Source organism: Anopheles coluzzii, chromosome 2 (assembly GCF_943734685.1).
Source record: "Anopheles coluzzii chromosome 2, AcolN3, whole genome shotgun sequence".
Taxonomy (NCBI): Eukaryota; Metazoa; Arthropoda; class Insecta; order Diptera; family Culicidae; genus Anopheles; species Anopheles coluzzii.
This window is the reverse complement of record NC_064670.1, coordinates 65529660-65601748: the sequence shown is the minus strand read 5'-3', so window position 1 is coordinate 65601748 and position 72089 is coordinate 65529660. Positions and strand designations below refer to the sequence as shown.

General features: G+C 37.9%; 1 protein-coding gene across 1 annotated transcript; it reads right to left on the bottom strand.

Annotated features, from left to right (window-relative positions):
- Positions 1 to 23365: 23365 nt before the first annotated feature.
- LOC120953383 (uncharacterized) lies at positions 23366 to 25908 on the bottom strand. Its single transcript, XM_040373263.2, has 2 exons — positions 24621 to 25908; positions 23366 to 24546 (listed from the first exon to the last, which is right to left on the bottom strand). Exons 1-2 carry the CDS (start codon positions 25785 to 25787, stop codon positions 24541 to 24543), a joined length of 1173 nt encoding a protein of 390 aa, XP_040229197.2. The 5' UTR covers positions 25788 to 25908; the 3' UTR covers positions 23366 to 24540.
- Positions 25909 to 72089: the final 46181 nt, after the last annotated feature.

Here is a 72089-nt window from a genome sequence, read left to right as displayed (position 1 = left end):
AAACTCAACATCAAGTTTCAAGGCCATTCAAATAGTGCAAGATGGCTTCATTTGGATGAAACATGGCCGTAACAACGATAATAGATGGCAACAAAATTCAACAACAAATTTCAAGGCCATTGAAATAGTTCAAGATGGCTTCATTTGGATGAAACATGGCCGTAACAACGATAATAGATGGCAACAAAACTCAACATCAAATTTCAAGGCCATTGAAATAGTGCAAGATGGCTTTATTTGGATGAAACATGGCCGTAACAACGATAATAGATGGCAACAAAACTCAACATCAAATTTCAAGGACATTCAAATAGTGCAAGATGGCTTCATTTGGATGAAACATGGCCGTAACAACGATAATAGATGGCAACAAAATTCAACATCAAATTTCAAGGCCATTCAAATAGTGCAAGATAGCTTCATTTGGATGAAACATGGCCACAACAACGATAATAGATGGCAAAAAAACACAACATCAAATTTCAAGGCCATTCAAATAGTGCAAGATGGCTTCATTTGGATGAAACATGGCCGAAACAACGATAATAGATGGCAACAAAATTCAACATCAAATTTCAAGGCCATTCAAATAGTGCAAGATGGCTTCATTTGGATGAAACATGGCCACAACAACGATAATAGATAGCAAAAAAACTCAACATCAAATTTCAAGGCCATTCAAATAGTGCAAGATGGCTTCATTTGGATGAAACATGGCCATAACAACGATAATAGATGGCAAAAAAACTCAACATCAAATTTCAAAGCCATTCAAATAGTGCAAGATGGCTTCATTTGGATGAAACATGGCCACAACAACGATAATAGATGGCAAAAAAACTCAACATCAAATTTCAAGGCCATTCAAATAGTGCAAGATGGCTTTATTTGGATGAAATATGGCCACAACAACGATAATAGATGGTAACAAAGTTCAACATCAAATTTCAAGGCCCTTCAAATAGTGCAAGATGGCTTCATTTGGATGAAACGTGGCCGTAACAACGATAATAGATGGCAAAAAAACTCAACATCAAATTTCAAGGCCATTCAAATAGTGCAAGATGGCTTCATTTGGATGAAACATGGCCATAACAACGATAATAGATGGCAACAAAACTCAACATCAAATTTCAAGGCCATTCAAATAGTGCAAGATGGCTTCATTTGGATGAAACATGGCCACAACAACGATAATAGATAGCAAAAAAACTCAACATCAAATTTCAAGGCCATTCAAATAGTGCAAGATGGCTTCATTTGGATGAAACATGGCCATAACAACGATAATAGATGGCAAAAAAACTCAACATCAAATTTCAAGGCCATTCAAATAGTGCAAGATGGCTTTATTTGGATGAAATATGGCCACAACAACGATAATAGATGGTAACAAAGTTCAACATCAAATTTCAAGGCCATTCAAATAGTGCAAGATGGCTTCATTTGGATGAAACATGGCCGTAACAACGATAATAGATGGCAACAAAATTCAACATCAAATTTCAAGGCCATTCAAATAGTGCAAGATGGCTTCATTTGGATGAAACATGGCCGTAACAACGATAATAGATGGTAACAAAATTCAACATCAAATTTCAAGGCCATTCAAATAGTGCAAGATGGCTTTATTTGGATGAAACATGGCTGTAACAACGATAATAGATGGCAACAAAATTCAACATCAAATTTCAAGACCATTAAAATGGTGCAAGATGGCTTCATTTGGATGAAACATGGCCATAACAACGATAATAGATGGCAAAAAAACTCAACATCAAATTTCAAGGCCATTGGAATAGTGCAAGATGGCTTAATTTGGATGAAACATGGCCGTAACAACGATAATAGATGGCAACAAAAATCAACATCAAATTTCAAGGCCATTCAAATAGTGCAAGATGGCTTCATTTGGATGAAACATGGCCACAACAACGATAATAGATGGCAACAAAACTCAACATCAAATTTTAAGGCCATTCAAATAGTGCAAGATGGCTTCATTTGGATGAAACATGGCCATAACAACGATAATAGATGACAACAAAACTCAGCATCAAATTTCAAGGCCATTCAAATAGTGCAAGATGGCTTTATTTGGATGAAACATGGCCGTAACAACGATAATAGATGGTAACAAAATTCAACATCAAATTAAATGGCCATTCAAATAGTGCAAGATGGCTTCATTTGGATGAAACATGGCCGTAACAACAATTATAGATGGCAACAAAATTCAACATCAAATTTCAAGGCCATTCAAATAGTGCAAGATGGCTTCATTTGGATGAAACATGGACGTAACAACGATAATAGATGGCAACAAAATTCAACATCAAATTTCAAGGCCATTAAAATAGTGCAAGATGGCTTTATTTGGATGAAACATGGCCGTAACAACGATACTAGATGGCTAAAAAACTCAACATCAAATTTCAAGGCCATTCAAATAGTGCAAGATGGCTTCATTTGGATGAAACATGGCCGTAACAACGATAATAGATGGCAACAAAACTCAACATCAAATTTCAAGGCCATTCAAATAGTGCAAGATGGCTTCATTTGGATGATACATGGCCGTAACAACGATAATAGATGGCAACAAAACTCAACATCAAATTTCAAGGCCATTCAAATAGTGCAAGATGGCTTCATTTCGATGAAACATGGCCGTAACAACGATAATAGATGGCAAAAAAACTCAACATCAAATTTCAAGGCCATTGAAATAGTGCAAGATGGCTTCATTTGGATGAAACATGGCCACAACAACGATAATAGATAGCAAAAAAACTCAACATCAAATTTCAAGGCCATTCAAATAGTGCAAGATGGCTTCATTTGGATGAAACATGGCCATAACAACGATAATAGATGGCAAAAAAACTCAACATCAAATTTCAAGGCCATTCAAATAGTGCAAGATGGCTTCATTTGGATGAAACATGGCCACAACAACGATAATAGATGGCAAAAAAACTCAACATCAAATTTCAAGGCCATTCAAATAGTGCAAGATGGCTTCATTTGGATGAAACATGGCCACAACAACGATAATAGATGGAAACAAAGTTCAACATCAAATTTCAAGGCCATTCAAATAGTGCAAGATGGCTTTATTTGGATGAAACATGGCCGTAACAACGATAATAGATGGCAACAAAATTCAACATCAAATTTCAAGGCCATTCAAATAGTGCAAGATGGCTTCATTTGGATGAAACATGGCCGTAACAACGATAATAGATGGTAACAAAATTCAACATCAAATTTCAAGGCCATTCAAATAGTGCAAGATGGCTTTATTTGGATGAAACATGGCTGTAACAACGATAATAGATGGCAACAAAACTCAACATCAAATTTCAAGGCCATTCAAATGGTGCAAGATGGCTTCATTTGGATGAAACATGGCCGTAACAACGATAATAGATGGCAACAAAACTCAACATCAAATTTCAAGGCCATTCAAATAGTGCAAGATGGCTTCATTTGGGTGAAACATGGCCGTAACAACGATAATAGATGGCAAAAAAACTCAACATCAAATTTAAAGATCATGGAAATAGTGCAAGATGGCTTCATTTGGATGATACATGCCCGTAACAACGATAAGAGATGGCAACAAAATTCAACATCAAATTTAAAGGCCATTAAAATAGTGCAAGATGGCTTCATTTGGATGAAACATGGCCGTAACAACGATACTAGATGGCAACAAAACTCAACATCAAATTTCAAGGCCATTCAAATAGTGCAAGATGGCTTCATTTGGATGAAACATGGCCGTAATAACGATAAAAGATGGTAACAAAATTCAACATCAAATTTCAAGGCCATTCAAATAGTGCAAGATGGCTTCATTTGGATGAAACATGGCCGTAACAACGATAATAGATGGCAAAAAAACTCAACATCAAATTTCAAGGCCATTGAAATAGTGCAAGATGGTTTCATTTGGATGAAACATGGCCATAACAACGATCATAGATGGCAAAAAAAAACTCAACATCAAATTTCAAGGCCATTGAAATAGTGCAAGATAGCTTCATTTGGATGAAACATGGTCACAACAACGATAATAGATGGCAAAAAAACTCAACATCAAATTTCAAGGCCGTTCAAATAGTGCAAGATGGCTTCATTTGGATGATACATGGCCTTAACAACGATAATAGATGGCAAAAAAATTTAACATCAAATTTCAAGGCCACTCAAATAGTGCAAGATTGCTTCATTTGGATGAAACATGGCCACAACAACGATAATAGATGGCAAAAAAACTCAACATCAAGTTTCAAGGCCATTCAAATAGTGCAAGATGGCTTCATTTGGATGAAACATGGCCGTAACAACGATAATAGATGGCAACAAAATTCAACAACAAATTTCAAGGCCATTGAAATAGTTCAAGATGGCTTCATTTGGATGAAACATGGCCGTAACAACGATAATAGATGGCAACAAAATTCAACATCAAATTTCAAGGCCATTCAAATAGTGCAAGATGGCTTCATTTGGGTGAAACATGGCCGTAACAACGATAATAGATGGCAAAAAAACTCAACATCAAATTTAAAGATCATGGAAATAGTGCAAGATGGCTTCATTTGGATGATACATGCCCGTAACAACGATAAGAGATGGCAATAAAATTCAACATCAAATTTCAAGGCCATTCAAATAGTACAAGATGGCTTCATTTGGATGAAACATGGCCACAACAACGATAATAGATGGCAAAAAAACTCAACATCAAATTTCAAGGCCATTCAAATAGTGCAAGATGGCTTCATTTGGATGAAACATGGCCGTAACAACGATAATAGATGGCAACAAAATTCAACATCAAATTTCAAGGCCATTCAAATAGTGCAAGATGGCTTCATTTGGATGAAACATGGCCGTAACAACGATAATAGATGGCAACAAAATTCAACATCAAATTTCAAGGACATTCAAATAGTGCAAGATGGCTTCATTTGGATGAAACATGGCCGTAACAACGATAATAGATGGCAACAAAATTCAACATCAAATTTCAAGGCCATTCAAATAGTGCAAGATGGCTTCATTTGGATGAAACATGGCCACAACAACGATAATAGATGGCAAAAAAACTCAACATCAAATTTCAAGGCCATTCAAATAGTGCAAGATGGCTTTATTTGGATGAAACATGGCCGTAACAACGATAATAGATGGCAAAAAAACTCAACATCAAATTTCAGGCCATTGAAATAGTGCAAGATGGCTTCATTTGGATGAAACATGGCCGTAACAACGATAATAGATGGCAACAAAATTCAACATCAAATTTCAAGGCCATTGAAATAGTGCAAGATGGCTTTATTTGGATGAAACATGGCCGTAACAACGATAATAGATGGCAACAAAACTCAACATCAAATTTCAAGGACATTCAAATAGTGCAAGATGGCTTCATTTGGATGAAACATGGCCGTAACAACGATAATAGATGGCAACAAAATTCAACATCAAATTTCAAGGCCATTCAAATAGTGCAAGATAGCTTCATTTGGATGAAACATGGCCACAACAACGATAATAGATGGCAAAAAAACACAACATCAAATTTCAAGGCCATTCAAATAGTGCAAGATGGCTTCATTTGGATGAAACATGGCCGAAACAACGATAATAGATGGCAACAAAATTCAACATCAAATTTCAAGGCCATTCAAATAGTGCAAGATGGCTTCATTTGGATGAAACATGGCCACAACAACGATAATAGATAGCAAAAAAACTCAACATCAAATTTCAAGGCCATTCAAATAGTGCAAGATGGCTTCATTTGGATGAAACATGGCCATAACAACGATAATAGATGGCAAAAAAACTCAACATCAAATTTCAAAGCCATTCAAATAGTGCAAGATGGCTTTATTTGGATGAAACATGGCCACAACAACGATAATAGATGGCAAAAAAACTCAACATCAAATTTCAAGGCCATTCAAATAGTGCAAGATGGCTTTATTTGGATGAAATATGGCCACAACAACGATAATAGATGGTAACAAAGTTCAACATCAAATTTCAAGGCCCTTCAAATAGTGCAAGATGGCTTCATTTGGATGAAACGTGGCCACAACAACGATAATAGATGGCAAAAAAACTCAACATCAAATTTCAAGGCCATTCAAATAGTGCAAGATGGCTTCATTTGGATGAAACATGGCCATAACAACGATAATAGATGGCAACAAAACTCAACATCAAATTTCAAGGCCATTCAAATAGTGCAAGATGGCTTCATTTGGATGAAACATGGCCGTAACAACGATAATAGATGGCAAAAAAACTCAACATCCAATTGAAAGGCCATTCAAATAATGCAAGATGGCTTCATTTCGATGAAACATGGCCGTAACAACGATAATAGATGGCAAAAAAACTCAACATCAAATTTAAAGGCCATTGAAATAGTGCAAGATGGCTTCATTTGGATGAAACATGGCCACAACAACGATAATAGATAGCAAAAAAACTCAACATCAAATTTCAAGGCCATTCAAATAGTGCAAGATGGCTTCATTTGGATGAAACATGGCCATAACAACGATAATAGATGGCAACAAAACTCAACATCAAATTTCAAAGCCATTCAAATAGTGCAAGATGGCTTCATTTGGATGAAACATGGCCACAACAACGATAATAGATGGCAAAAAAACTCAACATCAAATTTCAAGGCCATTCAAATAGTGCAAGATGGCTTTATTTGGATGAAATATGGCCACAACAACGATAATAGATGGTAACAAAGTTCAACATCAAATTTCAAGGCCATTCAAATAGTGCAAGATGGCTTCATTTGGATGAAACATGGCCGTAACAACGATAATAGATGGCAACAAAATTCAACATCAAATTTCAAGGCCATTCAAATAGTGCAAGATGGCTTCATTTGGATGAAACATGGCCGTAACAACGATAATAGATGGTAACAAAATTCAACATCAAATTTCAAGGCCATTCAAATAGTGCAAGATGGCTTTATTTGGATGAAACATGGCTGTAACAACGATAATAGATGGCAACAAAATTCAACATCAAATTTCAAGACCATTAAAATGGTGCAAGATGGCTTCATTTGGATGAAACATGGCCATAACAACGATAATAGATGGCAAAAAAACTCAACATCAAATTTCAAGGCCATTGGAATAGTGCAAGATGGCTTAATTTGGATGAAACATGGCCGTAACAACGATAATAGATGGCAACAAAAATCAACATCAAATTTCAAGGCCATTCAAATAGTGCAAGATGGCTTCATTTGGATGAAACATGGCCACAACAACGATAATAGATGGCAACAAAACTCAACATCAAATTTTAAGGCCATTCAAATAGTGCAAGATGGCTTCATTTGGATGAAACATGGCCATAACAACGATAATAGATGACAACAAAACTCAGCATCAAATTTCAAGGCCATTCAAATAGTGCAAGATGGCTTTATTTGGATGAAACATGGCCGTAACAACGATAATAGATGGTAACAAAATTCAACATCAAATTAAATGGCCATTCAAATAGTGCAAGATGGCTTCATTTGGATGAAACATGGCCGTAACAACAATTATAGATGGCAACAAAATTCAACATCAAATTTCAAGGCCATTCAAATAGTGCAAGATGGCTTCATTTGGATGAAACATGGACGTAACAACGATAATAGATGGCAACAAAATTCAACATCAAATTTCAAGGCCATTAAAATAGTGCAAGATGGCTTTATTTGGATGAAACATGGCCGTAACAACGATACTAGATGGCTAAAAAACTCAACATCAAATTTCAAGGCCATTCAAATAGTGCAAGATGGCTTCATTTGGATGAAACATGGCCGTAACAACGATAATAGATGGCAACAAAACTCAACATCAAATTTCAAGGCCATTCAAATAGTGCAAGATGGCTTCATTTGGATGATACATGGCCGTAACAACGATAATAGATGGCAACAAAACTCAACATCAAATTTCAAGGCCATTCAAATAGTGCAAGATGGCTTCATTTCGATGAAACATGGCCGTAACAACGATAATAGATGGCAAAAAAACTCAACATCAAATTTCAAGGCCATTGAAATAGTGCAAGATGGCTTCATTTGGATGAAACATGGCCACAACAACGATAATAGATAGCAAAAAAACTCAACATCAAATTTCAAGGCCATTCAAATAGTGCAAGATGGCTTCATTTGGATGAAACATGGCCATAACAACGATAATAGATGGCAAAAAAACTCAACATCAAATTTCAAGGCCATTCAAATAGTGCAAGATGGCTTCATTTGGATGAAACATGGCCACAACAACGATAATAGATGGCAAAAAAACTCAACATCAAATTTCAAGGCCATTCAAATAGTGCAAGATGGCTTCATTTGGATGAAACATGGCCACAACAACGATAATAGATGGAAACAAAGTTCAACATCAAATTTCAAGGCCATTCAAATAGTGCAAGATGGCTTTATTTGGATGAAACATGGCCGTAACAACGATAATAGATGGCAACAAAATTCAACATCAAATTTCAAGGCCATTCAAATAGTGCAAGATGGCTTCATTTGGATGAAACATGGCCGTAACAACGATAATAGATGGTAACAAAATTCAACATCAAATTTCAAGGCCATTCAAATAGTGCAAGATGGCTTTATTTGGATGAAACATGGCTGTAACAACGATAATAGATGGCAACAAAACTCAACATCAAATTTCAAGGCCATTCAAATGGTGCAAGATGGCTTCATTTGGATGAAACATGGCCATAACAACGATAATAGATGGCAAAAAAACTCAACATCAAATTTCAAGGCCATTCAAATAGTGCAAGATGGCTTCATTTGGATGAAACATGGCCACAACAACGATAATAGATGGCAACACAGTTCAACATCAAATTTCAAGGCCATTCAAATAGTGCAAGATGGCTTCATTTGGATGAAACATGGCCGTAACAACGATAATAGATGACAAAAAAACTCAACATCAAATTTCAAGGCCATTCAAATAGTGTAAGATGGCTTCATTTGGATGAAACATGGCCGTAACAACGATAATAGATGGCAACAAAATTCAACATCAAATTTCAAGGCCATTCAAATAGTGCAAGATGGCTTCATTTGGATGAAACATGGCCACAACAACGATAATAGATGGCAACAAAACTCAACATCAAATTTCAAGGCCATTCAAATAGTGCAAGATGGCTTTATTTGGATGAAACATGGCCGTAACAACGATAATAGATGGCAACAAAATTCAACATCAAATTTCAAGGCCATTCAAATAGTGCAAGATGGCTTCATTTGGATGAAACATGGCCGTAACAACGATAATAGATGGTAACAAAATTCAACATCAAATTAAATGGCCATTCAAATAGTGCAAGATGGCTTCATTTGGATGAAACATGGCCGTAACAACAATTATAGATGGCAACAAAATTCAACATCAAATTTCAAGGCCATTCAAATAGTGCAAGATGGCTTCATTTGGATGAAACATGGACGTAACAACGATAATAGATGGCAACAAAATTCAACATCCAAATTTCAAGGCCATTAAAATAGTGCAAGATGGCTTTATTTGGATGAAACATGGCCGTAACAACGATACTAGATGGCTAAAAAACTCAACATCAAATTTCAAGGCCATTCAAATAGTGCAAGATGGCTTCATTTGGATGAAACATGGCCGTAACAACGATAATAGATGGCAACAAAACTCAACATCAAATTTCAAGGCCATTCAAATAGTGCAAGATGGCTTCATTTGGATGATACATGGCCGTAACAACGATAATAGATGGCAACAAAACTCAACATCAAATTTCAAGGCCATTCAAATAGTGCAAGATGGCTTCATTTCGATGAAACATGGCCGTAACAACGATAATAGATGGCAAAAAAACTCAACATCAAATTTCAAGGCCATTGAAATAGTGCAAGATGGCTTCATTTGGATGAAACATGGCCACAACAACGATAATAGATAGCAAAAAAACTCAACATCAAATTTCAAGGCCATTCAAATAGTGCAAGATGGCTTCATTTGGATGAAACATGGCCATAACAACGATAATAGATGGCAAAAAAACTCAACATCAAATTTCAAGGCCATTCAAATAGTGCAAGATGGCTTCATTTGGATGAAACATGGCCACAACAACGATAATAGATGGCAAAAAAACTCAACATCAAATTTCAAGGCCATTCAAATAGTGCAAGATGGCTTCATTTGGATGAAACATGGCCGTAACAACGATAATAGATGGAAACAAAGTTCAACATCAAATTTCAAGGCCATTCAAATAGTGCAAGATGGCTTCATTTGGATGAAACATGGCCGTAACAACGATAATAGATGGCAACAAAATTCAACATCAAATTTCAAGGCCATTCAAATAGTGCAAGATGGCTTCATTTGGATGAAACATGGCCGTAACAACGATAATAGATGGTAACAAAATTCAACATCAAATTTCAAGGCCATTCAAATAGTGCAAGATGGCTTTATTTGGATGAAACATGGCTGTAACAACGATAATAGATGGCAACAAAACTCAACATCAAATTTCAAGGCCATTCAAATGGTGCAAGATGGCTTCATTTGGATGAAACATGGCCATAACAACGATAATAGATGGCAAAAAAACTCAACATCAAATTTCAAGGCCATTCAAATAGTGCAAGATGGCTTCATTTGGATGAAACATGGCCACAACAACGATAATAGATGGCAACACAGTTCAACATCAAATTTCAAGGCCATTCAAATAGTGCAAGATGGCTTCATTTGGATGAAACATGGCCGTAACAACGATAATAGATGACAAAAAAACTCAACATCAAATTTCAAGGCCATTCAAATAGTGTAAGATGGCTTCATTTGGATGAAACATGGCCGTAACAACGATAATAGATGGCAACAAAATTCAACATCAAATTTCAAGGCCATTCAAATAGTGCAAGATGGCTTCATTTGGATGATACATGGCCGTAACAACGATAATAGATGGCAACAAAACTCAACATCAAATTTCAAGGACATTCAAATAGTGCAAGATGGCTTCATTTGGATGAAACATGGCTGTAACAACGATAATAGATGGCAACAAAATTCAACATCAAATTTCAAGGCCATTCAAATAGTGCAAGATGGCTTCATTTGGATGAAACATGGCCACAACAACGATAATAGATGGCAAAAAAACTCAACATCAAATTTCAAGGCCATTCAAATAGTGCAAGATGGCTTCATTTGGATGAAACATGGCCATAACAACGATAATAGATGGCAAAAAAACTCAACATCAAATTTCAAGGCCATTCAAATAGTGCAAGATGGCTTCATTTGGATGAAACATGGCCACAACAACGATAATAGATGGCAAAAAAACTCAACATCAAATTTCAAGGCCATTCAAATAGTGCAAGATGGCTTCATTTGGATGAAACATGGCCACAACAACGATAATAGATGGAAACAAAGTTCAACATCAAATTTCAAGGCCATTCAAATAGTGCAAGATGGCTTTATTTGGATGAAACATGGCCGTAACAACGATAATAGATGGCAACAAAATTCAACATCAAATTTCAAGGCCATTAAAATAGTGCAAGATGGCTTTATTTGGATAAAACATGGCCGTAACAACGATACTAGATGGCTAAAAAACTCAACATCAAATTTCAAGGCCATTAAAATAGTGCAAGATGGCTTCATTTGGATGAAACATGGCCACAACAACGATAATAGATGGCAACAAAATTTGAACATCAAATTTCAAGGCCATTCAAATGGTGCAAGATGGCTTTATTTGGATGAAACATGGCCGGAACAACGATAATAGATGGCAAAAAAACTCAACATCAAATTTCAGGCCATTGAAATAGTGCAAGATGGATTCATTTGGATGAAACATGGCCGTATAAACGATAATAGATGGCAACAAAACTCAACATCAAATTTCAAGGCCATTCAAATAGTGCAAGATGGCTTCATTTGGATGAAACATGGCCATAACAACGATAATAGATGGCAAAAAAACCCAACATCAAATTTCAAGGCCATTCAAATAGTGCAAGATGGCTTCATTTGGATGAAACATGGCCGTAACAACGATAATAGATGGCAAAAAAACTCAACATCAAATTTCAAGGCCATTCAAATAGTGCAAGATGGCTTCATTTGGATGAAACATGGCCGTAACAACGATAATAGATGGCAAAAAAACTCAACATCAAATTTCAAGGCCATTCAAATAGTGCAAGATGGCTTCATTTGGATGAAACATGGCCGTAACAACGATAATAGATGGCAACAAAATTCAACATCAAATTTCAAGGCCATTCAAATAGTGCAAGATGGCTTCATTTGGATGAAACATGGCCATAACAACGATAATAGATGGCAAAAAAACTCAACATCAAATTTCAAGGCCATTCAAATAGTGCAAAATGGCTTCATTTGGGTGAAACATGGCCGTAACAACGATAATAGATGGCAAAAAAACTCAACATCAAATTTCAAGGTCATTGAAATAGTGCAAGATGGCTTCATTTGGATGATAGATGGCCGTAACAACGATAATAGATGGCAACAAAATTCAACATCAAATTTCAAGGCCATTCAAATAGTGCAAGATGGCTTCATTTGGATGAAACATGGCCATAACAACGATAATAGATGGCAACAAAATTCAACATCAAATTTCAAGGCCATTCAAATAGTGCAAGATGGCTTCATTTGGATGAAACATGGCCGTAACAACGATAATAGATGGCAACAAAATTCAACATCAAATTTCAAGGCCATTCAAATAGTGCAAGATGGCTTCATTTGGATGAAACATGGCCGTAACAACGATAATAGATGGCAAAAAAACTCAACATCAAATTTCAAGCACATTGAAGTATTGCAAGATGGCTTCATTTGGATGAAACATGGCCGTAACAACGATAATAGATGGCAACAAACTCAACATCAAATTTCAAGGTCATTGAAATAGTGCAAAATGGCTTCATTTGGATAAAACATGGCCGTAACAACGATAATAGATGGCAACAAAACTCAACATCAAATTTCAAGGCCATTCAAATAGTGCAAGATGCCTTTATTTGGATGAAACATGGCCGTAACAACGATAATAGATGGCAACAAAATTCAACATCAAATTTCAAGGCCAATGAATTAGTGCAAGATGGCTTTATTTGGATGTAACATGGCCGTAACAACGATAATTTTTTTTTCTTTGGCACAACAACCACTGTCGGTCAAGGGCCTGCCAAGTTCCCACCAGTGAAGTGAGCTTGGCTTTCAGTGACTTATTGTTACCATAGCAGGATAGTCAGTCCTACGTATGGGAGCACGGTCTATTCGGGGCTTGAACCCATGACGGGCATGTTGTTAAGTACGTTCACAACGATAATAGATGGCAACAAAATTCAACATCAAATTTCAAGGCCATTGAATTAGTGCAAGATGCCTTTATTTTTATGAAACATGGCCGTAACAACGATAATAGATGGCAACAAAATTCAACATCAAATTTCAAGGCCATTCAAATAGTGCAAGATGGTTTCATTTGGATGAAACATGGCCATAACAACGATAATAGATGGCAACAAAAATCAACATCAAATTTCAAGGCCTTTCAAATAGTGCAAGATGGCTTCATTTGGATGAAACATGGCCGTAACAACGATAATAGATGGCAACAATCTCAACATCAAATTTCAATGCCATTCAAATAGTGCAAAATGGCTTCATTTGGATAAAACATGGCCGTAACAACGATAATAGATGGGAACAAAATTCAACATCAAATTTCAAGGCCAATGAATTAGTGCGAGATGCCTTTATTTGGATGTAACATGGCCGTAACAACGATAATTTTTTTTTTCTTTGGCACAACAACCACTGTCGGTCAAGGGCCTGCCAAGTACCCACTAGTGAAGTGAGCTTGGCTTTCAGTGACTTATTGTTACTATAGCAGGATAGTCAGTCCTACGTATGGGAGCACGGTCTATTCGGGGCTTGAACCCATGACGGGCATGTTGTTAAGTACGTTAACAACGATAATAGATGGCAACAAAATTCAACATCAAATTTCAAGGCCATTCAAATAGTGCAAGATGGCTTCATTTGGATGCAACATGGCCGTAACAACGATAATAGATGGCAACAAACTCAACATCAAATATCAAGGCCATTGAAATAGTGCAAAATGGCTTCATTTGGATGTAACATGGCCGTAACAATGATAACAGATGGCAACAAAATTCAACAACAAATTTCAAGGCCATTGAATTAGTGCAAGATGCCTTTTTTTGGATGTAACATGGCCGTAACAACGATAATAGATGGCAACAAAATTCAACATCAAATTTCAAGGCCAATGAATTAGTGCAAGATGCCTTTTTTTGGATGAAACATGGCCGTAACAACGATAATAGATGGCAACAAAATTCAACATCAAATTTCATGGCCATTGAAATAGTGAAAGATGCCTTTATTTGGATGAAACATGGCCGTAACAACGATAATAGATGGCAAAAAAACTCAACATCAAATTTCAAGGCCATTCAAATAGTGCAAGATGGCTTCATTTGGATGAAACATGGCCGTAACAACGATAATAGATGGCAACAAAATTCAACATCAAATTTCAAGGCCATTCAAATAGTACAAGATGGCTTCATTTGGAAGAAACATGGCCGTAACAACGATAATAGATGGCAAAAAAACTCAATATCAAATTTCAAGGCCATTCAAATAGTGCAATATGGCTTCATTTGGATGAAACATGGCCGTAACAACGATAATAGATGGCAACAAAATTCAACATCAAATTTCAAGGACATTCAAATAGTGCAAGATGGCTTCATTTGGAGGAAACATGGCCGTAACAACGATAATAGATGGCAAAAAAAACTCAACGTCAAATTTCAAGCACATTGAAGTAGTGCAAGATGGCTTCATTTGGATGAAACATGGCCGCAACAACAATAATAGATGGCAAAACAACTCAACAAATTTCAAGTCCATTCAAAAAGTGCAATATGGCTTCATTTGGATGAAACATGGCCGTAACAACGATAATAGATGGCAACAAATTTCAACATCAAATTTCAAGGCCATTCAAATAGTGCAAGATGGCTTCATTTGGATGAAACATGGCCGTAACAACGATAATAGATGGCAAAAAAACTCAACATCAAATTTCAAAGACATTCAAATAGTGCAAAATGGCTTCATTTGGATGAAACATGGCCGTAACAACGATAATAGATGGCAACAAAATTCAACATCAAATTTCAAGGCCAATGAATTAGTGCAAGATGCCTTTATTTGGATGTAACATGGCCGTAACAACGATAATTTTTTTTTCGTTGGCACAACAACCACTCGGTCGGTCAAGGGCCTGCCAAGTACCCACTAGTGAAGTGAGCTTGGCTTTCAGTGACTTATTGTTACCATAACAGGATAGTCAGTCCTACGTACGGGAGCACGGTCTATTTAGGGCTTGAACCCATGACGGGCATGTTGTTAAGTACGTTAACAACGATAATAGATGGCAACAAAATTCAACATCAAATTTCAAGGCCATTCAAATAGTGCAAGATGGCTTCATTTGGATGAAACATGGCCGTAACAACGATAATAGATGGCAAAAAAACTCAACATCAAATTTCAAGGCCATTCAAATAGTGCAATATGGCTTCATTTGGATGAAAAATGGTCGTAACAACGATAATAGATGGCAACAAAATTCAACATCAAATTTCAAGGCCATTCAAATAGTGCAAGATGGCTTCATTTGGATGAAACATAGCCGTAACAACGATAATAGATGGCAACAAAATTCAACATCAAATTTCATGGCCATTCAAATAGTGCAAGATGGCTTCATTTGGATGAAACATGGCCGTAACAACGATAATAGATGGCAAAAAAACTCAACATCAAATTTCAAGTCCATTCAAATAGTGCAATATGGCTTCATTTGGATGAAACATGGCCGTAACAACGATAATAGATGGGAACAAAATTCAACATCAAATTTCAAGGCCATTCAAATAGTGCAAGATGGCTTCATTTGGATGAAACATAGCCGTAACAACGATAATAGATGGCAACAAAACTCAACATCAAATTTCAAGGCCATTCAAATAGTGCAAGATGGCTTCATTTGGATGAAACATGGCCGTAACAACGATAATAGATGGCAACAAAATTCAACATCAAATTTCAAGGCCATTCAAATAGTGCAAGATGCCTTTATTTGGATGAAACATGGCCGTAACAACGATAATAGATGGCAACAAAATTCAACATCAAATTTCAAGGCCAATGAATTAGTGCAAGATGCCTTTATTTGGATGTAACATGGCCGTAACAACGATAATTTTTTTTTCTTTGGCACAACAACCACTGTCGGTCAAGGGCCTGCCAAGTTCCCACTAGTGAAGTGAACTTGGCTTTCAGTGACTTATTGTTACCATAGCAGGATAGTCAGTCCTACGTATGGGAGCACGGTCTATTCGGGGCTTGAACCCATGACGGGCATGTTGCTAAGTACGTTAACAACGATAATAGATGGCAACAAAATTCAACATCAAATTTCATGGCCATTCAAATAGTGCAAGATGGCTTCATTTGGATGAAACATGGCCGTAATAACGATAATAGATGGCAACAAAACTCAACATCAAATTTCAAGGCCTTTCAAATAGTGCAAGATGGCTTCATTTGGATGAAACATGGCCGTAACAACGATAATAGATGGCAACAATCTCAACATCAAATTTCAATGCCATTCAAATAGTGCAAAATGGCTTCATTTGGATAAAACATGGCCGTAACAACGATAATAGATGGGAACAAAATTCAACATCAAATTTCAAGGCCATTCAAATAGTGCAAGATGGCTTCATTTGGATGAAACATAGCCGTAACAACGATAATAGATGGCAACAAAACTCAACATCAAATTTCAAGGCCATTCAAATAGTGCAAGATGGCTTCATTTGGATGAAACATGGCCGTAACAACGATAATAGATGGCAAAAAAACTCAACATCAAATTTCAAGGACATTCAAATAGTGCAATATGGCTTCATTTGGTTGAAACATGGCCGTAACAACGATAAAAGATGGCAACAAAACTCAACATCAAATTTCAAGGCCATTCAAATAGTGCAAGATGGCTTCGTTTGGATGAAAAATGGTCGTAACAACGATAATAGATGGCAACAAAATTCAACATCAAATTTCAAGGCCATTCAAATAGTGCAAGATGGCTTCATTTGGATGAAACATGGCCGTAACAACGATAATAGATGGCAAAAAAACTCAACATCAAATTTCAAGGCCATTCAAATAGTGCAAGATGGCTTCATTTGGATGAAACATGGCCGTAACAACGATAATAGATGGCAAAAAAACTCAAAATCAAATTTCAAGGCCATTGAAATAGTGCAAGATGGCTTCATTTGGATGAAACATGGCCGTAACAACGATAATAGATGGCAACAAAATTCAACATCAAATTTCAAGGCCATTGAATTAGTGCAAGATGGCTTCATTTGGTTGAAACATGGCCGTAACAACGATAATAGATGGCAACAAAATTCAACATCAAATTTCAAGGCCATTCAAATAGTGCAAGATGGCTTCATTTGGATGCAACATGGCCGTAACAACGATAATAGATGGCAACAAACTCAACATCAAATATCAAGGCCATTGAAATAGTGCAAAATGGCTTCATTTGGATGTAACATGGCCGTAACAACGATAATAGATGGCAACAAAATTCAACATCAAATTTCAAGGCCATTGATAGTGCAAGATGCCTTTTTTTGGATGTAACATGGCCGTGACAACGATAATAGATGGCAACAAAATTCAACATCAAATTTCAAGGCCATTGAATTAGTTCAAGATGCCTTTATTTGGATGTAACATGGCCGTAACAACGATAATTTTTTTTTCTTTGGCACAACAACCACTGTCGGTCAAGGGCCTGCCAAGTTCCCACTAGTGAAGTGAGCTTGGCTTTCAATGACTTATTGTTACCATAGCAGGATAGTCAGTCCTACGTATGGTAGCACGGTCTATTAGGGGCATGAACCCATGACGGGCATGTTGTTAAGTACGTTAACAACGATAATAGATGGCAACAAAATTCAACATCAAATTTCAAGGCCATTCAAATAGTGCAAGATGGCTTCATTTGGATGAAACATGGCCGTAACAACGATAATAGATGGCAACAAAATTCAACATCAAATTTCAAGGCCATTCAAATAGTGCAAGATGGCTTCATTTGGATGAAACATGGCCGTAACAACGATAATAGATGGCAAAAAAACTCAAAATCAAATTTCAAGGCCATTGAAATAGTGCAAGATGGCTTCATTTGGATGAAATATGGCCGTAACAACGATAATAGATGGCAACAAAACTCAACATCAAATTTCAAGGCCATTTAATTAGTGCAAGATGGCTTCATTTGGATGAAACATGGCCGTAACAACGATAATAGATGGCAACAAAACTCAACATCAAATTTCAAGGCCATTCAAAAAGTGCAAGATGCCTTTATTTGGATGAAACATGGCCGTAACAACGATAATAGATGGCAACAAAATTCAACATCAAATTTCAAGGCCATTCAAATAGTGCAAGATGGCTTCATTTGGATGAAACATGGCCGTAACAACGATAATAGATGGCAACAAAACTCAACATCAAATTTCAAGGCCATTCAAATAGTGCAAGATGGCTTCATTTGGATGAAACATGGCCGTAACAACGATAATAGATGGCAACAAAATTCAACATCAAATTTCAAGGCCATTCAAATAGTGCAAGATGGCTTCATTTGGATGAAACATGGCCGTAACAACGATAATAGATGGCAACAAAAATCAACATCAAATTTCAAGGCCATTCAAATAGTGCAAGATGGCTTCATTTGGATGTAACATGGCCGTAACAACGATAATTTCTTTTTTCTTTGGCACAACAACCACTGTCGGTCAAGGGTCTGCCAAGTACCCACTAGTGAAGTGAGCTTGGCTTTCAGTGACTTATTGTTACCATAGCAGGATAGTCAGTCCTACGTATGGGAGCACGGTCTATTCGGGGCTTGAACCCATGACGGGCATGTTGTTAAGTACGTTAACAACGATAATAGATGGCAACAAAATTCAACATCAAATTTCAAGGCCATTCAAATAGTGCAAGATGGCTTCATTTGGATGAAACATGGCCGTAACAACGATAATAGATGGCAACAAAACTCAACATCAAATTTCAAGGCCATTCAAATAGTGCAATATGGCTTCATTTGGATGAAACATGGCCGTAACAACGATAACAGATGGCAACAAAATTCAACATCAAATTTCAAGGCCATTCAAATAGTGCAAGATGGCTTCATTTGGATGAAACATGGCCGTAACAACGATAATAGATGGCAACAAAATTCAACATAAAATTTCAAGGCCAATGAATTAGTGCAAGATGCCTTTTTTTGGATGAAACATGGCCGTGACAACGATAATAGATGGCAACAAAATTCAACATCAAATTTCATGGCCATTGAAATAGTGAAAGATGCCTTTATTTGGATGAAACATGGCCGTAACAACGATAATAGATGGCAAAAAAACTCAACATCAAATTTCAAGGCCATTCAAATAGTGCAAGATGGCTTCATTTGGATGAAACATGGCCGTAACAACGATAATAGATGGCAACAAAATTCAACATCAAATTTCAAGGCCATTCAAATAGTACAAGATGGCTTCATTTGGAAGAAACATGGCCGCAACAACGATAATAGATGGCAACAAAACTCAACATCAAATTTCAAGGCCATTCCAATAGTGCAATATGGCTTCATTTGGATGAAACATGGCCGTAACAACGATAATAGATGGCAACAAAATTCAACATCAAATTTCAAGGCCATTCAAATAGTGCAAGATGGCTTCATTTGGATGAAACATGGCCGTAACAACGATAATAGATGGCAAAAAAACTCAACATCAAATTTCAAGCACATTGAAGTAGTGCAAGATGGCTTCATTTGGATGAAACATGGCCGCAACAACAATAATAGATGGCAAAACAACTCAACATCAAATTTCAAGTCCATTCAAAAAGTGCAATATGGCTTCATTTGGATGAAACATGGCCGTAACAACGATAATAGATGGCAAAAAAACTCAACATCAAATTTCAAGGACATTCAAATAGTGCAAAATGGCTTCATTTGGATGAAACATGGCCGTAACAACGATAATAGATGGCAACAAAATTCAACATCAAATTTCAAGGCCAATGAATTAGTGCAAGATGCCTTTATTTGGATGTAACATGGCCGTAACAACGATAATTTTTTTTTCTTTGGCACAACAACCACTGTCGGTCAAGGGCCTGCCAAGTACCCACTAGTGAAGTGAGCTTGGCTTTCAGTGACTTATTGTTACCATAGCAGGATAGTCAGTCCTACGTATGGGAGCACGGTCTATTCGGGGCTTGAACCCATGACGGGCATGTTGTGAAGTACGTTAACAACGATAATAGATGGCAACAAAATTCAACATCAAATTTCAAGGCCATTCAAATAGTGCAAGATGGCTTCATTTGGATGAAACATAGCCGTAACAACGATAATAGATGGCCAAAAAACTCAACATCAAATTTCAAGGCCATTCAAATAGTGCAAGATGGCTTCATTTGGATGAAACATGGCCGTAACAACGATAATAGATGGCAAAAAAACTCAACATCAAATTTCAAGTCCATTCAAATAGTGCAAGATGGCTTCATTTGGATGAAACATGGCCGTAACAACGATAATAGATGGCAACAAAATTCAACATCAAATTTCAAGGCCATTCAAATAGTGCAAGATGGCTTCATTTGGATGAAACATGGCCGTAACAACGATAATAGATGGCAACAAAATTCAACATCAAATTTCAAGGACATTGTAATCTTTCTTAATTTCGGAAGAATTAACTGAAGGCTGAAGAATTGCGTGTTTTCTGTTTTAGCGCTCAATCACGAATGACATCTCTATTTGACAGTATTGCCTGAGATACTTAAACCTAGGTGTGATCGCACAAACAAGATGTACATATAGAAAAGGTGTATGTGTAAGGATGTCAAGGTGTATGTGTGAGGTATATACAAATTCGAATTTCTAATTTCTACAGCTCGGCCATCCTGACGAGAAATTGACCTCAATTTTTCCTGCATATGTATAGCCCTACCCTTAATCTTAAGTGTAGCTTTATGAACATATTCCGATCAAGCTCCCCCCAGAGGCACTATCCATCTTCTCAACTTGTCCGACTCCAACACTCCATCATATGGTATTTGCGTCATTTGTATTCCATCGATATCACGTATAACATATCTGTCATTAGGTAAACGTTTGTGGATAACGTATGGACCTTTATATCTGGCAATGAGTTTTTTGTTTGAATTTGGTGTGTTATCTACATTTTTAATTACAACAAACTCTCCTTCATTGAATACGGGAGCAGGGCGATGGTGTTTAGCATGTTGTTTCTCATTATTTTGTTGTGATTTTAAAATATTGAATGATGCTTCTGCACGTATAGTTTCTAAATCTGAAAATGCTTTGTTTTTGTCTTCTAAATATTCGGTCAATATATCTACTGAAGGGCCTCGTTGGTTAACACCAAACAATAGCATAGAAGGGGAAAAACGAGTGGACGAATGAATGGTATTATTAAGAGCGTATTCTGTAGATAGCAAATGGGTCACCCAATCTACATGGTCGGTCTGATTTGATAATTTGCTCAATATGGGACGAATAATGCGATTGACCCTTTCCACTTGACCATTAGCTTGTGGTGATCCTGTGGCATTCAACACATGGCTAATTCCGCGAGAAGAAAGGAAATTGGAAAATGCGGCTGAAGTAAAGCATGTACCTCGATCGCTAATTATTCTTTTAGGTCGACTGTAGTAAGAGAAATATTGTTTTAGAGCATTGCACACCTCTTTTGTACTAGTGGAAGTTGTTGGATACAATTTAACGAATTTCGTAAATGCGTCTATTACTACCAATAAGTATTTTTTCTTTAAAGATGATGTAGGTAGCGGTCCAAAATGGTCAATGTGCAAGGTATCAAATGGGTAAGGTTCTTTTTGGATGCTATGAAGGTTCCGATTATTTACTCTAGATGGAGCAGAGTGAATAATGCACTTCAAGCAGTTATTTATAAAGTTTATTATCCGTGTTTTTCTGTTAGGAAACCAATAATTCTGATCTATTTGGTTGCAACATTTTTCGGCTCCCAAATGACCTATTTGTTCGTGTATTGATCGTATCAGATTATTAACCATTTCTGTTGGCACGTATAATTTTAGCCTATTAGAAGGTGATCGTTTGAATACAATACCGTCTTGTAATTGGTAACCTTCGACATCCGTCGTCTCTAACTCTTTTTTCAGAGTTTGGATAAGCGGATCCCTAGCCTGAGCTACACGTATTTGGAAGTCAATATCAACATCATCGAAGGCAGCCAAATGTTCCAGTCGGCTTAATGCGTCTACATGACTCATTGCTAATCCAGGGCGATGTTGAATAATGTAATTATAATTCTCCAGGAACAGTGACCAACGTGCTATCTTTGCGGACGAATTTCTATTTTTAAGCGTTTCTACCAGAGAATTACAATCAGTCACTATCTTTATTGGAATGCCGTGTACATAGGTATGGAAACGTTTGAGCGCATATATAACGGCCAATGTTTCAAGCTCGTAGCTGTGCAATTTAGCTTCATCAGCCGAAGTGGTTTTGGAAAAATACGAAATAGGGTGATATCTACCATCATCCTGTTTTTGCAAAAGCACAGAACCAAAAGCTATCGAACTTGCGTCACAGTGAAGTTCAGTTTCGCGTTTAGGGTCGTATATGGCAAGCACCGGAGCTACTATCAATTTATCTCGGAGTGTTTCAAATGCTTTTTTACACTCATCATCTAAAATAAATGGAACATTGTTTTTCAAAAGATTAGTAAGTGGTTTTGCAATACTAGAGAAATGTGGAACAAACCTCCGGAAAAACGAAAAAAGACCTAAACATTGTTGTACCTGTTTTGTGTTCTGAGGAACAGGATAGTTTTTGATAATTTTTACATGATTATCGCTAGGACATATACCTGAATGATTGGCCTTGTATCCTAAGTAATCCAATTCATCGTAAGCAAACTTACATTTATCAAGCCGTAGCTCCAACCCATTATTTCGTAGAGTATGCAAAACTTCACAAACTATTTCAAGATGTTCTTTAAAGTCTTGAGAAGCTATGAGAATGTCGTCAATGTATACAACCAGCTTTTCATTCTCGATGAATTTCCGCAAAATTGTATTAATGAAACGCTGAAATTCAGCTGGCGCGTTTTTTAATCCGAAGGGCATACGCGTGTACTCGTACTGGCCGTCTGGAGTAACAAACGCTGTGAATTTAATTGAATCCTCGTCCATTGCCACTTGATGAAAACCACTCTTTAGGTCTAGTAACGTAAAGAATTTTTTATTGCCCAAGTGTTCTAGGCACGTCTCTATGAGTGGAAGCGGGTAGTTGTCGCGGATTGTTACTTTATTAAGAGGTCGGTAGTCGACACACTTACGAATTTCGCCATTTTTCTTCCTAACGAGTACCAGTGCGGAAGCATAAGGAGAGTTACTGGGTCTTATTATATTTTTCTCTAATAAATCCTTCACAATGACTTTTACTTTATTCCTTTCATCGAAAGAAAGTCGTCTAGGCTTTGTGAAAATAGGAGTATCATGAGTTAAGCTAATTCGCATTTTATGAGCAGATGGTATTATATGTTTATCCGGAAAATTAATGTAATTATTGGACACTATTGATCTTAAAGCAATGCCTTGTTCTTTAGAAAGATGTTCTCCAACATTTATAGTGCTAGCCTCATCGCTAATATTTATAGAACACATTTCAGAAAAAGTTGTGTCATATTGTTGTTTATGTTCAGATTTGTCTGATATCGAAATGAATTTTGAAGAAATATTGGGATCGGACAATTTCGAATCTTTGCATACCTCTGGTAAGGGAGCCTGGATCGAACTACGTAAAAGACCCAACGTTTGGAGCTTATGGTAAAAACCCGGTTTTTTTAAGTTCAGAATTTTATCTTTATTTAAATTCATCAGCATAAGTTTGCTGTAATGTTTACGGAATTGAGCGAGTGTGATGTTAAATTCTGATAACAAATCTCTCCCTACTATCATGGATAGGGACATGTAGCTTTTTGGTAAAATATAGAAATTGTGAATGAATGTTTGATTACGAAAACTAAGTTTTAGCTGTACTGTTCCAAGAGTTTGTAAATTCACATTTCCTATTCCTCGAAATCCACTTGGTTGGGGAGCGCTTAGTTTTGTAACCGGAACAATGGCTTCATTTATGAAGCTTTTAGAGCTACCGGAATCAAAAAGAGATGTTATAATTAACCCTGGGCTCCAAACATTGTTTCTCTTAAAAGCTACACTTACCTCCTGATAGGCCTCAAGTTGAACGAAGTTTCCATTTTCCCCAGAATCTAGATGCGCTGTTTCATTGTCGTTGCCCTGTACCGCAGCAACCGTTAGTTGACGTCTATCTGGGACAGGACAGTTGCGAATGACATGTGATGTGCTACCACATCGGAAGCAGGAACCCGGAGCTCGGCGAGGTTGTGTGCATTGCGATGAATGATGTCCATGATTCGAGCAGTTATAACATCGAAGAGGTTCTGTCGTCGTTTGTCTTGGTGGAATCGGTCTCGGGGAAATGGTGTTGATGTGAGATGGGCTGCGGCGTTCTGGGTTTTTGCGCAACAGAAGATGGGATTCATATCGCTTAATGTTGTCAATCAGGTCGTAAATATCGCGGTAATCCTTGGTCACAAGGCTATCATAGAGAGGGTCACGAGAAAGTCCTCTGATGACATAAGTTATGATAGCCTCCTCACTCACGTGGCCTGACATTCCCAGCGCATTTACTCGGTATACATAGCTTGTGTACGACTCAGAAATTTTCTTGTAGACCGATGCTAATTGGCTATGAATAACGGCTTCGTTACAGCGATCAGGAAAAGCCTTTTTAATTGTGTCAGCGAATTCGTCGAATGTCTTCAAAGTGTTACGGGAGCCATTGTACCATTCGCTTGCTGCTCCAGTCAACCGACTGCCTGCATATAAAAGCATCGTGCGATCCTGCCATCCATATAATTCGCTATTGTAGCGAATCGTATTGATCCACTTATTGATACCGAGGCCGTCAGAAAATTCCGGTATCAAATGTTTCAACTCCTCGGGATGAACCAATCGACCATCCGTAAACGTCTGCCGCTGTTCCATTTCCATAATTTTTGCTCGTAGCGCCATTAATTCCAATTGATGAGAAGTTGCGTCGAATGAAGCACCTTGCGTCGAAGATGTCGGAGCAGCTTTGTCTTTCATCAAGATGGCGGCTGCTGCAACGTGGTTTCCATTGTTCGTCACTTCGTCTTCATCTGCACACACTCTTTGAGGAATGAAATTCTGGGTTGATTGTTCCTCCATTTTGTTTTTCGGTACACTTTGCTCGTACAACATGCGTAGTTGTATTAAAGTTGCTTTCGGAGGCACTTCGATGTTAGCAACTTCCAAAGCACAAAGAAGTTCCTCTTTTGTAAGCATTTTTCGGCACAAACGGTTTATCCCACTTCTGAATTGTAATCTTTCTTAATTTCGGAAGAATTAACTGAAGGCTGAAGAATTGCGTGTTTTCTGTTTTAGCGCTCAATCACGAATGACATCTCTATTTGACAGTATTGCCTGAGATACTTAAACCTAGGTGTGATCGCACAAACAAGACGTACATATAGAAAAGGTGTATGTGTAAGGATGTCAAGGTGTATGTGTAAGGTATATACAAATTCGAATTTCTAATTTCTACAACATTGAATTAGTGCAAAATGGCTTCATTTGGATGAAACATGGCCGCAACATCGATAATAGATGGCAACAAAATTCAACATCAAATTTCAAGGCCATTCAAATAGTGCAAGATGACTTCATTTGGATGAATCATGGCCGTAACAACGATAATAGATGGCAACAAAATTCAACATCAAATTTCAAGGCCATTCAAATAGTGCAAGATGGCTTCATTTGGATGAAACATGGCCGTAACAACGATAATAGATGGCAACAAAATTCAACATCAAATTTCAAGGCCATTGATAGTGCAAGATGCCTTTATTTGGATGTAGCATTGCCGTAACAACGATAATTTTTTTCTTTGGCACAACAACCACTGTCGGTCAAGGGCCTGCCAAGTACCCACTAGTGATGTGAGCTTGGCTTTCAGTGACTTATTGTTACCATAGCAGGATAGTCAGTCCTACGTATGGGAGCACGGTCTATTTGAGGCTAGAACCCATGACGGGCATGTTGTTAAGTACGTTAACAACGATAATAGATGGCAACAAAATTCAACATCAAATTTCAAGGCCATTGAATTAGTGCAAGATGGCTTCATTTGGATGAAACATGGCCGTAACAACGATAATAGATGGCAAAAAAACTCAACATCAAATTTCGAGGCCATTCAAATAGTGCAAGATGGCTTCATTTGGATGAAACATGGCCGTAACAACGATAATAGATGGCAAAAAAAAAACTCAACATCAAATTTCAAGGCCATTCAAATAGTGCAAGATGGCTTCATTTGGATGAAACATGGTCGTAACAACGATAATAGATGGCAACAAAACTCAACATCAAATTTCAAGGTCATTGAATTAGTGCAAGATGGCTTCATTTGGATGTAACATGGCCGTAACAACGATAATAGATGGCAAAAAAAACTCAACATAAAATTTCAAGGCCATTCAAATAGTGCAAGATGGCTTCATTTGGATGAAACATGGCCGTAACAACGATAATAGATGGCAACAAAATTCAACATCAAATTTCAAGGCCATTCAAATAGTGCAAGATGGCTTCATTTGGATGAAACATGGCCGTAACAACGATAATAGATGGCAACAAAATTCAACATCAAATATCAAGGCCATTGAATTAGTGCAAGATGCCTTTATTTGGATGAAACATGGCCGTAACAACGATAATTTTATTTTCTTTGGCACAACAACCACTGTCGGTCAAGGGCCTGCCAAGTTCCCACTAGTGAAGTGAGCTTGGCTTTCAGTGACTTATTGTTACCATAGCAGGATAGTCAGTCCTACGTATGGGAGCACGGTCTATTAAGGGCTTGAACCCATAACGGGCATGTTGTTAAGTACGTTAACAACGATAATAGATGGCAACAAAATTCAACATCAAATTTCAAGGCCATTGAATTAGTGCAAGATGCCTTTATTTGGATGAAACATGGCCGTAATAACGATAATAGATGGCAACAAAATTCAACATCAAATTTCAAGGCCATTCAAATAGTGCAAGATGGCTTCATTTGGATGAAACATGGCCGTAACAACGATAATAGATGGCAACAAAATTCAACATCAAATTTCAAGGCCATTCAAATAGTGCAAGATGGCTTCATTTGGATGAAACATGGCCGTAACAACGATAATAGATGGCAACAAAACTCAACATCAAATTTCAAGGCCATTGAAATAGTGCAAGATGGCTTCATTTGGATGAAACATGGCCGTAACAACGATAATAGATGGCAACAAAATTCAACATCAAATTTCAAGGCCATTGAATTAGTGCAAGATGGCTTCATTTGGATGAAACATGGCCGTAACAACGATAATAGATGGCAACAAGATTCAACATCAAATTTCAAGGCCAATGAATTAGTGCAAGATGCCTTTATTTGGATGAAACATGGCCGTAACAACGATAATAGATGGCAACAAAATTCAACATCAAATTTCAAGGCCATTCAAATAGTGCAAGATGGCTTCATTTGGATGAAACATGGCCGTAACAACGATAATAGATGGCAACAAGATTCAACATCAAATTTCAAGGCCAATGAATTAGTGCAAGATGCCTTTATTTGGATGAAACATGGCCGTAACAACGATAATAGATGGCAACAAAATTCAACATCAAATTTCAGGGCCATTCAAATAGTGCAAGATGGCTTCATTTGGATGAAACATGGCCGTAACAACGATAATAGATGGTAAAAAAACTCAACATCAAATTTCAAGGCCATTCAAATAGTGCAAGATGGCTTCATTTGGATGAAACATGGCCGTAACAACGATAATAGATGGCAACAAAATTCAACATCAAATTTCAAGGCCATTCAAATAGTGCAAGATGGCTTCATTTGGATGAAACATGGCCAAAACCACGATAATAGATGGCAAAAAAACTCAACATCAAATTTCAAGGCCATTCAAATAGTGCAAGATGGCTTCATTTGGATGAAACATGGCCGTAACAACGATAATAGATGGTAAAAAAACTCAACATCAAATTTCAAGGCCATTCAAATAGTGCAAGATGGCTTCATTTGGATGAAACATGGCCGTAACAACGATAATAGATGGCAACAAAATTCAACATCAAATTTCAAGGCCATTCAAATAGTGCAAGATGGCTTCATTTGGATGAAACATGGCCGTAACAACGATAATAGATGGTAAAAAAACTCAACATCAAATTTCAAGGCCATTCAAATAGTGCAATATGGCTTCATTTGGATGAAACATGGCCGTAACAACGATAATAGATGGCAACAAAATTCAACATCAAATTTCAAGGCCATTCAAATAGTGCAAGATTGCTTCATTTGGATGAAACATGGCCGTAACAACGATAATAGATGGCAACAAAATTCAACATCAAATTTCAAGGCCATTCAAATAGTGCAAGATGGCTTCATTTGGATGAAACATGGCCGTAACAACGATAATAGATGGCAACAAAATTCAACATCAAATTTCAAGGCCATTCAAATAGTGCAAGATGGCTTCATTTGGATGAAACATGGCCGTAACAACGATAATAGATGGCAAAAAAACTCAACATCAAATTTCAAGGACATTGAAATAGTGCAAAATGGCTTCATTTGGATGGAACATGGCCGTAACAACGATAACAGATGGCAAAAAAACTCAACATCAAATTTCAAGGCCAATGAATTAGTGCAAGATGGCTTCATTTGGATGAAACATGGCCGTAACAACGATAATAGATGGCAAAAAAACTCAACATCAAATTTCAAGGACATTGAAATAGTGCAAAATGGCTTCATTTGGATGAAACATGGCCGTAACATCGATAATAGATGGCAACAAAATTCAACATCAAATTTCAAGGCCAATGAATTAGTGCAAGATGGCTTCATTTGGATGAAACATGGCCGTAACAACGATAATAGATGGCAACAAAACTCAACATCAAATTTCAAGGCCATTCAAATAGTGCAAGATGACTTCATTTGGATGAATCATGGCCGTAACAACGATAATAGATGGCAACAAAATTCAACATCAAATTTCAAGGCCATTCAAATAGTGCAAGATGGCTTCATTTGGATGAAACATGGCCGTAACAACGATAATAGATGGCAAAAAACTCAACATCAAATTTCAAGGACATTGAAATAGTGCAAAATGGCTTCATTTGGATGAAACATGGCCGTAACATCGATAATAGATGGCAACAAAATTCAACATCAAATTTCAAGGCCAATGAATTAGTGCAAGATGGCTTCATTTGGATGAAACATGGCCGTAACAACGATAATAGATGGCAAAAAAACTCAACATCAAATTTCAAGGACATTGAAATAGTGCAAAATGGCTTCATTTGGATGAAACATGGCCGTAACAACGATAATAGATGGCAACAAAATTCAACATCAAATTTCAAGGCCAATGAATTAGTGCAAGATGGCTTCATTTGGATGAAACATGGCCGTAACAACGATAATAGATGGCAACAAAACTCAACATCAAATTTCAAGGCCATTCAAATAGTGCAAGATGACTTCATTTGGATGAATCATGGCCGTAACAACGATAATAGATGGCAACAAAATTCAACATCAAATTTCAAGGCCATTCAAATAGTGCAAGATGGCTTCATTTGGATGAAACATGGCCGTAACAACGATAATAGATGGCAAAAAACTCAACATCAAATTTCAAGGACATTGAAATAGTGCAAAATGGCTTCATTTGGATGAAACATGGCCGTAACATCGATAATAGATGGCAACAAAATTCAACATCAAATTTCAAGCCAATGAATTAGTGCAAGATGGCTTCATTTGGATGAAACATGGCCGTAACAACGATAATAGATGGCAACAAAATTCAACATCAAATTTCAAGGCCAATGAATTAGTGCAAGATGGCTTCATTTGGATGAAACATGGCCGTAACAACGATAATAGATGGCAACAAAACTCAACATCAAATTTCAAGGCCATTCAAATAGTGCAAGATGGCTTCATTTGGATGAAACATGGCCGTAACAACGATAATAGATGGCAAAAAAACTCAACATCAAATTTCAAGGACATTTTTTTTTTTAAATGTTTTATTAAAAACGTGCTTAGGTTCTATTTAACATTAATTTTTACAATGAACAACGCAGAACTTCTATGTCAATCACAGCATCATTGTTTCCAATGATGTGGATGACATAGTTCGCAAACAAACTTAGGATATGGCTGCGTTTACCTGCACTATTGCCGTTTAGTACAGGCAAACGCAACAAACCGAACAATAACGTTGACGAAGACGGACACCCTGAAATTACAACGCTAATTCGCTGGTGCAGAATCTGCCAAGCATCAGCAACTCTTCTGCAGCCAGCGAATTTGTGTTCCAGGGTGTCTATTGCAGAACAAAACGAACATGACGGAGATGGGACGCGGTTCATTCGATGCAGCAGCTCTCCATGGCTGATCTTGCCGTTTACTAGCAAGAAGAGCGTGCTGCGTTGAAGGGACGATAGACAGGAACGATGAATATTGCGCCAGAGTAGCCGCCAATTCACTGACGGATTTTCCAAGGCTACCTTCGGCTCAAGAAGCACTTCCGTCATTGTTTGGCGAATCCAGCGTGTCGTGATGGTGGCTGATGGGGGTTGGTAGCCAAGTTGCTGTATGACGATACGCAGACACGGGTACGTTGACGAAACAGCGGCGATGTTCGGAGGATTCCCAGCACAAGAAATGTGCTGACCTCCGACTCGTAGACAGTCCTGTTCCGTAACATACCGGTTCGTCAACAGCGCCTTGGCCATGATGGCAGGAAGGTGAAGGTTAAGCCCACCACGGTTGCGAGGCAGCGCCAGTTGCTGCAGTGGGACTCGGAAGCCTCCGGATCCATCCCAGAGGAACGTGTTCACGGTGCAGGTCACCTTCGCTATGTCCATTGCACGGGCGCCACAAACCGATGCAACAAACCACAGCTTGGGGAGTAGGAAGGTGTTCAGCAGAACAACCTTCTGCACCACGTTTAAGTCCCTCACGCGATGAAGCCACACCAGCTGTCGGAAATGGTGGATCAACAGGTCCCAGTTGAGGCTCATAGCTTCTCGTACATTGTTGGTAAACAATATACCGAGGAGCCTAAGCCTCTCCACGGTACGAAGCCAAGGGACCTGAATGGCATTTGATGTGGTGTATCCCACGTCGAGCGCGATGGTTTTGTCGACGTTGAGGCGGGCTCCGGAGACTCTGCCAAACGCTTCAAAAGCCTCACGCACCAACTCGATTTTTTGGGATGAGGTAGTCACCACCGAGATGTCGTCGGCGTACGCATTGACCAGGTCATCCTGGTCGCAGCATATGCCTTCTAGTCTGGTGATGAGGGGATGAAGGTATAGGATGAAAAGGTGCATGGAAAGTGGATCCCCCTGACGAACGGATCGTCGGATGGAAATTGGGGGAGATAGGGATCCGTTGACTAGGATACGGGAGGAGGACTGATCACCAAACCTTCTCAAAAGCCCCACCAGCCCAGGATTGAAACCCATAGAAACCATGTTATTAAAGAGGAAGCCTCTATCGACGCGATCGAACGCCTGCGAGAGATCAAAGGAGACTAGTTTACCACACTTGCGTTTCATCTTCAAATCAACCACCCTCTCCTTAACAGAGAGTACAGCTTGAAAAATGTTGCAAGGTTTGTTGCAACACTTTTGCGCTGTCGAGATTATCCCCCATTTCCCGATTATACAATCGAGACGGGGTTTAATAACCTTCGACAAAAGCTTGTAGTCTGTGTTAAGGAGTGATATAGGTCGAATTGAAGACATGGCATCCCCACCCCCCTTTTTCCTCACCAGCACTATGACCCCGTCGACGAAGCTTCGAGGAATCTCTCCGCGGAGTGCCTCATTGAGCACGAGCCCAAGCTCGCGCTCGATGACGTCGAACGCGCGGAGATAAAACTCCTTGGGTATTCCATCTGGGCCAGGGGACTTTCGAGACTGTGAGTTTTTGATCGCATAGAGGATCTCACCAGAAGTGATTTCCTCCATGCAACCATTATTGATCTCACAATCCTCAGGAATGACGCGTGTGCATGTAAATGTGTCGTCTGTTTGTGTGTTGTCTGTGTTGTCTGTGGTGTATAGCTCTGAAAAGAAGCTCCTAATGTGAACATTTATCGCGTCTTTATCAGTTAAGGATGTCCCGTCTTCAATATTTAGTTTTTCGATCACAGTTCGCCTCCTCCTCCTTTCCTCAAGCTGGAAGGTCGAGATGTTTTCGCCACATACGCGGGTTTCATTGATACGTTTAAAGTCCTCGGAAAAACGTCTCTGAAGGAGAAGCATTTTACCTTTTATACGATTGATATTCGTCAACTCGTTAGGGTCAGACAGATATCGCTCGTATGAGGACTTCAACCCTCTGTAGAGGAGTTCGTGGTGCAAGTGGAAACTTCGGAATCTCTCATTTGTTTTCCAGCGGAAAAATGATTTTATTTTAGGCTTCGCGAACTCCACCCACCACGAGATCCACGTGCCGTAGTTTCGACGCTGTTTAGTCCAGTTATTCCACTTGCATCTGAACTCCTCCAGGTTTCTTTCAGTTAATACGTGTGGCCTCAGCTGCCAATAACCGTTGTTGGTCAAACGATTGGGCGGGGTTGGGAGGCAGAGGCGCACTGTGAGTGCCTTGTGATCCGAAAAGGAGAGCACATGCATATCGGTAGTCCTTAACTGTGTTACCAGCGAAGAGGAGACATAACAACGATCGATGCGTGACCCCGAACCACTAGTGATGTAGGAAAACTCCACAGAGTTGCCTCTGAGAGCCTCCCAGCTATCACTCATACCCATGCTGTTTACGGCGTTTCGCAGAGCAAGGCTGAAATTCCCCCCACCCGTGACATCCTTCGACTTCAACACACAGTTGAAGTCGCCCGCAAGAATGACATGAGGACATGCATTCCGCAGATAGAACGCCACGGTACGGTTGAAAAATTCCTCCCGCTCCGCCCTACGCTGGCTTCCCGAAGGAGCATAAACGTTACATAGGGTGGCTATATTCTCCAACCGAACGCAGATTAGACGTGAGTCCAAGCTGCGCTCGACGTGAGAAAATTTTAAATGGTCCCGTAAAGCGATCGCCGTACCCCTCCTCGACGCGTCAACATTAGACAAAACATTGTATCCTGGAAGCGCTAGATGCGTATGATATACTTCCTGCAGAAATATAACATCCAGATCCATCGTCCTGACAAATGTCTTAAGAGCTTCTAATTTCGTTGCGCTGGATATGGTGTTGATGTTAATAGAAGCTATATTACAGCTACCATTAACAATTGTTCTTATATTATTGGTCACCGTATCCATCGCAACGAAATTCAGAGGTTGTTAGTGGTGGTGGCCTTTTTGGATGGTCGACCAGGCTTACGCTTGGCGACCATCGTAAAGCTGTTCATGGATGAACTTGAGGCGTCACTCTCGACATCTGACTCAGTGGTTCGCTTACGTGTTACCGTTCGCGGTTCATCCGTGGAAGGGCCTGGAAAGGGGGCAGGAAGGACATCGAGCGGTACCTTAAAGGCCAGTGGAGCACTTGTTGCCGCTGGGTTAGCGACGACAGCACCAGGGACTTCGGCAGTAGCAGGAGCGGCGGCAGCAGCAGGATCATCCTTATCCATAGGAGTGGAGACAGTCGCAGGAGCGCCGGCAGCGAGTGCGGCGGTAGCCACAGGAGAGGCGGTAGCCGCATGAGCGGTGGCAGCAGCAGGAGCAGCAGCCGTGGATGCGGCGTTAGCTGCAGGAGCGGTGATAGCTGCAGGAGCGGCGGTAGCCACAGAAGCAGCATTAGTCGCAGCAAAGGCGGTAGCCGCAAGAGCGGCGGTGGCCACAGGAGCGGCAGGAACGGCAGGTGATGACGCATCATCGAAGCGCCGATCATGCGCGGAGACGACAGCATCCGTCGTGGGAGCGATAGATAGAGCTGGAGCGACATGCTTATCGTTCGCATTGCTTATCTTCCCCTTGCGAGAGTTCGGCTTCGGGCTGGAAGGCCGAACGGTCACCGGCACGATCGGGATGATCAGTCGTGCGGCGATCTTCGATGCGTCGCGTGGATGCTGATCTTCCACGTTTGCGTGTGTAGGTGCAGGTGTCGCCGCCGATAGGAACCTTGAGCGGCTCTTCTTCTTTTTCTTCTGGCCACTATTGCCTGCTGCAGTGTGTGACGCTGCTTGTGGTGTGGGTGCAACTGTTTTTGCACTAACGGTGTTGGCGTACGTGGCCTTTACTTGTACAACGTTCGCAAACCGATTTTGCCGGTTCTGTACACAATTCAGACCGTGGTGCACCGGTGCAGCACAGTTGCGGCAAGTTTGTGCCTGACCACGATAGGACACACCTGTAACCTCCCCACAGAGTGTTACGTAGGAGAGGATGGGCTTTAACAGCTTCATGCTCAACACACGCACACCGTTGAGCGCACCAGCTAACGGTGAATCGGGGGCCCATACGCCCTTGGTGACGGATAGGACTTCACCGTATTGTGCCATCTCGGCAACAATTTCCTCGTCCGGGATTAGATGAGGCAGATCGCGCACGGACACGTCTACCGCCCCATCTACCATCTCAATATTGATGGGAAAGTGCTTTTCCTCGTGCGTGATGGAGTGCTTTCCTCTGTGTTCCTTGACGATGGCCTCCGCATCCTCCACCCTTTCCATCGTCACAAACACACAGCTCTTCGCACTATTTAGCTGGGCGACTTGCACTTTTTTTCCGCCGATTCCCAGCCGCTCGCACATGAAATCGACGGTCTCCGAAGGAGACGGTCGCTTTGGCACCATCGAGAAATCGATGCGGAACGTTCCGTCCGCATATTGCGATCGCTTATTCGCCATCGCGGGGGTTTGCAAAAATGAATCAAAACACGACTGCACTCGTTGACGTTTTGATTCGTACTCATTGAAATAGTGCAAAATGGCTTCATTTGGATGAAACATGGCCGTAACATCGATAATAGATGGCAACAAAATTCAACATCAAATTTCAAGGCCAATGAATTAGTGCAAGATGGCTTCATTTGGATGAAACATGGCCGTAACAACGATAATAGATGGCAACAAAACTCAACATCAAATTTCAAGGCCATTCAAATAGTGCAAGATGACTTCATTTGGATGAATCATGGCCGTAACAACGATAATAGATGGCAACAAAATTCAACATCAAATTTCAAGGCCATTCAAATAGTGCAAGATGGCTTCATTTGGATGAAACATGGCCGTAACAACGATAATAGATGGCAAAAAAACTCAACATCAAATTTCAAGGACATTGAAATAGTGCAAAATGGCTTCATTTGGATGAAACATGGCCGTAACATCGATAATAGATGGCAACAAAATTCAACATCAAATTTCAAGGCCAATGAATTAGTGCAAGATGGCTTCATTTGGATGAAACATGGCCGTAACAACGATAATAGATGGCAACAAAAATCAACATCAAATTTCAAGGCCATTCAAATAGTGCAAGATGGCTTCATTTGGATGAAACATGGCCGTAACAACGATAATAGATGGCAACAAAATTCAACATCAAATTTCAAGGCCATTCAAATAGTGCAAGATGGCTTCATTTGGATGAAACATGGCCGTAACAACGATAATAGATGGCAAAAAAACTCAACATCAAATTTCAAGGCCATTCAAATAGTGCAAGATGGCTTCATTTGGATGAAACATGGCCGTAACAACGATAATAGATGGCAAAAAAACTCAACATCAAATTTCAAGGACATTGAAATAGTGCAAAATGGCTTCATTTGGATGAAACATGGCCGTAACATCGATAATAGATGGCAACAAAATTCAACATCAAATTTCAAGGCCAATGAATTAGTGCAAGATGGCTTCATTTGGATGAAACATGGCCGTAACAACGATAATAGATGGCAACAAAACTCAACATCAAATTTCAAGGCCATTCAAATAGTGCAAGATGACTTCATTTGGATGAATCATGGCCGTAACAACGATAATAGATGGCAACAAAATTCAACATCAAATTTCAAGGCCATTCAAATAGTGCAAGATGGCTTCATTTGGATGAAACATGGCCGTAACAACGATAATAGATGGCAAAAAAACTCAACATTAAATTTCAAGGACATTGAAATAGTGCAAAATGGCTTCATTTGGATGAAACATGGCCGTAACATCGATAATAGATGGCAACAAAATTCAACATCAAATTTCAAGCCAATGAATTAGTGCAAGATGGCTTCATTTGGATGAAACATGGCCGTAACAACGATAATAGATGGCAACAAAATTCAACATCAAATTTCAAGGCCATTGATAGTGCAAGATGCCTTTATTTGGATGTAGCATGGCCGTAACAACGATAATTTTTTTTCTTTGGCACAACAACCACTGTCGGTCAAGGGCCTGCCAAGTACCCACTAGTGATGTGAGCTTGGCTTTCAGTGACTTATTGTTACCATAGCAGGATAGTCAGTCCTACGTATGGGAGCACGGTCTATTTAGGGCTAGAACCCATGACGGGCATGTTGTTAAGTACGTTAACAACGATAATAGATGGCAACAAAATTCAACATCAAATTTCAAGGCCATTGAATTAGTGCAAGATGGCTTCATTTGGATGAAACATGGCCGTAACAACGATAATAGATGGCAAAAAAACTCAACATCAAATTTCGAGGCCATTCAAATAGTGCAAGATGGCTTCATTTGGATGAAACATGGCCGTAACAACGATAATAGATGGCAACAAAATTCAACATCAAATTTCAAGGCCATTCAAATAGTGCAAGATGGCTTCATTTGGATGAAACATGGTCGTAACAACGATAATAGATGGCAACAAAATTCAACATCAAATTTCAAGGTCATTGAATTAGTGCAAGATGGCTTCATTTGGATGTAACATGGCCGTAACAACGATAATAGATGGCAAAAAAACTCAACATAAAATTTCAAGGCCATTCAAATAGTGCAAGATGGCTTCATTTGGATGAAACATGGCCGTAACAACGATAATAGATGGCAACAAAATTCAACATCAAATTTCAAGGCCATTCAAATAGTGCAAGATGGCTTCATTTGGATGAAACATGGCCGTAACAACGATAATAGATGGCAACAAAATTCAACATCAAATTTCAAGGCCATTCAAATAGTGCAAGATGGCTTCATTTAGATGAAACATGGCCGTAACAACGATAATAGATGGCAACAAAATTCAACATCAAATTTCAAGGCCATTCAAATAGTGCAAGATGGCTTCATTTGGATGAAACATGGCCGTAACAACGATAATAGATGGCAAAAAAACTCAACATCAAATTTGAAGTCCATTCAAATAGTGCAATATGGATTCATTTGGATGAAACATGGCCGTAACAACGATAATAGATGGCAACAAAATTCAACATCAAATTTCAAGGCCATTCAAATAGTGCAAGATGCCTTTATTTGGATGAAACATGGCCGTAACAAGGATAATAGATGGCAACAAAACTCAACATCAAATTTCAAGGCCATTCAAATAGTGCAATATGGCTTCATTTGGATGAAACATGGCCGTAACAACGATAATAGATGGCAACAAAATTCAACATCAAATTTCAAGGCCATTCAAATAGTGCAAGATGGCTTCATTTGGATGAAACATGGCCGTAACATCGATAATAGATGGCAACAAAATTCAACATCAAATTTCAAGGCCAATGAATTAGTGCAAGATGGCTTCATTTGGATGAAACATGGCCGTAACAACGATAATAGATGGCAACAAAACTCAACATCAAATTTCAAGGCCATTCAAATAGTGCAATATGGCTTCATTTGGATGAAACATGGCCGTAACAACGATAATAGATGGCAAAAAAATTCAACATCAAATTTCAAGGCCATTCAAATAGTGCAATATGGCTTCATTTGGATAAAACATGGCCGTAACAACGATAATAGATGGCAACAAAATTCAACATCAAATTTCAAGGCCATTGAATTAGTGCAAGATGCCTTTATTTGGATGAAACATGGCCGTAACAAGGATAATAGATGGCAACAAAACTCAACATCAAATTTCAAGGCCATTCAAATAGTGCAAGATGGCTTCATTTGGATGAAACATGGTCGTAACAACGATAATAGATGGCAACAAAATTCAACATCAAATTTCAAGGTCATTGAATTAGTGCAAGATGGCTTCATTTGGATGTAACATGGCCGTAACAACGATAATAGATGGCAAAAAAACTCAACATAAAATTTCAAGGCCATTCAAATAGTGCAAGATGGCTTCATTTGGATGAAACATGGCCGTAACAACGATAATAGATGGCAACAAAATTCAACATCAAATTTCAAGGCCATTCAAATAGTGCAAGATGGCTTCATTTGGATGAAACATGGCCGTAACAACGATAATAGATGGCAACAAAATTCAACATCAAATTTCAAGGCCATTCAAATAGTGCAAGATGGCTTCATTTAGATGAAACATGGCCGTAACAACGATAATAGATGGCAACAAAATTCAACATCAAATTTCAAGGCCATTCAAATAGTGCAAGATGGCTTCATTTGGATGAAACATGGCCGTAACAACGATAATAGATGGCAAAAAAATTCAACATCAAATTTCAAGGCCATTCAAATAGTGCAATATGGCTTCATTTGGATAAAACATGGCCGTAACAACGATAATAGATGGCAACAAAATTCAACATCAAATTTCAAGGCCATTGAATTAGTGCAAGATGCCTTTATTTGGATGAAACATGGCCGTAACAAGGATAATAGATGGCAACAAAACTCAACATCAAATTTCAAGGCCATTCAAATAGTGCAATATGGCTTCATTTGGATGATACATGGCCGTAACAACGATAATAGATGGCAACAAAATTCAACATCAAATTTCAAGGCCATTCAAATAGTGCAAGATGGCTTCATTTGGATGAAACATGGCCGTAACATCGATAATAGATGGCAACAAAATTCAACATCAAATTTCAAGGCCAATGAATTAGTGCAAAATGGCTTCATTTGGATGAAACATGGCCGTAACATCGATAATAGATGGCAACAAAATTCAACATCAAATTTCAAGGCCATTCAAATAGTGCAAGATGGCTTCATTTGGATGAAACATGGCCGTAACAACGATAATAGATGGCAACAAAATTCAACATCAAATTTCAAGGCCAATGAATTAGTGCAAGATGGCTTCATTTGGATGAAACATGGCCGTAACAACGATAATAGATGGCAACAAAACTCAACATCAAATTTCAAGGCCATTCAAATAGTGCAAGATGGCTTCATTTGGATGAAACATGGCCGTAACAACGATAATAGATGGCAAAAAAACTCAACATCAAATTTCAAGGACATTGAAATAGTGCAAAATGGCTTCATTTGGATGAAACATGGCCGTAACATCGATAATAGATGGCAACAAAATTCAACATCAAATTTCAAGGCCAATGAATTAGTGCAAGATGGCTTCATTTGGATGAAACATGGGCGTAACAACGATAATAGATGGCAACAAAACTCAACATCAAATTTCAAGCCCATTCAAATAGTGCAATATGGCTTCATTTGGATGTAACATGGCCGTAACAACGATAATAGATGGCAAAAAAACTCAACATAAAATTTCAAGGCCATTCAAATAGTGCAAGATGGCTTCATTTGGATGAAACATGGCCGTAACAACGATAATAGATGGCAACAAAATTCAACATCAAATTTCAAGGCCATTCAAATAGTGCAAGATGGCTTCATTTGGATGAAACATGGTCGTAACAACGATAATAGATGGCAACAAAATTCAACATCAAATTTCAAGGTCATTGAATAAGTGCAAGATGGCTTCATTTGGATGTAACATGGCCGTAACAACGATAATAGATGGCAAAAAAATTCAACATCAAATTTCAAGGCCATTCAAATAGTGCAATATGGCTTCATTTGGATGATACATGGCCGTAACAACGATAATAGATGGCAACAAAATTCAACATCAAATTTCAAGGCCATTCAAATAGTGCAAGATGGCTTCATTTGGATGAAACATGGCCGTAACAACGATAATAGATGGCAAAAAAATTCAACATCAAATTTCAAGGCCATTCAAATAGTGCAATATGGCTTCATTTGGATAAAACATGGCCGTAACAACGATAATAGATGGCAACAAAATTCAACATCAAATTTCAAGGCCATTGAATTAGTGCAAGATGCCTTTATTTGGATGAAACATGGCCGTAACAAGGATAATAGATGGCAACAAAACTCAACATCAAATTTCAAGGCCATTCAAATAGTGCAATATGGCTTCATTTGGATGATACATGGCCGTAACAACGATAATAGATGGCAACAAAATTCAACATCAAATTTCAAGGCCATTCAAATAGTGCAAGATGGCTTCATTTGGATGAAACATGGCCGTAACATCGATAATAGATGGCAACAAAATTCAACATCAAATTTCAAGGCCAATGAATTAGTGCAAGATGGCTTCATTTGGATGAAACATGGCCGTAACAACGATAATAGATGGCAACAAAACTCAACATCAAATTTCAAGGCCATTCAAATAGTGCAAGATGGCTTCATTTGGATGAAACATGGCCGTAACAACGAAAATAGATGGCAACAAAATTCAACATCAAATTTCAAGGCCATTCAAATAGTGCAATATGGCTTCATTTGGATGAAACATGGCCGTAACAACGATAATAGATGGCAAAAAAACTCAACATCAAATTTCAAGGCCATTCAAATAGTGCAATATGGCTTCATTTGGATGAAACATGGCCGTAACAACGATAATAGATGGCAACAAACTTCAACATCAAATTTCAAGGCCATTCAAATAGTGCAAGATGGCTTCATTTGGATGAAACATGGCCGTAACAACGATAATAGATGGCAAAAAACTCAACATCAAATTTCAAGGACATTGAAATAGTGCAAAATGGCTTCATTTGGATGAAACATGGCCGTAACATCGATAATAGATGGCAACAAAATTCAACATCAAATTTCAAGCCAATGAATTAGTGCAAGATGGCTTCATTTGGATGAAACATGGCCGTAACAACGATAATAGATGGCAACAAAACTCAACATCAAATTTCAAGGCCATTCAAATAGTGCAATATGGCTTCATTTGGATGAAACATGGCCGTAACAACGATAATAGATGGCAAAAAAATTCAACATCAAATTTCAAGGCCATTCAAATAGTGCAATATGGCTTCATTTGGATAAAACATGGCCGTAACAACGATAATAGATGGCAACAAAATTCAACATCAAATTTCAAGGCCATTGAATTAGTGCAAGATGCCTTTATTTGGATGAAACATGGCCGTAACAAGGATAATAGATGGCAACAAAACTCAACATCAAATTTCAAGGCCATTCAAATAGTGCAAGATGGCTTCATTTGGATGAAACATGGTCGTAACAACGATAATAGATGGCAACAAAATTCAACATCAAATTTCAAGGTCATTGAATTAGTGCAAGATGGCTTCATTTGGATGTAACATGGCCGTAACAACGATAATAGATGGCAAAAAAACTCAACATAAAATTTCAAGGCCATTCAAATAGTGCAAGATGGCTTCATTTGGATGAAACATGGCCGTAACAACGATAATAGATGGCAACAAAATTCAACATCAAATTTCAAGGCCATTCAAATAGTGCAAGATGGCTTCATTTGGATGAAACATGGCCGTAACAACGATAATAGATGGCAACAAAATTCAACATCAAATTTCAAGGCCATTCAAATAGTGCAAGATGGCTTCATTTAGATGAAACATGGCCGTAACAACGATAATAGATGGCAACAAAATTCAACATCAAATTTCAAGGCCATTCAAATAGTGCAAGATGGCTTCATTTGGATGAAACATGGCCGTAACAACGATAATAGATGGCAAAAAAATTCAACATCAAATTTCAAGGCCATTCAAATAGTGCAATATGGCTTCATTTGGATAAAACATGGCCGTAACAACGATAATAGATGGCAACAAAATTCAACATCAAATTTCAAGGCCATTGAATTAGTGCAAGATGCCTTTATTTGGATGAAACATGGCCGTAACAAGGATAATAGATGGCAACAAAACTCAACATCAAATTTCAAGGCCATTCAAATAGTGCAAGATGGCTTCATTTGGATGATACATGGCCGTAACAACGATAATAGATGGCAACAAAATTCAACATCAAATTTCAAGGCCATTCAAATAGTGCAAGATGGCTTCATTTGGATGAAACATGGCCGTAACATCGATAATAGATGGCAACAAAATTCAACATCAAATTTCAAGGCCAATGAATTAGTGCAAAATGGCTTCATTTGGATGAAACATGGCCGTAACATCGATAATAGATGGCAACAAAATTCAACATCAAATTTCAAGGCCATTCAAATAGTGCAAGATGGCTTCATTTGGATGAAACATGGCCGTAACAACGATAATAGATGGCAACAAAATTCAACATCAAATTTCAAGGCCAATGAATTAGTGCAAGATGGCTTCATTTGGATGAAACATGGCCGTAACAACGATAATAGATGGCAACAAAACTCAACATCAAATTTCAAGGCCATTCAAATAGTGCAAGATGGCTTCATTTGGATGAAACATGGCCGTAACAACGATAATAGATGGCAAAAAAACTCAACATCAAATTTCAAGGACATTGAAATAGTGCAAAATGGCTTCATTTGGATGAAACATGGCCGTAACATCGATAATAGATGGCAACAAAATTCAACATCAAATTTCAAGGCCAATGAATTAGTGCAAGATGGCTTCATTTGGATGAAACATGGCCGTAACAACGATAATAGATGGCAACAAAACTCAACATCAAATTTCAAGCCCATTCAAATAGTGCAATATGGCTTCATTTGGATGTAACATGGCCGTAACAACGATAATAGATGGCAAAAAAACTCAACATAAAATTTCAAGGCCATTCAAATAGTGCAATATGGCTTCATTTGGATGTAACATGGCCGTAACAACGATAATAGATGGCAACAAAATTCAACATCAAATTTCAAGGCCATTCAAATAGTGCAAGATGGCTTCATTTGGATGAAACATGGCCGTAACATCGATAATAGATGGCAACAAAATTCAACATCAAATTTCAAGGCCATTCAAATAGTGCAAGATGGCTTCATTTGGATGAAACATGGCCGTAACAACGATAATAGATGGCAACAAAATTCAACATCAAATTTCAAGGCCAATGAATTAGTGCAAGATGGCTTCATTTGGATGAAACATGGCCGTAACAACGATAATAGATGGCAACAAAACTCAACATCAAATTTCAAGGCCATTCAAATAGTGCAAGATGGCTTCATTTGGATGAAACATGGCCGTAACAACGATAATAGATGGCAAAAAAACTCAACATCAAATTTCAAGGACATTGAAATAGTGCAAAATGGCTTCATTTGGATGAAACATGGCCGTAACAACGATAATAGATGGCAACAAAACTCAACATCAAATTTCAAGGCCATTCAAATAGTGCAAGATGGCTTCATTTGGATGAAACATGGCCGTAACAACGATAATAGATGGCAAAAAACTCAACATCAAATTTCAAGGACATTGAAATAGTGCAAAATGGCTTCATTTGGATGAAACATGGCCGTAACATCGATAATAGATGGCAACAAAATTCAACATCAAATTTCAAGGCCATTCAAATAGTGCAAGATGGCTTCATTTGGATGAAACATGGCCGTAACAACGATAATAGATGGCAACAAAATTCAACATCAAATTTCAAGGCCAATGAATTAGTGCAAGATGGCTTCATTTGGATGAAACATGGCCGTAACAACGATAATAGATGGCAACAAAACTCAACATCAAATTTCAAGGCCATTCAAATAGTGCAAGATGGCTTCATTTGGATGAAACATGGCCGTAACAACGATAATAGATGGCAAAAAAACTCAACATCAAATTTCAAGGACATTGAAATAGTGCAAAATGGCTTCATTTGGATGAAACATGGCCGTAACATCGATAATAGATGGCAACAAAATTCAACATCAAATTTCAAGGCCAATGAATTAGTGCAAGATGGCTTCATTTGGATGAAACATGGCCGTAACAACGATAATAGATGGCAACAAAACTCAACATCAAATTTCAAGCCCATTCAAATAGTGCAATATGGCTTCATTTGGATGTAACATGGCCGTAACAACGATAATAGATGGCAAAAAAACTCAACATAAAATTTCAAGGCCATTCAAATAGTGCAAGATGGCTTCATTTGGATGAAACATGGCCGTAACAACGATAATAGATGGCAACAAAATTCAACATCAAATTTCAAGGCCATTCAAATAGTGCAAGATGGCTTCATTTGGATGAAACATGGTCGTAACAACGATAATAGATGGCAACAAAATTCAACATCAAATTTCAAGGTCATTGAATAAGTGCAAGATGGCTTCATTTGGATGTAACATGGCCGTAACAACGATAATAGATGGCAAAAAAATTCAACATCAAATTTCAAGGCCATTCAAATAGTGCAATATGGCTTCATTTGGATGATACATGGCCGTAACAACGATAATAGATGGCAACAAAATTCAACATCAAATTTCAAGGCCATTCAAATAGTGCAAGATGGCTTCATTTGGATGAAACATGGCCGTAACAACGATAATAGATGGCAAAAAAATTCAACATCAAATTTCAAGGCCATTCAAATAGTGCAATATGGCTTCATTTGGATAAAACATGGCCGTAACAACGATAATAGATGGCAACAAAATTCAACATCAAATTTCAAGGCCATTGAATTAGTGCAAGATGCCTTTATTTGGATGAAACATGGCCGTAACAAGGATAATAGATGGCAACAAAACTCAACATCAAATTTCAAGGCCATTCAAATAGTGCAATATGGCTTCATTTGGATGATACATGGCCGTAACAACGATAATAGATGGCAACAAAATTCAACATCAAATTTCAAGGCCATTCAAATAGTGCAAGATGGCTTCATTTGGATGAAACATGGCCGTAACATCGATAATAGATGGCAACAAAATTCAACATCAAATTTCAAGGCCAATGAATTAGTGCAAGATGGCTTCATTTGGATGAAACATGGCCGTAACAACGATAATAGATGGCAACAAAACTCAACATCAAATTTCAAGGCCATTCAAATAGTGCAAGATGGCTTCATTTGGATGAAACATGGCCGTAACAACGAAAATAGATGGCAACAAAATTCAACATCAAATTTCAAGGCCATTCAAATAGTGCAAGATGGCTTCATTTGGATGAAACATGGCCGTAACAACGATAATAGATGGCAAAAAAACTCAACATCAAATTTCAAGGCCATTCAAATAGTGCAATATGGCTTCATTTGGATGAAACATGGCCGTAACAACGATAATAGATGGCAACAAACTTCAACATCAAATTTCAAGGCCATTCAAATAGTGCAAGATGGCTTCATTTGGATGAAACATGGCCGTAACAACGATAATAGATGGCAAAAAACTCAACATCAAATTTCAAGGACATTGAAATAGTGCAAAATGGCTTCATTTGGATGAAACATGGCCGTAACATCGATAATAGATGGCAACAAAATTCAACATCAAATTTCAAGCCAATGAATTAGTGCAAGATGGCTTCATTTGGATGAAACATGGCCGTAACAACGATAATAGATGGCAACAAAATTCAACATCAAATTTCAAGGCCAATGAATTAGTGCAAGATGGCTTCATTTGGATGAAACATGGCCGTAACAACGATAATAGATGGCAACAAAATTCAACATCAAATTTCAAGGCCATTCAAATAGTGCAAGATGGCTTCATTTGGATGAAACATGGTCGTAACAACGATAATAGATGGCAACAAAATTCAACATCAAATTTCAAGGTCATTGAATTAGTGCAAGATGGCTTCATTTGGATGAAACATGGCCGTAACATCGATAATAGATGGCAACAAAATTCAACATCAAATTTCAAGGCCAATGAATTAGTGCAAGATGGCTTCATTTGGATGAAACATGGCCGTAACAACGATAATAGATGGCAACAAAACTCAACATCAAATTTCAAGGCCATTCAAATAGTGCAAGATGGCTTCATTTGGATGAAACATGGCCGTAACAACGATAATAGATGGCAACAAAATTCAACATCAAATTTCAAGGCCATTCAAATAGTGCAAGATGGCTTCATTTGGATGAAACATGGCCGTAACAACGATAATAGATGGCAAAAAAACTCAACATCAAATTTCAAGGCCATTCAAATAGTGCAAGATGGCTTCATTTGGATGAAACATGGCCGTAACAACGATAATAGATGGCAACAAGATTCAACATCAAATTTCAAGGACATTGAAATAGTGCAAAATGGCTTCATTTGGATGAAACATGGCCGTAACATCGATAATAGATGGCAACAAAATTCAACATCAAATTTCAAGGCCAATGAATTAGTGCAAGATGGCTTCATTTGGATGAAACATGGCCGTAACAACGATAATAGATGGCAACAAAACTCAACATCAAATTTCAAGGCCATTCAAATAGTGCAAGATGACTTCATTTGGATGAATCATGGCCGTAACAACGATAATAGATGGCAACAAAATTCAACATCAAATTTCAAGGCCATTCAAATAGTGCAAGATGGCTTCATTTGGATGAAACATGGCCGTAACAACGATAATAGATGGCAAAAAAACTCAACATTAAATTTCAAGGACATTGAAATAGTGCAAAATGGCTTCATTTGGATGAAACATGGCCGTAACATCGATAATAGATGGCAACAAAATTCAACATCAAATTTCAAGCCAATGAATTAGTGCAAGATGGCTTCATTTGGATGAAACATGGCCGTAACAACGATAATAGATGGCAACAAAATTCAACATCAAATTTCAAGGCCATTGATAGTGCAAGATGCCTTTATTTGGATGTAACATGGCCGTAACAACGATAATTTTTTTTCTTTGGCACAACAACCACTGTCGGTCAAGGGCCTGCCAAGTACCCACTAGTGATGTGAGCTTGGCTTTCAGTGACTTATTGTTACCATAGCAGGATAGTCAGTCCTACGTATGGGAGCACGGTCTATTTAGGGCTAGAACCCATGACGGGCATGTTGTTAAGTACGTTAACAACGATAATAGATGGCAACAAAATTCAACATCAAATTTCAAGGCCATTGAATTAGTGCAAGATGGCTTCATTTGGATGAAACATGGCCGTAACAACGATAATAGATGGCAAAAAAACTCAACATCAAATTTCGAGGCCATTCAAATAGTGCAAGATGGCTTCATTTGGATGAAACATGGCCGTAACAACGATAATAGATGGCAACAAAATTCAACATCAAATTTCAAGGCCATTCAAATAGTGCAAGATGGCTTCATTTGGATGAAACATGGTCGTAACAACGATAATAGATGGCAACAAAATTCAACATCAAATTTCAAGGTCATTGAATTAGTGCAAGATGGCTTCATTTGGATGTAACATGGCCGTAACAACGATAATAGATGGCAAAAAAACTCAACATAAAATTTCAAGGCCATTCAAATAGTGCAAGATGGCTTCATTTGGATGAAACATGGCCGTAACAACGATAATAGATGGCAACAAAATTCAACATCAAATTTCAAGGCCATTCAAATAGTGCAAGATGGCTTCATTTGGATGAAACATGGCCGTAACAACGATAATAGATGGCAACAAAATTCAACATCAAATTTCAAGGCCATTCAAATAGTGCAAGATGGCTTCATTTAGATGAAACATGGCCGTAACAACGATAATAGATGGCAACAAAATTCAACATCAAATTTCAAGGCCATTCAAATAGTGCAAGATGGCTTCATTTGGATGAAACATGGCCGTAACAACGATAATAGATGGCAAAAAAACTCAACATCAAATTTGAAGTCCATTCAAATAGTGCAATATGGATTCATTTGGATGAAACATGGCCGTAACAACGATAATAGATGGCAACAAAATTCAACATCAAATTTCAAGGCCATTCAAATAGTGCAAGATGGCTTCATTTGGATGAAACATGGCCGTAACAACGATAATAGATGGCAACAAAATTCAACATCAAATTTCAAGGCCATTCAAATAGTGCAAAATGGCTTCATTTGGATGAAACATGGCCGTAACAACGATAATAGATGGCAACAAAATTCAACATCAAATTTCAAGGCCATTGATAGTGCAAGATGCCTTTATTTGGATGAAACATGGCCGTAACAACGATAATTTTTTTTCTTTGGCACAACAACCACTGTCGGTCAAGGGCCTGCCAAGTACCCACTAGTGAAGTGAGCTTGGCTTTCAGTGACTTATTGTTACCATAACAGGATAGTCAGTCCTACGTATGGGAGCACGGTATATTCGGGGCTTGAACCCATGACGAGCATGTTGTTAAGTACGTTAACAACGATAATAGATGGCAACAAAATTCAACATCAAATTTCAATGCCATTCAAATAGTACAAGATGGCTTCATTTGGATGAAACATGGCCGTAACAACGATAATAGATGGCAAAAAAACTCAACATCAAATTTCAAGGCCATTCAAATAGTGCAAGATGGCTTCATTTGGATGAAACATGGCCGTAACAACGAAAATAGATGGCAACAAAATTCAACATCAAATTTCAAGGCCATTCAAATAGTGCAAGATGGCTTCATTTGGATGAAACATGGCCGTAACAACGATAATAGATGGCAACAAAATTCAACATCAAATTTCAAGGCCATTCAAATAGTGCAAGATGGCTTCATTTGGATGAAACATGGCCGTAACAACGATAATAGATGGCAACACAAATCAACTTTAATTTCAAGGCTATTCAAATAGTGCAAGATGGCTTCATTTAGATTAAACATGGCCGTAACAACGATAATAGATGGCAACAAAACTCAACATCAAATTTCAAGGCCATTCAAATAGTGCAAGATGGCTTCATTTGGATGAAACATGGCCGTAACAACGATAATAGATGGCAACAAAATTCAACATCAAATTTCAAGGCCATTCAAATAGTGCAAGATGGCTTCATTTGGATGAAACATGGCCGTAACAACGATGATAGATGGAAAAAAATCTCAACATCAAATTTCAAGTCCATTCAAATAGTGCAAGATGGCTTCATTTGGATGAAACATGGCCGTAACAACGATAATAGATGGCAACAAAATTCAACATCAAATTTCAAGGCCATTCAAATAGTGCAAGATGGCTTCATTTGGATGAAACATGGCCGTAACAACGATAATAGATGACAAAAAAACTCAACATCAAATTTCAAGGCCATTCAAATAGTGCAAGATGGCTTCATTTGGATGAAACATGGCCGTAACAACGATAATAGATGGCAACAAAATTCAACATCAAATTTCAAGGCCATTCAAATAGTGCAAGATGGCTTCATTTGGATGTAACATGGCCGTAACAACGATAATAGATGGAAACAAAATTCAACATCAAATTTCAAGGCCATTCAAATACTGCAAGATGACTTCATTTGGATGAATCATGGCCGTAACAACGATAATAGATGGCAACAAAATTCAACATCAAATTTCAAGGCCATTCAAATAGTGCAAGATGGCTTCATTTGGATGAAACATGGCCGTAACAACGATAATAGATGGCAAAAAAACTCAACATCAAATTTCAAGGCCATTCAAATAGTGCAAGATGGCTTCATTTGGATGAATCATGGCCGTAACAACGATAATAGATGGCAACAAAATTCAACATCAAATTTCAAGGCCATTCAAATAGTGCAAGATGGCTTCATTTGGATGAAACATGGTCGTAACAACGATAATAGATGGCAACAAAATTCAACATCAAATTTCAAGGTCATTGATTTAGTGCAAGATGGCTTCATTTGGATGTAACATGGCCGTAACAACGATAATAGATGGCAAAAAAAACTCAACATCAAATTTCAAGGCCATTCAAATAGTGCAAGATGGCTTCATTTGGATGAAACATGGCCGTAACAACGATAATAGATGGCAACAAAATTCAACATCAAATTTCAAGGCTATTCAAATAGTGCAAGATGGCTTCATTTGGATGAAACATGGCCGTAACAACGATAATAGATGGCAACAAACTCAACATCAAATGTCAAGGTCATTCAAATAGTGCAAAATGGCTTCATTTGGATAAAACATGGCCGTAACAACGATAATAGATGGCAACAAAATTCAACATCAAATTTCAAGGCCATTGAATTAGTGCAAGATGCCTTTTATTTGGATGAAACATGGCCGTAACAACGATAATTTTCTTTTCGTTGGCACAACAACCACTGTCGGTCAAGGGCCTGCCAAGTACCCACTAGTGAAGTGAGCTTGGCTTTCAGTGACTTATTGTTACCATAGCAGGATAGTCAGTCCTTCGTATGGAAGCACGGTCTATTCGGGGCTTGAACTCATGACGGGCATGTTGTTAAGTACGTTAACAACGATAATAGATGGCAACAAAATTCAACATCAAATTTCAAGGCCATTCAAATAGTGCAAGATGGCTTCATTTGGATGAAACATGGCCGTAACAACGATAATAGATGGCAACAAACTCAACATCAAATTTCAAGGCCATTGAAATAGTGCGAGATGGCTTCATTTGGATGAAACATGGCCGTAACAACGATAATAGATGGCAACAAAACTCAACATCAAATTTCAAGGCCATTGAAATAGTGCAAGATGGCTTCATTTGGATGAATCATGGCCGTAACAACGATAATAGATGGCAACAAATTTCTACATCAAATTTCAAGGCCATTCAAATAGTGCAAGATGGCTTCATTTGGATGAAACATGGCCGTAACAACGATAATAGATGGCAACAAAATTCAACATCAAATTTCAAGGCCATTGAATTAGTGCAAGATGGCTTCATTTGGATGTAACATGGCCGTAACAACGATAATAGATGGCAACAAAACTCAACATCAAATTTCAAGGCCATTCAAATAGTGCAAGATGGCTTCATTTGGATGAAACATGGCCGTAACAACGATAATAGATGGCAACAAAATTCAACATCAAATTTCAAGGCCATTCAAATAATGCAATATGGCTTCATTTGGATGAAACATGGCCGTAACAACGATAATAGATGGCAACAAAATTCAACATCAAATTTCAAGGCCAATGAATTAGTGCAAGATGCCTTTATTTGGATGAAACATGGCCGTAACAACGATAATAGATGGCAACAAAATTCAACATCAAATTTCAAGGCCATTGAAATAGTGAAAGATGCCTTTATTTGGATGAAACATGGCCGTAACAACGATAATAGATGGCAACAAAAACTCAACATCAAATTTCAAGGCCATTCAAATAGTGCAAGATGGCTTCATTTGGATGAAACATGGCCGTAACAACGATAATAGATGGCAACAAAATTCAACATCAAATTTCAAGGCCATTCAAATAGTACAAGATGGCTTCATTTGGAAGAAACATGGCCGTAACAACGATAATAGATGGCAAAAAAACTCAATATCAAATTTCAAGGCCATTCAAATAGTGCAAGATGGCTTCATTTGGATGAAACATGGCCGTAACAACGATAATAGATGGCAACAAAATTCAACATCAAATTTCAAGGCCATTCAATTAGTGCAAGATGGCTTCATTTGGATGAAACATGGCCGTAACAACGATAATAGATGGCAAAAAAACTCAACATCAAATTTCAAGCACATTGAAGTAGTGCAAGATGGCTTCATTTGGATGAAACATGGCCGCAACAACAATAATAGATGGCAGAACAACTCAACATCAAATTTCAAGTCCATTCAAAAAGTGCAATATGGCTTCATTTGGATGAAACATGGCCGTAACAACGATAATAGATGGCAACAAAATTCAACATCAAATTTCAAGGCCATTCAAATAGTGCAAGATGGCTTCATTTGGATGAAACATGGCCGTAACAACGATAATAGATGACAAAAAAACTCAACATCAAATTTGAAGGACATTCAAATAGTGCAAAATGGCTTCATTTGGATGAAACATGGCCGTAACAACGATAATAGATGGCAACAAAATTCAACATCAAATTTCAAGGCCATTCAAATAGTGCAAGATGGCTTCATTTGGATGTAACATGGCCGTAACAACGATAATAGATGGCAACAAAACTCAACATCAAATTTCAAGGCCATTCAAATAGTGCAAGATGGCTTCATTTGGATGAAACATGGCCGTAACAACGATAATAGATGGCAACAAAATTCAACATCAAATTTCAAGGCCATTCAAATAGTGCAATATGGCTTCATTTGGATGAAACATGGCCGTAACAACGATAATAGATGGCAACAAAATTCAACATCAAATTTCAAGGCCAATGAATTAGTGCAAGATGCCTTTATTTGGATGAAACATGGCCGTAACAACGATAATAGATGGCAACAAAATTCAACATCAAATTTCAAGGCCATTCAAATAGTGAAAGATGCCTTTATTTGGATGAAACATGGCCGTAACAACGATAATAGATGGCAAAAAAACTCAACATCAAATTTCAAGGCCATTCAAATAATGCAAGATGGCTTCATTTGGATGAAACATGGCCGTAACAACGATAATAGATGGCAACAAAATTCAACATCACATTTCAAGGCCATTGAAATAGTACAAGATGGCTTCATTTGGAAGAAACATGGCCGTAACAACGATAAAAGATGGCAAAAAAACTCAATATCAAATTTCAAGGCCATTCAAATAGTGCAAGATGGCTTCATTTGGATGTAACATGGCCGTAACAACGATAATAGATGGCAACAAAATTCAACATCAAATTTCAAGGCCATTCAAATAGTGCAAGATGGCTTCATTTGGATGAAACATGGCCGTAACAACGATAATAGATGGCAAAAAAACTCAACATCAAATTTCAAGGACATTCAAATAGTGCAAAATGGCTTCATTTGGATGAAACATGGCCGTAACAACGATAATAGATGGCAACAAAAATCAACACCAAATTTCAAGGCCAATGAATTAGTGCAAGATGCCTTTATTTGGATGAAACATGGCCGTAACAACGATAATTTTTTTTTTCTTTGGCACAACAACCACTGTCGGTCAAGGGCCTGCCAAGTACCCACTAGTGAAGTGAGCTTGGCTTTCAGTGACTTATTGTTACCATAACAGGATAGTCAGTCTAACGTATGGGAGCACGGTCTATTTAGGGCTTGAACCCATGACGGGCATGTTGTTAAGTACGTTAACAACGATAATAGATGGCAACAAAATTCTACATCAAATTTCAAGGCCATTCAAATAGTGCAAGATGGCTTCATTTGGATGAAACATGGCCGTAACAACGATAATAGATGGCAAAAAAACTCAACATCAAATTTCAAGGCCATTCAAATAGTGCAATATGGCTTCATTTGGATGAAACATGGTCGAAACAACGATAATAGATGGCAACAAAACTCAACATCAAATTTCAAGTCCATTCAAATAGTGCAATATGGCTTCATTTGGATGAAACATGGCCGTAACAACGATAATAGATGGCAACAAAATTCAACATCAAATTTCAAGGCCATTCAAATAGTGCAAGATGGCTTCATTTGGATGAAACATGGCCGTAACAACGATAAAAGATGGCAACAAACTCAACATCAAATTTCAAGGTCATTCAAATAGTGCAAAATGGCTTCATTTGGATGAAACATGGCCGTAACAACGATAATAGATGGCAACAAAATTCAACATCAAATTTCAAGGCCATTCAAATAGTGCAAGATGCCTTTATTTGGATGAAACATGGCCGTAACAACGATAATAGATGGCAACAACATTCAACATCAAATTTCAAGGCCAATGAATTAGTGCAAGATGCCTTTATTTGGATGAAACATGGCCGTAACAACGATAATTTTTTTTTTCTTTGGCACAACAACCACTGTCGGTCAAGGGCCTGCCAAGTTCCCACTAGTGAAGTGAGCTTGGCTTTCAGTGACTTATTGTTACCATAGCAGGATAGTCAGTCCTACGTATGGGAGCACGGTCTATTCGGGGCTTGAACCCATGACGGGCATGTTGTTAAGTACGTTCACAACGATAATAGATGGCAACAAAATTCAAAATCAAATTTCAAGGCCATTGAATTAGTGCAAGATGCCTTTATTTGGATGAAACATGGCCGTAACAACGATAATAGATGGCAACAAAATTCAACATCAAATTTCAAGGCCATTCAAATAGTGCAAGATGGTTTCATTTGGATGAAACATGGCCGTAACAACGATAATAGATGGCAACAAAACTCAACATCAAATTTCAAGGCCTTTCAAATAGTGCAAGATGGCTTCATTTGGATGAAACATGGCCGTAACAACGATAATAGATGGCAACAATCTCAACATCAAATTTCAATGCCATTCAAATAGTGCAAAATGGCTTCATTTGGATAAAACATGGCCGTAACAACGATAATAGATGGGAACAAAATTCAACATCAAATTTCAAGGCCATTCAAATAGTGCAAGATGGCTTCATTTGGATGAAACATGGCCGTAACAACGATAATAGATGGCAAAAAACTCAACATCAAATTTCAAGTCCATTCAAATAGTGCAATATGGCTTCATTTGGATGAAACATGGCCGTAACAACGATAATAGATGGCAACAAAATTCAACATCAAATTTCAAGGCCATTCAAATAGTGCAAGATGGCTTCATTTGGATGAAACATGGCCGTAACAACGATAATAGATGGCAACAAAACTCAACATCAAATATCAAGGCCATTGAAATAGTGCAAAATGGCTTCATTTGGATGTAACATGGCCGTAACAACGATAATAGATGGCAAAAAATTCAACATCAAATTTCAAGGCCATTGATAGTGCAAGATGCCTTAATTTGGATGTAACATGGCCGTAACAACGATAATAGATGGCAACAAAATTCAACATCAAATTTCAAGGCCAATGAATTAGTGCAAGATGCCTTTATTTGGATGTAACATGGCCGTAACAACGATAATTTTTTTTTCTTTGGCACAACAACCACTGTCGGTCAAGGGCCTGCCAAGTTCCCACTAGTGAAGTGAGCTTGGCTTTCAGTGACTTATTGTTACCATAGCAGGATAGTCAGTCCTACGTATGGGAGCACGGTCTATTCGGGGCTTGAACCCATGACGGGCATGTTGTTAAGTACGTTAACAACGATAATAGATGGCAACAAAATTCAACATCAAATTTCAAGGCCATTGAATTAGTGCAAGATGCCTTTATTTGGATGAAACATGGCCGTAACAACGATAATAGATGGCAACAAAATTCAACATCAAATTTCAAGGCCATTCAAATAGTGCAAGATGGCTTCATTTGGATGAAACATGGCCGTAACAACGATAATAGATGGCAACAAAATTCAACATCAAATTTCAAGGCCATTCAAATAGTGCAAGATGGCTTCATTTGGATGAAACATGGCCGTAACAACGATAATAGATGGCAACAAAACTCAACATCAAATTTCAAGGTCATTGAAATAGTGCAAGATGGCTTCATTTGGATGAATCATGGCCGTAACAACGATAATAGATGGCAACAAAATTCAACATCAAATTTCAAGGCCATTGAATTAGTGCAAGATGGCTTCATTTGGATGAAACATGGCCGTAACAACGATAATAGATGGCAACAAGATTCAACATCAAATTTCAAGGCCAATGAATTAGTGCAAGATGCCTTTATTTGGATGAAACATGGCCGTAACAACGATAATAGATGGCAACAAAATTCAACATCAAATTTCAAGGCCATTCAAATAGTGCAAGATGGCTTCATTTGGATGAAACATGGCCGTAACAACGATAATAGATGGTAAAAAAACTCAACATCAAATTTCAAGGCCATTCAAATAGTGCAATATGGCTTCATTTGGATGAAACATGGCCGTAACAACGATAATAGATGGCAACAAAATTCAACATCAAATTTCAAGGCCATTCAAATAGTGCAAGATGGCTTCATTTGGATGAAACATGGCCGTAACAACGATAATAGATGGCAACAAAAATCAACATCAAATTTCAAGGCCAATGAATTAGTGCAAGATGCCTTTATTTGGATGTAACATGGCCGTAACAACGATAATTTTTTTTTTCTTTGGCACAACAACCACTGTCGGTCAAGGGTCTGCCAAGTACCCACTAGTGAAGTGAGCTTGGCTTTCAGTGACTTATTGTTACCATAGCAGGATAGTCAGTCCTACGTATGGGAGCACGGTCTATTCGGGTAACAACGATAATAGATGGCAACAAATTTCAACATCAAATTTCAAGGCCATTCAAATAGTGCAAGATGGCTTCATTTGGATGAAACATGGCCGTAACAAGATAACAGATGGCAACAAAATTCAACATCAAATTTCAAGGCCATTCAAATAGTGCAAGATGGCTTCATTTGGATGAAACATGGCCGTAACAACGATAATAGATGGCAACAAAATTCAACATAAAATTTCAAGGCCAATGAATTAGTGCAAGATGCCTTTATTTGGATGAAACATGGCCGTAACAACGATAATAGATGGCAACAAAATTCAACATCAAATTTCATGGCCATTCAAATAGTGAAAGATGCCTTTATTTGGATGAAACATGGCCGTAACAACGATAATAGATGGCAACAAAATTCAACATCAAATTTCAAGGCCATTCAAATAGTGCAAGATGGCTTCATTTGGATGAAACATGGCCGTAACAACGATAATAGATGGCAACAAAATTCAACATCAAATTTCAAGGCCATTCAAATAGTACAAGATGGCTTCATTTGGAAGAAACATGGCCGTAACAACGATAAAAGATGGCAAAAAAACTTAGTATCAAATTTCAAGGCCATTCAAATAGTGCAATATGGCTTCATTTGGATGAAACATGGCCGTAACAACGATAATAGATGGCAACAAAATTCAACATCAAATTTCAAGGCCATTCAAATAGTGCAAGATGGCTTCATTTGGATGAAACATGGCCAAAACAACGATAATAGATGGCAAAAAAACTCAACATCAAATTTCAAGCACATTGAAATAGTGCAAGATGGCTTCATTTGGATGAAACATGGCCGCAACAACAATAATAGATGGCAAAACAACTCAACATCAAATTTCAAGTCCATTCAAAAAGTGCAATATGGCTTCATTTGGATGAAACATGGCCGTAACAACGATAATAGATGGCAACAAAATTCAACATCAAATTTCAAGGCCATTCAAATAGTGCAAGATGGCTTCATTTGGATGAAACATGGCCGTAACAACGATAATAGATGGCAAAAAAACTCAACATCAAATTTCAAGGACATTGAAATAGTGCAAGATGGCTTCATTTGGATGAAACATGGCCGTAACAACGATAATAGATGGCAACAAAACTCAACATCAAATTTCAAGTCCATTCAAATAGTGCAATATGGCTTCATTTGGATGAAACATGGCCGTAACAACGATAATAGATGGCAACAAAATTCAACATCAAATTTCAAGGCCATTCAAATAGTGCAAGATGGCTTCATTTGGATGAAACATGGCCGTAACAACGATAATAGATGGCAAAAAAACTCAACATCGAATTTCAAGGACATTCAAATAGTGCAAAATGGCTTCATTTGGATGAAACATGGCCGTAACATCGATAATAGATGGCAACAAAATTCAACATCAAATTTCAAGGCCAATGAATAAGTGCAAGATGGCTTCATTTGGATGAAACATGGCCGTAACAACGATAATAGATGGCAACAAAATTCAACATCAAATTTCAAGGCCATTCAAATAGTGCAAGATGACTTCATTTGGATGAATCATGGCCGTAACAACGATAATAGATGGCAACAAAATTCAACATCAAATTTCAAGGCCATTCAAATAGTGCAAGATGGCTTGATTTGGATGAAACATGGCCGTAACAACGATAATAGATGGCAACAAAATTCAACATCAAATTTCAAGGCCATTCAAATAGTGCAAGATGGCTTCATTTAGATGAAACATGGCCGTAACAACGATAATAGATGGCAACAAAATTCAACATCAAATTTCAAGGCCATTGATAGTGCAAGATGCCTTTATTTGGATGTAGCATGGCCGTAACAACGATAATTTTTTTTCTTTGGCACAACAACCACTGTCGGTCAAGGGCCTGCCAAGTACCCACTAGTGAAGTGAGCTTGGCTTTCAGTGACTTATTGTTACCATAGCAGGATAGTCAGTCCTACGTATGGGAGCACGGTCTATTTAGGGCTAGAACCCATGACGGGCATGTTGTTAAGTACGTTAACAACGATAATAGATGGCAACAAAATTCAACATCAAATTTCAAGGCCATTGAATTAGTGCAAGATGGCTTCATTTGGATGAAACATGGCCGTAACAACGATAATAGATGGCAAAAAAAACTCAACATAAAATTTCAAGGCCATTCAAATAGTGCAAGATGGCTTCATTTGGATGAAACATGGCCGTAACAACGATAATAGATGGCAACAAAATTCAACATCAAATTTCAAGGCCATTCAAATAGTGCAAGATGGCTTCATTTGGATGAAACATGGCCGTAACAACGATAATAGATGGCAACAAAATTCAACATCAAATTTCAAGGCCATTCAAATAGTGCAAGATGGCTTCATTTGGATGAAACATGGCCGTAACAACGATAATAGATGGCAACAAAATTCAACATCAAATTTCAAGGCCATTCAAATAGTGCAAGATGCCTTTATTTGGATGAAACATGGCCGTAACAACGATAATAGATGGCAACAAAATTCAACATCAAATTTCAAGGCCATTCAAATAGTGCAAGATGGCTTCATTTGGATGAAACATGGCCGTAACAACGATAATAGATGGCAACAAATTTCAACATCAAATTTCAAGGCCATTCAAATAGTGCAAGATGGCTTCATTTGGATGAAACATGGCCGTAACAACAATAATAGATGGCAACAAAATTCAACATCAAATTTCAAGGCCATTCAAATAGTGCAAGATGGCTTCATTTGGATGAAACATGGCCGTAACAACGATAATAGATGGCAACAAAATTCAACATAAAATTTCAAGGCCATTCAAATAGTACAAGATGGCTTCATTTGGATGAAACATGGCCGTAACAACGATAATAGATGGCAACAAAATTCAACATCAAATTTCAAGGCCATTCAAATAGTGCAAGATGGCTTCATTTGGATGAAACATGGCCGTAACAACGATAATAGATGGCAACAAAATTCAACATCAAATTTCAAGGCCATTCAAATAGTGCAAGATGGCTTCATTTGGATGAAACATGGCCGTAACAACGATAATAGATGGCAACAAAATTCAACATCAAATTTCAAGGCCATTCAAATAGTGCAAGATGGCTTCATTTGGATGAAACATGGCCGTAACAACGATAATAGATGGCAAAAAAACTCAACATCAAATTTCAAGTCCATTCAAATAGTGCAATATGGATTCATTTGGATGAAACATGGCCGTAACAACGATAATAGATGGCAACAAAACTCAACATAAAATTTCAAGGCCATTCAAATAGTGCAAGATGGCTTCATTTGGATGAAACATGGCCGTAACAACGATAATAGATGGCAACAAAATTCAACATCAAATTTCAAGGCCATTCAAATAGTGCAAGATGGCTTCATTTGGATGAAACATGGCCGTAACAACGATAATAGATGGCAACAAAATTCAACATCAAATTTCAAGGCCATTCAAATAGTGCAAGATGGCTTCATTTGGATGAAACATGGCCGTAACAACGATAATAGATGGCAACAAATTTCAACATCAAATTTCAAGGCCATTCAAATAGTGCAAGATGGCTTCATTTGGATGAAACATGGCCGTAACAACGATAATAGATGGCAACAAAATTCAACATCAAATTTCAAGGCCATTCAAATAGTGCAAGATGGCTTCATTTGGATGAAACATGGCCGTAACAACGATAATAGATGGCAACAAATTTCAACATCAAATTTCAAGGCCATTCAAATAGTGCAATATGGCTTCATTTGGATGAAACATGGCCGTAACAACGATAATAGATGGCAACAAAATTCAACATCAAATTTTAAGGCCATTGAAATAGTGCAAGATGGCTTGATTTGGATGAAACATGGCCGTAACAACGATAATAGATGGCAACAAAATTCAACATCAAATTTCAAGGCCATTCAAATAGTACAAGATGGCTTCATTTGGAAGAAACATGGCCGTAACAACGATAATAGATGGCAAAAAAACTCAACATCAAATTTCAACCACATTCAAATAGTGCAATATGGCTTCATTTGGATGAAACATGGCCGTAACAACGATAATGGCAACAAAATTCAACATCAAATTTCAAGGCCATTCAAATAGGGCAAGATGGCTTTATTTGGATGAAACATGGCCAAAACAACGATAATAGATGGCAAAAAAACTCAACATCGAATTTCAAGGACATTGAAATAGTGCAAAATGGCTTCATTTGGATGAAACATGGCCGTAACATCGATAATAGATGGCAACAAAATTCAACATCAAATTTCAAGGCCAATGAATTAGTGCAAGATGGCTTCATTTGGATGAAACATGGCCGTAACAACGATAATAGATGGCAACAAAATTCAACATCAAATTTCAAGGCCATTCAAATAGTGCAAGATGACTTCATTTGGATGAATCATGGCCGTAACAACGATAATAGATGGCAACAAAATTCAACATCAAATTTCAAGGCCATTCAAATAGTGCAAGTTGGCTTGATTTGGATGAAACATGGCCGTAACAACGATAATAGATGGCAACAAAATTCAACATCAAATTTCAAGGCCATTCAAATAGTGCAAGATGGCTTCATTTAGATGAAACATGGCCGTAACAACGATAATAGATGGCAACAAAATTCAACATCAAATTTCAAGGCCATTGATAGTGCAAGATGCCTTTATTTGGATGTAGCATGGCCGTAACAACGATAATTTTTTTTCTTTGGCACAACAACCACTGTCGGTCAAGGGCCTGCCAAGTACCCACTAGTGAAGTGAGCTTGGCTTTCAGTGACTTATTGTTACCATAGCAGGATAGTCAGTCCTACGTATGGGAGCACGGTCTATTTAGGGCTAGAACCCATGACGGGCATGTTGTTAAGTACGTTAACAACGATAATAGATGGCAACAAAATTCAACATCAAATTTCAAGGCCATTCAAATAGTGCAAGATGGCTTCATTTGGATGAAACATGGCCGTAACAACGATAATAGATGGCAAAAAAACTCAACATCAAATTTCAAGGCCATTCAAATAGTGCAAGATGGCTTCATTTGGATGAAACATGGCCGTAACAACGATAATAGATGGCAACAAAATTCAACATCAAATTTCAAGGCCATTCAAATAGTGCAAGATGGCTTCATTTGGATGAAACATGGTCGTAACAACGATAATAGATGGCAACAAAATTCAACATCAAATTTCAAGGTCATTGAATTAGTGCAAGATGGCTTCATTTGGATGAAACATGGCCGTAACAACGATAATAGATGGCAAAAAAAAACTCAACATAAAATTTCAAGGCCATTCAAATAGTGCAAGATGGCTTCATTTGGATGAAACATGGCCGTAACAACGATAATAGATGGCAACAAAATTCAACATCAAATTTCAAGGCCATTCAAATAGTGCAAGATGGCTTCATTTGGATGAAACATGGCCGTAACAACGATAATAGATGGCAACAAAATTCAACATCAAATTTCAAGGCCATTCAAAGAGTTGAAGATGCCTTTATTTGGATGAAACATGGCCGTAACAACGATAATAGATGGCAACAAAATTCAACATCAAATTTCAAGGCCATTGAAATAGTGCAAGATGGCTTGATTTGGATGAAACATGGCCGTAACAACGATAATAGATGGCAACAAAATTCAACATCAAATTTCAAGGCCATTCAAATAGTGCAAGATGGCTTCATTTGGATGAAACATGGCCGTAACAACGATAATAGATGGCAACAAAATTCAACATCAAATTTCAAGGCCATTCAAATAGTGCAAGATGGCTTCATTTGGATGAAACATGGTCGTAACAACGATAATAGATGGCAACAAAATTCAACATCAAATTTCAAGGCCATTGAATTAGTGCAAGATGGCTTCATTTGGATGAAACATGGCCGTAACAACGATAATAGATGGCAAAAAAAACTCAACATAAAATTTCAAGGCCATTCAAATAGTGCAAGATGGCTTCATTTGGATGAATCATGGCCGTAACAACGATAATAGATGGCAACAAAATTCAACATCAAATTTCAAGGCCATTCAAATAGTGCAAGATGGCTTCATTTGGATGAAACATGGCCGTAACAACGATAATAGATGGCAACAAAATTCAACATCAAATTTCAAGGCCATTCAAAGAGTTGAAGATGCCTTTATTTGGATGAAACATGGCCGTAACAACGATAATAGATGGCAACAAAATTCAACATCAAATTTCAAGGCCATTCAAAGAGTTGAAGATGCCTTTATTTGGAAGAAACATGGCCGTAACAACGATAATAGATGGCAAAAAAACTCAACATCAAATTTCAACCACATTCAAATAGTGCAATATGGCTTCATTTGGATGAAACATGGCCGTAACAACGATAATGGCAACAAAATTCAACATCAAATTTCAAGGCCATTCAAATAGGGCAAGATGGCTTCATTTGGATGAAACATGGCCAAAACAACGATAATAGATGGCAAAAAAACTCAACATCAAATTTCAAGCACTTTGAAATAGTGCAAGATGGCTTCATTTGGATGAAACATGGCCGCAACAACAATCATAGATGGCAAAACAACTCAACATCAAATTTCAAGTCCATTCAAAAAGTGCAATATGGCTTCATTTGGATGAAACATGGCCGTAACAACGATAATAGATGGCAACAAAATTCAACATCAAATTTCAAGGCCATTCAAATAGTGCAAGATGGCTTCATTTGGATGAAACATGGCCGTAACAACGATAATAGATGGCAAAAAAACTCAACATCAAATTTCAAGGCCATTCAAATAGTGCAAGATGGCTTCATTTGGATGAAACATGGTCGTAACAACGATAATAGATGGCAACAAAATTCAACATCAAATTTCAAGGCCATTCAAATAGTGCAAGATGGCTTCATTTGGATGAAACATAGCCGTAACAACGATAATAGATGGCCAAAAAATTCAACATCAAATTTCAAGGCCATTCAAATAGTGCAAGATGGCTTCATTTGGATGAAACATGGCCGTAACAACGATAATAGATGGCAAAAAAACTCAACATCAAATTTCAAGTCCATTCAAATAGTGCAATATGGCTTCATTTGGATGAAACATGGCCGTAACAACGATAATAGATGGCAACAAAATTCAACATCAAATTTCAAGGCCATTCAAATTGTGCAAGATGGCTTCATTTGGATGAAACATGGCCGTAACAACGATAATAGATGGCAACAAAACTCAACATCAAATTTCAAGGACATTGAAATAGTGCAAAATGGCTTCATTTGGATGAAACATGGCCGTAACATCGATAATAGATGGCAACAAAATTCAACATCAAATTTCAAGGCCAATGAATTAGTGCAAGATGGCTTCATTTGGATGAAACATGGCCGTAACAACGATAATAGATGGCAACAAAACTCAACATCAAATTTCAAGGACAGTCAAATAATGCAAGATGACTTCATTTGGATGAATCATGGCCGTAACAACGATAACAGATGGCAACAAAATTCAACATCAAATTTCAAGGCCATTCAAATAGTGCAAGATGGCTTGATTTGGATGAAACATGGCCGTAACAACGATAATAGATGGCAACAAAATTCAACATCAAATTTCAAGGCCATTCAAATAGTGCAAGATGGCTTCATTTGGATGAAACATGGCCGTAACAACGATAATAGATGGCAACAAAATTCAACATCAAATTTCAAGCACATTGAAATAGTGCAAGATGGCTTCATTTGGATGAAACATGGCCGCAACAACAATAATAGATGGCAAAACAACTCAACATCAAATTTCAAGTCCATTCAAAAAGTGCAATATGGCTTCATTTGGATGAAACATGGCCGTAACAACGATAATAGATGGCAACAGAATTCAACATCAAATTTCAAGGCCATTCAAATAGTGCAAGATGGCTTCAGTTGGATGAAACATGGCCGTAACAACGATAATAGATGGCAAAAAAACTCAACATCAAATTTCAAGGACATTGAAATAGTGCAATATGGCTTCATTTGGATGAAACATGGCCGTAACAACGATAATAGATGGCAACAAAATTCAACATCAAATTTCAAGGCCAATGAATTAGTGCAAGATGCCTTTATTTGGATGTAACATGGCCGTAACAACGATAATTTTTGTTTTCTTTGGCACAACAACCACTGTCGGTCAAGGGCCTGCCAAGTACCCACTAGTGAAGTGAGCTTGGCTTTCAGTGACTTATTGTTACCATAACAGGATAGTCAGTCCTACGTATGGGAGCATGGTCTATTCGGGGCTTGAACCCATGACGGGCATGTTGTTAAGTACGTTAACAACGATAATAGATGGCAACAAAATTCAACATCAAATTTCAAGGCCATTGAATTAGTGCAAGATGGCTTCATTTGGATGAAACATGGCCGTAACAACGATAATAGATGGCAACAAAACTCAACATCAAATTTCAAGGCCATTCAAATAGTGCAATATGGCTTCATTTGGATGAAACATGGTCGTAACAACGATAATAGATGGCAACAAAATTCAACATCAAATTTCAAGGCCATTCAAATAGTGCAAGATGGCTTCATTTGGATGAAACATGGCCGTAACAACGATAAAAGATGGCAAAAAAACTTAATATCAAATTTCAAGGCCATTCAAATAGTGCAAGATGGCTTCATTTGGATGAAACATGGCCAAAACAACGATAATAGATGGCAAAAAAACTCAACATCAAATTTCAAGTCCATTCAAATAGTGCAATATGGCTTCATTTGGATGAAACATGGCCGTAACAACGATAATAGATGGCAACAAAATTCAACATCAAATTTCAAGGCCATTCAAATAGTGCAAGATGGCTTCATTTGGATGAAACATGGCCGTAACAACGATAATAGATGGCAAAAAAACTCAACATCAAATTTCAAGGACATTGAAATAGTGCAAAATGGCTTCATTTGGATGAAACATGGCCGTAACATCGATAATAGATGGCAACAAAATTCAACATCAAATTTCAAGGCCAATGAATTAGTGCAAGATGGCTTCATTTGGATGAAACATGGCCGTAACAACGATAATAGATGGCAACAAAATTAAACATCAAATTTCAAGGCCAATGAACTAGTGCAAGATGCCTTTTTTTGGATGAAACATGGCCGTAACAACGATAATAGATGGCAACAAAATTCAACATCAAATTTCATGGCCATTGAAATAGTGAAAGATGCCTTTATTTGGAAGAAACATGGCCGTAACAACGATAATAGATGGCAACAAAATTCAACATCAAATTTCAAGGCCATTCAAATAGTGCAAGATGGCTTCATTTGGATGAAACATGGCCGTAACAACGATAATAGATGGCAACAAAATTCAACATCAAATTTCAAGGCCATTCAAATAGTACAAGATGGCTTCATTTGGAAGAAACATGGCCGTAACAACGATAAAAGATGGCAAAAAAACTTAATATCAAATTTCAAGGCCATTCAAATAGTGCAAGATGGCTTCATTTGGATGAAACATGGCCAAAACAACGATAATAGATGGCAAAAAAACTCAACATCAAATTTCAAGCACATTGAAATAGTGCAAGATGGCTTAATTTGGATGAAACATGGCCGCAACAACAATAATAGATGGCAAAACAACTCAACATCAAATTTCAAGGCCATTCAAATAGTCCAAGATGGCTTCATTTGGATGAAACATGGCCGTAACATCGATAATAGATGGCAACAAAATTCAACATCAAATTTCAAGGCCAATGAATTAGTGCAAGATGGCTTCATTTGGATGTAACATGGCCGTAACAACGTTATTTTTTTTTTGTCTTTGGCACAACAACCACTGTCGGTCAAGGGCCTGCCAAGTACCCACTAGTGAAGTGAGCTTGGCTTTCAGTGACTTATTGTTACCATAGCAGGATAGTCAGTCCTACGTATGGGAGCACGGTCTATTTAGGGCTAGAACCCACGACGGGCATGTTGTTAAGTACGTTAACAACGATAATAGATGGCAACAAAATTCAACATCAAATTTCAAGGCCAATGAATTAGTGCAAGATGCCTTTATTTGGATGTAACATGGCCGTAACAACGATAATTTTTTTTTTCTTTGGCACAACAACCACTGTCGGTCAAGGGCCTGCCAAGTACCCACTAGTGAAGTGAGCTTGGCTTTCAGTGACTTATTGTTACCATAACAGGATAGTCAGTCCTACGTATGGAAGCACGGTCTATTTAGGGCTTGAACCCATGACAGGCATGTTGTTAAGTACGTTAACAACGATAATAGATGGCAACAAAATTCAACATCAAATTTCAAGGCCATTCAAATAGTGCAAGATGGCTTCATTTGGATGAAACATGGCCGTAACAACGATAATAGATGGCAACAAAACTCAACATCAAATTTCAAGGCCATTCAAATAGTGCAAGATGACTTCATTTGGATGAATCATGGCCGTAACAACGATAATAGATGGCAACAAAATTCAACATCAAATTTCAAGGCCATTCAAATAGTGCAAGATGGCTTCATTTGGATGAAACATGGCCGTAACAACGATAATAGATGGCAACAAAATTCAACATCAAATTTCAAGGCCATTCAAATAGTGCAAGATGGCTTCATTTGGATGAAACATGGCCGTAACAACGATAATAGATGGCAAAAAAAACTCAACATCAAATTTCAAGTCCATTCAAATAGTGCAATATGGCTTCATTTGGATGAAACATGGCCGTAACAACGATAATAGATGGCAACAAAATTCAACATCAAATTTCAAGGCCAATGAATTAGTGCAAGATGGCTTCATTTGGATGAAACATGGCCGTAACAACGATAATAGATGGCAAAAAAACTCAATATCAAATTTCAAGGACATTGAAATAGTGCAAAATGGCTTCATTTGGATGAAACATGGCCGTAACATCGATAATAGATGGCAACAAAATTCAACATCAAATTTCAAGGCCAATGAATTAGTGCAAGATGGCTTCATTTGGATGAAACATGGCCGTAACAACGATAATAGATGGCAACAAAACTCAACATCAAATTTCAAGGCCATTCAAATAGTGCAAGATGACTTCATTTGGATGAATCATGGCCGTAACAACGATAATAGATGGCAACAAAATTCAACATCAAATTTCAAGGCCATTCAAATAGTGCAAGATGGCTTCATTTGGATGAAACATGGCCGTAACAACGATAATAGATGGCAACAAAATTCAACATCAAATTTCAAGGCCATTCAAATAGTGCAAGATGGCTTCATTTGGATGAAACATGGCCGTAACAACGATAATAGATGGCAACAAAATTCAACATCAAATTTCAAGGCCATTCAAATAGTGCAAGATGGCTTCATTTGGATGAAACATGGCCGTAACAACGATAATAGATGGCAACAAAATTCAACATCAAATTTCAAGGCCATTCAAATAGTGCAAGATGGCTTGATTTGGATGAAACATGGCCGTAACAACGATAATAGATGGCAACAAAATTCAACATCAAATTTCAAGGCCAATGAATTAGTGCAAGATGCCTTTTTTTGGATGAAACATGGCCGTAACAACGATAATAAATGGCAACAAAATTCAACATCAAATTTCATGGCCATTCAAATAGTGAAAGATGCCTTTATTTGGATGAAACATGGCCGTAACAACGATAATAGATGGCAACAAAATTCAACATCAAATTTCAAGGCCAATGAATTAGTGCAAGATGGCTTCATTTGGATGTAACATGGCCGTAACAACGTTATTTTTTTTTGTCTTTGGCACAACAACCACTGTCGGTCAAGGGCCTGCCAAGTACCCACTAGTGAAGTGAGCTTGGCTTTCAGTGACTTATTGTTACCATAGCAGGATAGTCAGTCCTACGTATGGGAGCACGGTCTATTTAGGGCTAGAACCCACGACGGGCATGTTGTTAAGTACGTTAACAACGATAATAGATGGCAACAAAATTCAACATCAAATTTCAAGGCCAATGAATTAGTGCAAGATGCCTTTATTTGGATGTAACATGGCCGTAACAACGATAATTTTTTTTTCTTTGGCACAACAACCACTGTCGGTCAAGGGCCTGCCAAGTACCCACTAGTGAAGTGAGCTTGGCTTTCAGTGACTTATTGTTACCATAACAGGATAGTCAGTCCTACGTATGGAAGCACGGTCTATTTAGGGCTTGAACCCATGACGGGCATGTTGTTAAGTACGTTAACAACGATAATAGATGGCAACAAAATTCAACATCAAATTTCAAGGCCATTCAAATAGTGCAAGATGGCTTCATTTGGATGAAACATGGCCGTAACAACGATAATAGATGGCAAAAAAACTCAACATCAAATTTCAAGGCCATTCAAATAGTGCAATATGGCTTCATTTGGATGAAACATGGCCGTAACAACGATAATAGATGGCAACAAAATTCAACATCAAATTTCAAGGCCATTCAAATAGTGCAAGATGGCTTGATTTGGATGAAACATGGCCGTAACAACGATAATAGATGGCCAAAAAATTCAACATCAAATTTCAAGGCCATTCAAATAGTGCAAGATGGCTTCATTTGGATGAAACATGGCCGTAACAACGATAATAGATGGCAAAAAAACTCAACATCAAATTTCAAGTCCATTCAAATAGTGCAATATGGCTTCATTTGGATGAAACATGGCCGTAACAACGATAATAGATGGCAACAAAATTCAACATCAAATTTCAAGGCCATTCAAATAGTGCAAGATGGCTTCATTTGGATGAAACATGGCCGTAACAACGATAATAGATGGCAACAAAACTCAACATCAAATTTCAAGGACATTGAAATAGTGCAAAATGGCTTCATTTGGATGAAACATGGCCGTAACATCGATAATAGATGGCAACAAAATTCAACATCAAATTTCAAGGCCAATGAATTAGTGCAAGATGGCTTCATTTGGATGAAACATGGCCGTAACAACGATAATAGATGGCAACAAAACTCAACATCAAATTTCAAGGTAATTCAAATAGTGCAAGATGACTTCATTTGGATGAATCATGGCCGTAACAACGATAATAGATGGCAACAAAATTCAACATCAAATTTCAAGGCCATTCAAATAGTGCAAGATGGCTTGATTTGGATGAAACATGGCCGTAACAACGATAATAGATGGCAACAAAATTCAACATCAAATTTCAAGGCCATTCAAATAGTGCAAGATGGCTTCATTTGGATGAAACATGGCCGTAACAACGATAATAGATGGCAACAAAATTCAACATCAAATTTCAAGGCCATTCAAATAGTGCAAGATGGCTTCATTTGGATGAAACATGGCCGCAACAACAATAACAGATGGCAAAACAACTCAACATAAAATTTCAAGGCCATTGAAATAGTGCAAGATGGCTTCATTTGGATGAAACATGGCCGTAACATCGATAATAGATGGCAACAAAATTCAACATCAAATTTCAAGGCCAATGAATTAGTGCAAGATGGCTTCATTTGGATGTAACATGGCCGTAACAACGTTATTTTTTTTTGTCTTTGGCACAACAACCACTGTCGGTCAAGGGCCTGCCAAGTACCCACTAGTGAAGTGAGCTTGGCTTTCAGTGACTTATTGTTACCATAGCAGGATAGTCAGTCCTACGTATGGGAGCACGGTCTATTTAGGGCTAGAACCCACGACGGGCATGTTGTTAAGTACGTTAACAACGATAATAGATGGCAACAAAATTCAACATCAAATTTCAAGGCCAATGAATTAGTGCAAGATGCCTTTATTTGGATGTAACATGGCCGTAACAACGATATTTTTTTTTTCTTTGGCACAACAACCACTGTCGGTCAAGGGCCTGCCAAGTACCCACTAGTGAAGTGAGCTTGGCTTTCAGTGACTTATTGTTACCATAACAGGATAGTCAGTCCTACGTATGGAAGCACGGTCTATTTAGGGCTTGAACCCATGACGGGCATGTTGTTAAGTACGTTAACAACGATAATAGATGGCAACAAAATTCAACATCAAATTTCAAGGCCATTCAAATAGTGCAAGATGGCTTCATTTGGATGAAACATGGCCGTAACAACGATAATAGATGGCAACAAAACTCAACATCAAATTTCAAGGCCATTGAAATAGTGCAAAATGGCTTCATTTGGATAAAACATGGCCGTAACAACGATAATAGATGGCCACAAAATTCAACATCAAATTGCAAGGCCATTGAATTAGTGCAATATGGCTTCATTTGGATGAAACATGGCCGTAACAACGATAATAGATGGCAACAAAATTCAACATCAAATTTCAAGGCCATTCAAATAGTGCAAGATGGCTTCATTTGGATGAAACATGGCCGTAACAACGATAATAGATGGCAAAAAAACTCAACATCAAATTTCAAGTCCATTCAAATAGTGCAAGATGGCTTCATTTGGATGAAACATGGCCGTAACAACGATAATAGATGGCAACAAAATTCAACATCAAATTTCAAGGCCATTCAAATAGTGCAAGATGGCTTCATTTGGATGAAACATGGCCGTAACAACGATAATAGATGGCAACAAAATTCAACATCAAATTTCAAGGACATTGAAATAGTGCAAAATGGCTTCATTTGGATGAAACATGGCCGTAACATCGATAATAGATGGCAACAAAATTCAACATCAAATTTCAAGGCCAATGAATTAGTGCAAGATGGCTTCATTTGGATGAAACATGGCCGTAACAACGATAATAGATGGCAACAAAACTCAACATCAAATTTCAAGGCCATTCAAATAGTGCAAGATGACTTCATTTGGATGAATCATGGCCGTAACAACGATAATAGATGGCAACAAAATTCAACATCAAATTTCAAGGCCATTCAAATAGTGCAAGATGGCTTGATTTGGATGAAACATGGCCGTAACAACGATAATAGATGGCAACAAAATTCAACATCAAATTTCAAGGCCATTCAAATAGTGCAAGATGGCTTCATTTGGATGAAACATGGCCGTAACAACGATAATAGATGGCAACAAAATT

Excerpts from the sequence above, each read along its gene's own strand:
- LOC120953383 (XM_040373263.2), bottom strand. The coding sequence starts at position 25,787 with ATGCTTACAAAAGAGGAACTTCTTTGTGCTTTGGAAGTTGCTAACATC.